The sequence below is a fragment of the Crocodylus siamensis genome, chromosome 11, assembly GCF_052110815.1.
Source record: "Crocodylus siamensis isolate JL-2025a chromosome 11, ASM5211081v1, whole genome shotgun sequence".
Classification (NCBI taxonomy): Eukaryota; Metazoa; Chordata; order Crocodylia; family Crocodylidae; genus Crocodylus; species Crocodylus siamensis.
The window spans coordinates 33,397,996-33,470,084 of NC_143405.1; positions in this window are offsets into that span (position 1 = coordinate 33,397,996).

Consider the following 72,089-nt stretch of genomic DNA (forward strand, 5'->3'; position numbering starts at 1 on the left):
CGGATCTTTGAAAACTCCTGGCGCTCTGGTGTAGTGCCCGAAGACTGGAAGAAGGCCAATGTGGTGCCGATCTTCAAGAAAGGGAGGAGAGTGGATCCGGCTAACTACAGGCCCATTAGCCTGACTTCTATCCTGGGGAATATCTTAGAAAAGTTTATTAAGGAGGCCATCCTTGAGGGACTGGTGCAGGCTAACATGGAAGAACTGGATGCCTTTGAGTTGGCAGGCCCGGATGAGCTCCATCCGAGGGTACTGAAGGCACTGGCCGACATCATTGCAGAGCCACTGGCGGGAATATTTGAACGCTCGTGGCGCACGGGTCAAGTCCCGGAGGACTGGAAAAGGGCCAATGTGGTTCCCATTTTCAAGAAGGGGAGGAAGGAGGACCCGGGTAACTATAGGCCAGTCAGTCTCACCTCCATCCTTGGCAAAATCTTTGAAAAAATCATCAAGGCTCACATTTGTGAGAGCCCGGCAGGACAAATTATGCTGAGGGGAAACCAGCACGGGTTCGTGGCAGGCAGATCGTGCCTGACCAATCTAGTCTCTTTTTATGACCAGGTCACAAAACGCCTCGACGCAGGAGGAGGGGTGGATGTTGTATACTTGGACTTCAGGAAGGCCTTTGATACGGTATCCCACCCCATACTGGTGAACAAGTTAAGGGGCTGTGACTTGGATGACTGCACAGTCCGGTGGGTGGAAAATTGGCTGGAGGGTCGCACCCAGAGAGTCGTGGTGGATGGGTCGGTTTCGACCTGGAGGGGTGTGGGCAGTGGGGTCCCGCAGGGCTTGGTGCTTGGACCGATACTCTTCAATGTCTTCATCAGCGACTTGGACGAGGGGGTGAAATGTACTCTGTCCAAGTTTGCAGATGACACTAAGCTATGGGGTGAAGTGGACACGCCGGAGGGCAGGGAGCAGCTGCAAGCAGACCTGGACAGGTTAGACAAGTGGGCAGAAAACAACAGAATGCAGTTCAACAAGGAGAAATGCAAAGCGCTGCATCTAGGGAGGAAAAATGTCCAGCACACCTACAGCCTAGGAAATGACCTGCTGGGTGGCACGGAAGTGGAAAGGGATCTTGGAGGACTAGTGGACTCCAAGATGAACATGAGTCGGCAGTGTGACGAAACCATCAGAAAAGCCAATGGCACTTTATCGTGCATCAGCAGATGCATGACAAATAGGTCCAAGGAGGTGATACTTCCCCTCTATCGGGCACTGGTCAGACCACAGCTGGAGTACTGCGTGCAATTCTGGGCGCCGCACTTCAAGAAGGATGTGGATAACCTGGAGAGGGTCCAGAGAAGGGCCACTCGTATGGTTAAGGGCCTGCAGGCCAAGCCCTACGAGGAGAGATTAGAGAAACTGGACCTTTTCAGCCTCCGCAAGAGAAGGTTGAGAGGCGACCTGGTGGCTGCCTATAAGTTCGTCAGGGGGGCACAGAAGGGAATTGGTGAGTATTTATTCACCAAGGCCCCCCCGGGGGTTACAAGAAATAATGGCCACAAGCTAGAAGAGAGCAGATTTAGATTGGATATTAGGAGGAACTTCTTCACAGTTCGAGTGGCCAAGGTCTGGAACGGGCTCCCAAGGGAGGTGGTGCTCTCCCCTACCCTGGGGGTATTCAAGAGAAGGTTGGATGTGTATCTAGCTGGGGTAATGTAGGCCCAGCACTCTTTCCTGCTTATGCAGGGGGTCAGACTCGATGATCTATTGAGGTCCCTTCCAACCCTAGCATCTATGAATCTATGAATCTATTCTAAGGGACAGCCAGCACGGGTTTGTTGCGGGTAGGTCTTGTTTGACCAATCTCATTTCCTTCTATGACCAGGTGACCTATCACCTGGACAAGGGAGAAGAGATTGATGTCATATATCTTGACTTCAAAAAAGCTTTTGATCTGGTATCCCATGATCACCTCTTGGCCAAACTGCCCAGTTGTGGCCTTGGCTCCACCATGATCCGCTGGCTGGGAAATTGGCTTCATGGTCGGACCCAGAGGGTTGTGATTGATGGCAGTCACTCATCATGGTGCCCTGTGACCAGTGGGGTCCCTCAAGGCTCTGTCCTGGGACCCATACTGTTCAACATCTTCATTAACGATGTGGACATTGGAGTCAGGAGTGGACTGGCCAAGTTCGCCGATGACACCAAACTTTGGGGCAAAGCATCCACGCCAGATGATAGGCGGGTGATCCAGGCTGACCTGGACAAGCTCAGCAAATGGGCAGACGAGAACCTCATGGTGTTTAACACCGAAAAATGCAAGGTTCTCCACCTTGGGAGGAAAAACCTGTAGCACCCTTATAGGCTCAGCAGTGCTACGTTGGTTAGCACCACAGAAGAAAAAGACTTGGGGGTCATCATTGACCACAAGATGAACATGAGCCTGCAATGCGATGCTGCGGCTAGTAAAGCGACCAAAATGCTGACATGCATCCTTAGATGTTTCTCGAGCAAATCCCGGGACGTCATTCTCCCCTTGTACTCAGCCTTGGTGAGGCCACAGCTGGAGTACTGCGTCCAGTTTTGGGCTCCACAATTCAAAAAGGATGTGGAGAAGCTTGAGAGAGTTCAGAGGAGAGCCACGCACATGATCAGAGGTCAGGAAAACAGGTCTTACGATGACAGGCTGAGAGCCATGGGACTCTTTAGCCTGGAAAAGCGTAGGCTCAGGGGTGATCTGATGGCCACCTATAAGTTTATCAGGGGTGAGCACCAGGATCTGGGAGAACGTCTGTTCACCAGAGCACCCCACGGGATGACGAGATCGAATGGTCACAAACTCCTGCAAGACCATTTCAGGCTGGACATAAGGAAGAATTTCTTTACTGTCCGAGCCCCCAAGGTCTGGAACAGTCTGCCAGCGGAGGTGGTTCAAGCACCTACACTGAACACCTTCAAGAGTAAATTGGATGCTTATCTTGCTGGGATCCTATGACCCCAGCTGACTTCCTGCCCTTTGGGCAGGGGGCTGGACTCGATGATCTCCCGAGGTCCCTTCCAGCCCTAATGTCTATGAAATCTGTGAAATCTATGAAATACAGAGTTAAATTATGATCGCTGTTGCATGGTTTTAAATGTAGAATTAACTTCCTTGGCTTAAAAATTGGCTTCAGTGGAATTAATTTTGGCTAACAGTGTATAACTGAAATTAGAATCTGCCTCTTCCCCAGAACTAATGTGAAATAAACCAGCTCTTGTACTCATTGGTGTTAATGAATTGTTTCTTTTATGGTAAAGAACTATCCTCTCTTTCCTTAAAAATTTGTCCTGTAAATTTCAAACAGTTAAACAACACATATAGCTGAAAATTAATTGGTGACTGCTTTATCATTTTCTGAAAGTGTTAATGTTCCATTTTGCACTTACATTTGGTAGGTCAGGTCCAAAGAGCATTAAGTATCACACAGAAAGTATTCATTAGCACTAGTGCACAGTAGCATCAATTACAGTGTGTAAAGTAAGTACTTGTTTTGACAGATACTACACTTAATGTGCTGCAATTACAGCACATTAATAAATGTACAGCCAGTAAGGAGGGGGTTAAATGCTGAGCCTGCCCAGCTAGTCAGCTGACTGGAAGGGGCAGGCCAGGACTATAAAATCCCCGGGCAGCCAAAGGGGAAGGAGTGCATCCCAGAGCTCCATGGAGATCCTTGTTGTGTGGTCCAAAGGCTGAAGGAAGGGAACTATGAAGGACCCCAGAGGGACAGAAGCAACCCCAAAAGAAAGACTGTAGCCAATGATTGGGAGCCAAAGCACGAATTGTGCATAAATGTAAGCTGGCATGCTGCCTTCTTTAATCACCTTTTTGGGTGGCAGTTATTGTACATGTACAGGACTGTTCATGGTTTTGTTTTTTTTTTACTGAATACCACTGGTGGTTTGGGTGAGGCTATTAGGGGAAGGAGGAGGCCTCATTTTGGGGCCCATAACAGAGTGGGGGACCCCGGTACCAGTAAGGGCATGGCTTTTGGGGGGAACAGCCGCTGGTGCCAGCAAGGGCATGGCTTTTTGGGATACATAGGCCCTGGGGCCAATGGGGGCACAGGATTTTAGGGTGCACTAACCCCAGCACCAGAAGGCATGATCTTAAAAGGCCAGGGTGGTTTGGTGTACCTGAGGTACCATTTTATTTGACTTTTTTCCTCAGACTGAGAAGATGCGACTTCAAAGGCCCAGCTTTGAACTTGCAAATCCCTGGCTGTGGGGCTGGTGGTCAGGCTGCTGGACCAGGGAGGCTGGGCTCCAGATTAGAGCAGAAAAGAGGGCCATGAACCCCAAGACACCAGAAAAGGCTAGAGCCTCAGGGTCTAACACTGCTTGATGGGTTCAGATGCAGAGGCCTAGCTAGAGACAGATAGGAGTCAAGGCCCATGAAGGCAAAAGGCCCCAACATACGAAATACAATAGGCCATCTCTTGCTTACAAAAAGATCAGCATAATAACTTCCATCAAGATGTGGCAGATGAGTAAAGAGCGGGACATAAGAACCTTAAAGAGGACTCCAAGCCCCATGTAAGGCACAGATTAACAGGGAAGATGGTGCTGGGGAGGGCGACCTGTTACAGACTCCCACAAATCAGCACAGGCCACCAGGACCAACCGGAAGCTCTGCTTACTCTGCCTGAGTGTTCAGCTGCCCTTCACCTGATGCCTGGCCACAAGGTGCCTGGCATAGATAGGCTGACCACAAATTTCTACTGGGCCTTCTGGGACATCCTTGGCCCAGACTTTTCTGTGGTCTGGTCTGAATCTGAGTGAGGAACTCTCCATGTCATGCCAGAGGTCTGTGATGAACCTCCTGCCAAAGGAGAGGGATCCCCATGACCCGAGGAACTGGAATCCTGTGTCCCTCCTCTGCATGGACTACAAGGTGGTAGTGAAGGCCATCTTGCTATGTCTGTGGTCCGTACTGGTGGACATGATCCATCCCAACCAGACATATACTGTGCCTGGATGTTCCATCTTCAACAACCTGTACCTGGTTTGGCACCTTCTGGAGCAAGTGCACCGGGAGGGCTTGTCTTTCTCCCTTCTATCCCTGGACCACTAGAAGGTGTTTGACAGAGTAGATCATGGGTACCTCTCAGGCATGCTGCAGGCCTTTGGCTTCAGGCCCTGATTTGTGCAGGCTTTCCAGGTGCTGTATGCTTCTGCAGAGTGTTTGGTCAATGAGAAATAGGGTAATAATAAGCAGTATATTCTGAATGACACATTTGCATACTGATCAGTCATGCAGCATTTGCGTTGCAAGGTATGCTCTCCCTAAAAACACAGTGTGCTTCCTGATTTTTGTGCCTTGACCTTTCCTACAGTGCATATCCAGCTGGAGGTTTCAATTCTAGCTTAAAACTTAACCTCCAGGAATGCAATACTAGACACGGAATAAGATTCTTGAACTGCAGTGTACACACTATTTCTTTGCTTGGCAGTCACATCACTGGAAATTGGGTGCAAAGTGCTCTCTTGATTTGGTGTTTTTTTTTTCACTTTGCAGACAAGAGTAGTGTTGTTGGTTTCAATGGAATTACCTAAAATCAATACACTTAAATGTGTGTATTATTTCTAGAAACAAGATCTCAGATTTTTTCAATGAAATGTTTCTCTGTGTTTTTACTGAAGTTCTCCCTTTTCATTTAAAAAATGTGTGTGCATCTGTGTATATGCATACATGCATGTACATATAAACACACACGTATGCTTACTTCCCCTATAGTTTCACATAGAGGAAAAGTTAATGTAGTTTTTTCAGTTTACTTCATCATAGTTAGTTACTTGCACCCTTCCTACTGCTGGATTGTTTGCAATTGCAAAGGATACATCTACCACTGCATTCTCAAACACTTAGAATCCATATACTATGTTAACAAATGTCCTCACTGATAATAGGCAACTTCTGTGGGCTCTGTCCTTAAACCAGGGATGTTCAAATAATTATTTTTGTTTTGCTTTCTGAAAAAGAGGAACAGCAAACACATTTGTTTCAGGTTAAAAGAAAACCTTTTTTAGACCCATATGGAGTTTCCTATGTCCACCTGAAAGCAGGTCACTCACCCAGCTTCATCTTAAAGATCAGTCAGCTCTGTACTCTGGGTCAACCAGCCACTTAATTTTCATGGGAAAAGCTGGTCCCAGAGAAACAGAGACAAGTAATACAACAAACAAGAGGACAGACGAAAACTTCCAAGCTTTTTTTCAAACCCTGAGAAAAAAGATCTATGCTTCTCTCTTGCTTTGCATTCTTTTCCTGGAACTTTGAACCCCCTTTGTGGCTCCACTCTCATTTACTAATCATCAGTTGCAGCTGACTCCCAGCCCTCCAGCCAGACAGCCTATGAGCTGCTTCCTACCCAGGACAGGGGTTTCAGTTCCCTGAAGGCCTCACATCCTTATAACTCCCCTTTAAGAAAATAAACACCACTACATTTCTAAATTAAGTATTTTGAAACTGAAATATCAACCCCAAATATTTTTGTTTCAAAAATCCCCCCATTTCTTTGGCCAATTGTTTTTTGCCAAATTTGAAACAAGCTTTTAGATAGTTTCGGGATAACTAAACAACCATTTAGGGCTAATTCATTACTTGTCTGAAAAGTTTCACTTGACTATAGTAATTACATTCTGTCATCTCAAACTTCTGCATTTTCATGTGGGTAGGTATTTCTTTCCTACCTGACTAACAAAAAGGGGCATGAGGCTGACTGACATTTTAAAACAGCTGCTGTTGTCCACATCATTTTTGAGTGAAATGATCCTATTACATTTGTATTACTTATAGTTCCCTGGGTAGTCATGATCCTTTCATAAACAATGTAAAAAATACATTAAGGTCTGCAAAAGTCATGTTTTTAATGACTGCACAAAATAAGAGAAAATGACTGGCAGGTATTTTCTCAGTAGATTGTTCTCTTATTTTATAACAGACTAAATTTAGAGCCTAAACAATGTAATAATTTTCTTCTTAAAGATTTGTTAGAGAAGAATGCAACCTTTAAATTGCTGTGAACATGTGGAAAGGGTGCAGGACAGTAATTGGTTTGCATAAAGGGATGGCCCCAAATCCAGAAGTTAGGATTCTTCTTCTTCTCCCTTTGTTTCTTATAATAAATGTTATAAAGAGTTCATTTCAAATTCTCCTTACCAATTCTATCTGAAGTACTTTGAAAACATTTTTCATGTCCTTTCACATAAGGCTTGTTTAGGGTCACAGCCTTAAATATGCATGAGGGGCTTTGTTTCCTGCTTGTTAGTCTTATATTTATTTCCCATTTTTCCCAGACTTTCTTGAAGGAGTAGTGTTGATTCTGATGTGTCTCTACAGTGGTACAAACCAGAAATAAGTCCACTGATGTCCACATCCACAGAAATACACTGTGAGATACTCATCACAGTGTTTAACCTCTCCATCACTCTGATCTTTACAGATGATAAGTGCAAGAACATCTTGACCAGAGAAGAGGTCAGCCAAACGATTAGCCAATGACCAGTAAGTTATGGATACTTTGACATACACAAAGACTGAGATGACCGGAATGAGAGGTATGAAACCTAATTACTTCCCTGAAGGAAACAAAGAAGAGATAACAAAGCAGGAAGATAAATATCTAGAAAGTTGAGGAAGCCTGTCCTTATTGTTTTGGAGGAAAGGATGATTGCAATTTGCATCCTGCTCAGCCAACATCTGCCATCCATACTGCTCAGTGGTCCTTATATCTACTTTGTATTTTTCCTCTGAATGTTGCCAGCTGAAATTTCCCTCCTCAAAAACTTGTACAGCAATACATTTCCCCATGTCCTCATTATAAGATTAGCAGCAGGTAGACTTGTAGTTTTCATTTCTACCTCACATAGTCACATCCTTCACCAGACAGATGATCCTCCTCTATTCTAATAGACTGATGCATTCACATATGTCAGTTGTGTAAGTCAGTAAAGGTTTCATCATGGATGGTATAGTAATAGAAAGATGCACTTCCAGTAGGCCTGTGTGAGTCAACAGGTATTCAATCTGGCTTCAGATCCAGCTGCATTAGATGTCAGTGAACCTATCCGGGGCTCCAGATTGGTCTGTCACTTCGATCCAGCCAAAGAGGCTCTGAAGCTTCAGAGCTGCCTTGGAGATCTGGCCATAGGCTATAATGGGGGATCAATGAAATATCTATAATTTTGTTGTTTTGTGTCTGATTTGGGTGAAGCTTACAGGACCGGTAGCATCTACTGAGAGCATGAAGCCTGCCGAGCTTCAAGAAGATAGGTGCAGGGGTTTGAGGGGAACTGCAGCCCAAATTCTTGAAAGCAAAACTCATTTCACATGTACGTATGACACCATGGGGGGGTGAAAACTCCAGGGCTGGTAGCCCCTGCTGAGGCCATGAAGCATGCCAAGTTTCAAGAAGATAGGTACAGGGGTTTGGAAGGAACTGCACCTCAAGCTGCTGACAGGCAAAACTCATGACATAGATGACTCTGTGTGTATTAAGGTGTAGAAGGATGAAAATTGCAGGGGTGGTGGCCCCTGCTAAGGGCCACAAAGCCTGCCAGCTCTGTGTGTAACTCCCTGGGGCAATCTGTCTTCTGGGGCCCTGAACCTCTGGCTGCTAAGAGGCAAAACTCATGATGTCGGTGGGTGACATGGTGTGAGCGTTAAGATGCACCTTTCCTGGCACTGGAGCTTCTGCACAACACGGCAGTGTGCCCCAGTGAGGTCCCCTCTTCCCCTACAGCCTCACACCTGGTCCACCACTTTATGTGACAACACGTAAAATAACTTAGCTGGCTCAACACCATTAGCAGCAGCATCAAAGATACCCAAACAGAACTGTCACAGAACTTTTCTTTTTATAAAGGAATTGACAGGAAGAAGTAAAGATGTTGTGATGTGTTGGACATATGATGTTACTTATGGTGTGTGATGGTTTATCTTGTGTTTTTTATGTCTATATGTGTATTATCGGTGAAAAAAAGGACTACTTAAAAAAATGTATCTTTGGAAGCTTTAGGGTTGAAAACCCCTTTGTCAGGCTGAGGCAGTACCTGCAGTTGGTTCTGGATGGAAGGAATAGTAAAGAAGCCAGAGCCTGTCCTGGCTCACAATGCAGGCAAGAAAGCCAATCAGTAAAATGGAAAGGGAGGTGTCAGGGGGTGTGGGACAAGCTGAGTTTTGGAGTAGGGGGGAAAGGGTTATGTAGCAGTGCAGGTAAAATGCAGAGGGGCTTAGGGTGTCAGATGTCTGGCAGGTCGCAGCGTGCCAGAATTCCACAGTGTATATTGAGTCCACGAGTCTCTGTCCCTACTACCTAGAAAGCTGATGAAGTGCAGTTCATAGGCCCAGCTCTGAAAAATGGTTTGTACATTCAAACAAGCACCTAACCTCATGACCAGAACTGAAGCCAATTTCCTACAGCTCAAAACACAAAACCTGCCAACTATCTCCAGTACCCCCACAAACTGTACACCAGACTCTATCAAAGACAACAAAACCCAACTACCTGTGGGGGCACATTCCTCATGAAAAAAACATTCTGCCTCCAGTCTCTCAGGCCTGATCCTGAGAGGGAACAAATTACAATGCAAACCGCTTTTCAGAGCTGACAAAGGGATTTTCAACACAAAAGCTGGCATCCCGGGCAGCTAAGCTGAGCTCACTAGGAGCCTCACAACTGCACTGCAACCAGCAAGCATCAGACCTGTTAAAGACATGACAGGTCTGGGCATTCCCCAGGACTTTGTGTGTGCCTGTGTTAGCTGGAGCTTATAGTGCCTCCTACCTGCCTTTCACCAGGGGATCATTGGTCCTGGCATTTACAGGGCTGCAGCACCACCAGCAGTCCCACCAGGCTTCCAAGTTCATCCTGGTAGGGGAATGAGCGAAGCAAGGACATGTTCTTCCCCTGCTGGCTGGTGATGCAGTTAGTCCCCCCTCCAGCTGAAAGCGGGGCATTACTTAGCTTTTAAAAAACTCAGAAGAGGAAACTGGTGCAGATAGAATGAGGAGGGTGACACTCATTCTGTCTGCAGGTGGAGCTGGGGAACCCCAGCAGTGGGAGGTTCACATTTTGGAACAACAGCTGCACCACCAAAGCAGGATGCAAGCAGATATGGTGGTGTGTCACAACATCCCCAGCAATGCTGAACACCCTCTCACTTGGAACACTGGTCAATGGACAGGACAGGTGTTGCCAGACAACCATGGCCAGATCCTGCCACATCTGGCTGTGGCTTGTCCAGTAGGCCATGGGGTCACAGTCCAGAGGCTCCACATCCTCAGTGAGATAGGTAGCCACCGAAGTCTCAGAGCTACCTGCCTGAGGCTGGGATTTCATGTGCTTGGACCCCAGCATTGAAGCCATGCCCATGGCCCACATTGGCAGTGGCTGGCATGGAGGAGACTGGCTGGTGCTGGTGTTGATGCCAGTGCTGATGTACAAAGTGGATTTCCCTCTTCCACATCCCCTCACCTCTGCACTTTGGCCTCCCTGAATTTCTTGACCAGCACCTGTGTCCAGTGATTGTGCATTTTGGTGCTGCCAGTGCACATGCTCCCCTTCACCCTCAGGTCACACATGCTTGCCATCATGTGGACCATACTAAATCACAAGGGATAAGCCATCTCATGATCCCCTTCTTCAGCCACCTCACCAGTGCCTGCACATCTGCTGACAGTGGCCTGCCCAGCCAGGAACATTGATCCCTTGGAACTTCTCCATTTGTTTCTCCAGTTCCCTCATTAGGGAGATCACCTGGCTGAGGAGGGCATCACCAGCACTAAGGGCCTTGGTGGCCCTGAGGAAGGGCTTGAGGACCACCAAGATCTGGAAGATAGTACCCCACTCACCTCTGTTCAGGGGGCCGCTGATCCGGATCTCCCTAAGCAAGATCTTCTCATGGATGGCCTTCTGTTGCTTCACCAACCTTTTGAGCATCAGGTATGTGGAGTTCCACCAAGTCTCCACATTCTGGATGATTTTTGTGCTGCAGGATACTCAGCTGTGCCTGTTTATCTCACAGCACCTTGCCCCTTTTGATGCTGTGATGGAAGTAGCCCGCCAGCTTCCTGCATTTCAAAATCAGATGGCTTGAATCATTAGTGGTGGTGGTGCCATCATCGGCAGCCCTGTTCCCTTTTAAGGCATCCCTCACTATTAGGTGCAGCCTGCGTGCCACACAGCAGGTGCCAACAAAGTTGGCATCATGGGCAGCCTTCAGCATATTGGCCCTGTTGTTGGTGATCGTACACCCGCAGGTGAGCTCAGCCTGCCCAATGAGACACCCCTGCACCATCATGGCCCCCATGATCTCCCTTGTCTTGTGCGACTCATCCAGCACCTTGGCTTGCAGTAGAGCCCACCGATGGCCTGACTGATTGCACCAGTGGTCTGTGAGGAAGAGGTAGGCATGACTGCCATTCCGGCTGTTCCAGATGTCAGAGGTGAAGTGAAAGACTACCTGTGGCCCTGACTTGAGCAGCTTCTCCCTCAAGTACTCCCTGCATGCCTCATACAGGGAGGGCACCACTGACCTGCTAAAGGTGGTGCATACGGACACTTTGTAAGATGGGGCCAGAAGTGCTACGAACCATCTGAACCCTGGGTACTCAACTAGGGAGAAGGGCTGGCTATCCAGAGCATTTCCCCAATGCTCTGGGTGATTGCACTTGCCTTGGGAATGTGCCCCCCTTTCTGTCTACCTATCCTCAATGGTCCAGGGTGGCCTGCCTCTGCTTTGGGTGGAAGGGGACTTTGGAGTGACCAGGTGACTTCCCTTTCAACACATTCACACTGGTGCCAGGCTCAGCAGGAAGAAGGGCAAGGGGGTGCTGCCTCCTCAAATGCAGCAGCATCACCATGGTGGAAAAATGTCTGACATCCTTGTCATGGCTCATGTGCCTTAAGCAGTGCTGGCAGATGGGATCATCTGCCAGCTCAAAATGCTCCCACACTACACTACTCCCCCACTTCTGGGTTGAGCCTGAGGATCCTGCCTTATCCCACTCCTCAGCAGGCTAAGGCTCATCAGCAGGAGCAGCTGCCTCAGCTGAACCACTTGCCTCCACAACCTCAGCCTTCTCCGAGGTACTGCTTTCTGAAGGAGGCCTGGGTCTAGGGGAAATTTGAGGGATGTGGACCACAAACTCTGATTCCCCCTCAGTCCCCAGAATTGCTTGAGCCAGCGCATTCACCATCCAGGTCCTCCTCTGGCAGTGGGAGGCTCATGCTGAGAGATGACATTGGGGTGGAGGAGACAGTGATTCCACTGCTGGTGCCCACTTCTGGACTGAGGGAAGGTGGTATAGGTGCAGGGACATCGGGGCAGACACTGCTCCCATCTTCTTGTTTCCACTGGCAGCACTGATGTCATGACTGCTTGGGAAGAGAATGTGTCTGTGTTTGGGGCGAGGGGCTGCAGCTCTAGCTCTTCCCCTACCCCCTCTCCCTCCCCTGCCAGACAGCCTGGCACCTGCCTTTCCAGCACACTTCATATTAATCTTTCCTGTGCTGCAAAAAGATCTGTGTGTGTGTGTCACTTCTTTTATGTTGTGTGTTCTATTCCCTCTGTTGTGTGCGTGCACTGGACTCTTCTTTGATGGTTTGCTTCAGAGTTAAGAACTATGTAAAAATTGTGTGCTGTCTGTCTGTCTGTCTTCTTCTCCTACGACTATCTAATTTTTCTTCTTTATATTGTGTGTGTGTGTGAATGTGTTTGCACGTGTGCAATCTGTGTGCCTCCGTGCACAGTGATGGATCATGCTGGCAGGGAAAAAACAGCTTTCTTTTTTCAAAGGTTGCAAAAAAAAAGAACAAATACAAATTAAAAGAAATGAATTAAATAGTACTAAGAGGTGCTAAGCTAACCTAGGATAAGCTAAATCCTACCCAATGCTTTCTAACAAAAATAGGAGCAGGCAAGTTCAACTACTAAGCAAAGCAACCAAGCTGAGATACCTGAGTCTGAGCATACCTTTCTCACACAGTTCCTGAGAAGCAGCAAGCTCGCAAAAGGCACAGCATGCCTCCAGAGGCTTTTATGCTGTTTCTAGGTCCCTCCCCTCAGACGCTTTCATTGGAAAGGCAGCCAGAGAGAAATTCTTTTCACTGGCCATCTACATGTTGGAAATGGAATATTGTTAGAAATGCGCAGCTTGCATCTTGCACCTGATAAGAAAGAAATACTGCCCAAGGCTCCTTTCTCCCCCGGTCCCGCCTTAGGCTTTCTCATGCTGATTGCAGAAGCTGGAATTCAATTGACTGTGGCCTTGAGATATAAACTTTTGGCGAACTGTTGTAGTTTCTGGGCATGCTTAATGAGCTGATGCATCTTTACCTCTCTGCCCTGCATACTTAAGTAGCTAATTATACTATACATGCGATGTATGTAATGATGTAACTACATGTATGCTTGCATGAAACGGAAGTAGCTGTAAGAGTTCCGGTGTCTGCACACGTGCTCAGGAGAGAGAAGATAAATTCCACTTGCAAACAGAATTAGTGGGTCAGAAGCTGATTTGGGCATCAATGCCCCACTCTGACCTTGTTTGCAAACAAATACAACCTTTTGTGCCGACTGATGACTGTGTGTCTGTGATCTTTGCGAGCCTCCAGAGAAACGAACCGCTTTTTGCAACAATCTGGCGAGCCAGGCAGGAGTTCTTTGGTTCACCTCGAGACCCAGTGACAAGATCGTCCCTGCCGCCACGGGGAGTGTGCACCGAGCTGCCTTTTTGGGTTCGCCCAGGGGGCTTGAGACGTGAATCGGGGTACCCGGGAGATTAAAGGCTACCTGTGCAAAATTTTTGGTTTCTGAGGACGCCAGACACACATTCCGGCATTCTGATCAAGATCTCTAGGATACCTGAGTGAGTATATGAATTCCCTTGCCCAATTTGGTTTCTGGATCCGGGGGCAAAGATTTGTTCAATTTGGTTTTGTACCGGGGGATTTTTGGCCCAGTATTTGGTGTGCGTAAGACGTACTTATGCGAGCGGTCTGTGATTAGGATCTTTTGGTATTTGGTGTGCATTGGGCGCACGTTTGTGGGCATTAATATGGGTGAGGGTAGCTCCCATGTAGAAAACTCAGGTACTCCTTTGGGTTGTATTTTATGGAACTTTAGCAAATTTGCAAAGCAGCAGATTATGGGGTGAAGATGAAAAAGGGTGATTTAATTAAGTTTTGTCAACTCGAGTGGCCAACATTCGGGGTCCACTGGACCCTGAAAGGATCCTGTGTAGTAAAAGAAGTGATAGCTATCCATGAAATAGTTATGCAGAATGGACATTGGAATCAATTTCCTTATATAGATTGTTGGTTGGGAGTGTTTCAAAATTAGCCACCTTGGATTAAGAAATGCTTAGTAAAGTCTCATGTGATGGTTGTTATTATTATTTGCGCAAGACTGTAGAATCACGGCCGGTGCTGAACTGCCCGATGCGAGAGGTTATTGGAGAGGGGGGCAATGCAACTTTTGTCTACACCCCATTTAGTACTTCAGATTTATTTAACTGGAAGAATCAAAGCCCCTCTTTTCGTGAAGACCCTGAAAAAATGAGGGACTTGTTTCGATCCATTGGGCAAACCCATCGACCCACTTGGGCTGATGTCCAGATGATGCTCCAAACCCTCCTGACCCCGGAGGAGAGGAGATTAGTATTGGGGATGGCAGAGCGCATTGCAGCAGCCAGGGTAGAAGCGGAGGGAGCTGCTGGTCGTACCTTGCGTGATACCTGCCTTGTTGAGGAACTGAGATGGGATAATCATACCGCAGAAGGAAGAGAGCTGAGTGCACGGTATCTGGGGATTTTAGTGGAAGCAATGGGGAAGGCAGTGCCTCGGGTTACTAATCTGTCTAAATTGTATGAAGTGAGACAGGGAAAAGAAGAGGATCCCTCAGCTTTCCTCGGGAGGCTGTACGAGGCGTTCCGCAAGTTTTCGGACCTAGATCCAGAAGCCCCAGATAATCAACGCATGGTAAATCTTATGTTTATTGGTCAATCCACTGCTGATATTCGTAGGAAGCTACAGAAAACTGAGGGAGGTGCTGGGAAACCGATTTCAGAGCTGGTGGAAATTGCATATAAGGTATATGGGAATCGTGAGCAGGCACAGGAGCACAAGGAGGATAAAAAGGCTCAGCGACAGATGGCAGCGCTGGCAGCTGGTATAACTGGAGGTAACCCTGGAAAGGCTGGGATACAGAAAGGGAAAGGAGAAAGAGTGGGAGCAGACGTTTGTGCTTACTGCAGGGAGAAAGGACACTGGAAGAGGGAATGCCCAAAGTTGAAGGAGAAGAGAGAGGGTGAACCAAGAGGTCACCTCATGCGGGCAGAGGAAAAGGGTGAGGACACAGAATGAAGGGGAGAGGGATCAAAGACCACTACCCTTCGGTAAGAAGATCCCATGGTAACTTTTAGGGTTGGTGGCAAAAACTTTGAAGCCTTGGTGGATACTGGGGCTACATTTTCAATGATTCCAGAAAAAAAAACCCTGTGCAAGAGCTAGTGAACAGCATGTTCTTGTGGAAGGGATTGAGGGAACACAATCCCGACTCCCTGTTTGTAAGCCACTCCTCACCAAAGTGGGGGATCATTTGCTTGAGCACTCCTTTGTATATTCTCCAAGTTGCCTGGTTGCACTACTTGGGTAGGACCTACTCACAAAACTGCAAGCTGAGATATTTTTCAGAGACGACCAGATGGTGGTCCAGCTACCTGTCAAGCAAAGCTCGAACTATCAGATGGCTCTCCTGGAGGACCGACGCCCTATAGTAAGTTCTGAAGATCACATGACTGGAGTAGACCTTTCGGTATGGGCTTATGGAACCCGTGCGTGAGCTAAGTCGGTCTTCCCGGTAAGGATCATACTCAAGGATGGGGAGGGGCCCGTTCGGGTAAAGTAGTATCCACTCAGCTGAGCAGCCAGAGTTGGACTCAAGGCGTTCATAGAGAAATACAAGAAGTACAGATGGCTAGTGGAAGGGTCCTCACCATATATTACCCCCATTCTTGGAGTGCCGAAGGCAGATGGGGTCTCATACAGACTGGTCCAAGACCTGCGAGCAGTAAATAAGAAGGTCCTTTCAAACCACCCTGTAGTCCCGAACCCACACACGATTTTGACACAAGTACCGGGAGAAGCTGAAATATTTGCAGTGCTAGATTTGAAAGATGCTTTCTTCTCCATTCCCCTTCACTGAGAGAGTCAAAAATTGTTTGCTTTTGAATGGGAGGACCCAGATACTTTCCATAAAGCCCAGCTCACGTGGACGGTTCTCCCACAAGGATTCATAGCAGCCCCCCATATTTTTGGACTTGCCCTTCAGAAGGACTTGGAGGAGTGGAAGGGATCACACCCCGCAGTGACTCTCCTCCAGTATGTGGATGACCTGCTAGTTGCAAGCCCAAATTTGCAACTCTGCAAGGAAGCCACCAGATCACTGCTAAACATCCTAGGGGAAAAGGGATATAAGGTATCTAGAGAGAAATCCCAAATATGTCAGCCTCAAGTTACATTTTTGGGATATAAGCTGTCAAAAGGAGTCAGAGCCCTGAGTGTGGACCGCATACAGGCAATCCACGGTCTAGCCTCACCTAAGTCACCCAAGGAGCTGCAGGCATTCCTAGGACTAACTGGGTTCTGTCAACTATGGATACCAGATTATGGTGGAAAGGCTAGACCACTGTATGACTCCCTGACTAAGGAGTGTCTCACTGAATGGAAATAGACTAAAGAAATGCAGCATGCCTTTGATCTGCTTAAAGCAGCATTAACCCAATCCCCTGCCCTGGCCATCCCGATTAATAAAAAGCTATATCGACTGTATGTTCATGAGAATCGAGGGGTCGCATCAGGGGTGCTGACACAGACATCAGGCCCAACTTGGAGACCCGTGGGATATTACTCAAAGGTTCTAGATCCGTTTGCGCTCGGGTGGCCAGCCTGTCTTCGGGCTCTGGCAGCCACAGCAGTGGTTGTCAAAGAAGCCCAGAAGATAGTCATGGGTGTGGACATGGAAGTACACACCCCACATGGAGTTCCCCAGATTCTAGGGACTGAGGGAGGAAAGTTTCTCAACCCTTCCAGACAATCATGGTATGAGTTATTTTTGCTCTCTAATCCAGGTCTTACTTTCAAACATACTACAGCCTTGAACCCTGCAACCTTGCTGCCGGAACCAGGGAGACCAACGCATGACTGCCTTGAGGTCCTGAATCAAACCACACAGGTGTGACCTGATCTTGCTGAGGACCCAATTGAAAACCCAGATGCTGAATACTTCGTAGACGTTTCCAGCTCTGTCATCGATGGAAAAAGACGAACAGGATGTGCAGTGGTAACCTTGGATAAGGTAGTATGGAGGGAGTCATTGCCGAGCTCATGGTCGGCACAAGCCGCGGAACTCACTGCGCTCACCCAAGCATTACAGTTGGGGACAGGCCGGCGGGTTAATGTATATACTGATTTTCGCTATGCTTTTTCTACGGTTCATGCGCACGGACTATTGTGGAAAGAAAGGGGTTTCATTATGGCTTCTGGGAATAGAATTGCTAACGGCCCTCAGATTATCAAGCTGCTAGATGCACTCCACCAGCCTAAAGAGGTAGCAGTCATTCAAGTGCGGGCCCATGGGAAGGCTGCTGAGGAAAAGCATAAGCTTGGAAACGCAAGGGCTGATGCGGCAGCAAAGGAAGCCGCATTTATTGGAGGAGAGGCGGAGGAATTATCCAGGCAGGCCTTGTCCCATACTGTATGACCACATGTCTGGGATCTAGTCCCGCAGTATTCCCCTGAAGAAGATAAATTTGCACAGGAGGCTTGTGCAGAAAAGAACTCCCATGGGTGGTGGATAGTACCAGGAGGGAAACTCATGATACCCAGGACATTGCTTCGGGAGGTGCTGCACCAGCTCCATGCAAGTACCCATATGGGAGGCTTGGCTGTGGGTGATCTAATGATCCGCTAAGCAGTAGCCCTAGGGCTATATGTAGAAGCTCAGCGTATTGCTACCAGGTGCATCACATGTCAGAAAGTAAACCCTCAAACGAAACCCCCTGTGCCAATGGGAGGTAGACCCTGGGCAGCGTACCCTGGACAAGCATGGCAGATTGATTTTGCTGAGCTCCCACGGTCCGGACATCATAAGTTTTTACTTGTCATAGTAGACCAGCTCTCCAGTTGGGTCAAGGCATGGCCCACCAGGACTGCCACTGTGGCTACAGTAGTGAAGTATCTGTTGCAGGAAATCATTCCCCAGTATTCTCTGCCCGAATCCATCGAGTCGGATCAAGGACAACACTTTGTGGGAAAAGTAGTTTAAGAGGTCGCACAAGCCCTCAAGATCACTTGGAAACTACACACACCATGGAGACCACAGAGTTCAGGACAAGTGGAACGCGTGAATAGGACCTTAAAGACTCTACTCACCAAGATCTGTATTGAAGCACACCTTAAGTGGCCTCAAGCATTGCCGCTAGCTCTTACTTGCATTCGAAACACTCCCCAACGGGGCATTAAATTAACCCCATATGAAACTATGTTTGGCAAACCCCCTCGAGTCTTACCCCCTGAGATGCGAAAATATGTAACTTTTGAATTAGGTAATAGCGAGCTTCACATGTACGTTATTGCTTTGCAGTCTGTCTTGTCTTCTCTTCACAGATATGCAGCCTCCTTTCAATGTCTGCCTTTAGACGTCCCGGTACATGTCTTCCACCCGGGAGACTGGGTCTTGGTGCAGCGGTGGAAAAAGGAACCTTTGACTGAGAGGTGGAGTGGCCCTTTCCAGGTACTTCTAACAACCCACACCGCTGTAAAGATTGCTGGCCATGACCGTTGGATACACCATACCCGTGTGAAACGACATCCACGAGCATCAGAGGACATCAGCTCCCAGGATGAGCTCACTCCGGAGGCTGAGCCGTCCTCGGAACAAGAAGCCAGCAGGTGGAGCTGTGAACCTACTGGTGATCTCCAAGTGCGCCTGAGACGGCTTAATCAAAGTTCAGAAAATTAGATAAGGAAGTAACAAAAAAAAAGTTTAGGCTATATTTGATCTCAAGAGAGGGAGGATATGGCGGGAGTCTTAATATGCCTTGTTGTTATCTATGTAGTAAAAGAGGCAGGATTGAGCAGCCCTAGCCACCACCCTATATCCCCATTTCCCCCAATTGCTCCCCCAGAAGCAAATTTGTATGTTGACATGATGGAAAGAATTGCAGGTACCTTCAATCTCACCAACTGCTGGGCCTGTGGGGGACTGCAAGAGGCTGGAGGCCGGTGGCCTTGGAGGGCATTTCCTTTGGCCCCAAAGTGGCTAGTGAGTAGTAAGGCAGATGTTAAGAGTACTAGTTAAGAATGGGGAGCAGAAAGCATCTTGAGGGGGGAATATTGTTAGAAATGCGCAGCTTGCATCTTGCACCTGATAAGAAAGAAATACTGCCCAAGGCTCCTTTCTCCCCCGGTCCCGCCTTAGGCTTTCTCATGCTGATTGCAGAAGCTGGAATTCAATTGACTGTGGCCTTGAGGTATGAACTTTTGGCGAACTGTTGTAGTTTCTGGGCATGCTTAATGAGCTGATGCATATTTACCTCTCCGCCCTGCATACTTAAGTAGCTAATTATACTATACATGCGATGTATGTAATGATGTAACTACATGTATGCTTGTATGAAACGGAAGTAGCTGTAAGAGTTCCGGTGTCTGCACACGTGCTCAGGAGAGAGAAGATAAATTCCGCTTGCAAACAGAATTAGTGGGTCAGAAGCTGATTTGGGCATCAATGCCCCACTCTGACCTTGTTTGCAAACAAATACAACCTTTTGTGCTGACTGATGACTGTGTGTCTGTGATTTTTGCGAGCCTCCAGAGAAATGAACTGCTTTTTGCAACAAGATTATCAACTTAACAAGCCTACCACTGCTTTGCATTGACTCTCCCTGAAGCCACAAACCTACTCCCACAACAAGAGACAAAACCCAATATTTGAAAGATGAAAATCCTCTAAGAAACCAGCAATTCCACCATTGTATCCCACTGGACAATGAGGACACCTGGAACTGCACATCTTCATCTGAGCAGGACTGGCCCTTGCCTGGGCATGTCCTCCCCATTGGAGTCACAGTTAGCTCACCCCTATAAAAGGGGTGGTAGAGTGTGACCTCCTTGGGATGCCCTCTCCATCCGTATCAACACAACACCATGCCACATATCCATGTAGAGGACCTACCAACAACCCCCCTCTGGACAACACAACTTGCTGGCGAAGACCTCAACTGGCCATCAATGATCAACTCATAGCCTGGATAGGCAGCTATCATCCACATCTTCCCTTCAAACAAGGGGCCTGAGTTCTGTTTCTATACCTCTTGACATAAATCTCTCTTCTAATCCGTTTCTCCCCGCTACCATTTTGTGAGTATGTGAGTGTAAGTGTGTGTGCAGAAACCAATAATTTGTAATCTGAATATTGTGTTATTCCTTTTCTTTCTAATAAAACTGTTATTTGGAACCCCAAGTTGTGTTTTTTCTTACTGAGGACCCAGCCATGCTCCAATCTCTGTTCCCTGCCCCTCTGATTTTCGTCCCATCTCTCTGACCTCCATCCTGGCTTTCTCTTTCTGCCACCTCCAACACCCCCATTTCTCTTCTGCCTCTGATCCCCATCCTGGCCTCTCTGCCACCTCATCCCCCAGCTTCTGTTTGCCACCTGAGGCCCCAGCCTCTCCGCCGCCTTGCCCCCCAGCTTCCCTCCCCTCCCAGCTCTTCACCCTAGTCCCAGTTCCACTCCCCACTCTACTCCTACAATCTCTCTCTCTCTCTTAGTCACAAAGCACCCCAGGTACCCCAAAGTAACCCCAAACACCAACACGCAGCTGCCCAAGTGTGTGTTTGTGTATCGATATGTGTGCAGACCAATAATTTTCATATGAATATTTTGGGTGTATATAATTTTGTGTCATGCCCTCCTGCCTAACAGTGGGATATTGAGATCCTGAGTATTGATCTGGTGCCTGTCAAGTTAACAAGAGCAGCTAGTGCTTGGTATCTTGGCCTATGAGCAATGAAGACAGAATTTCAGAGTGTAGCGTGGCATGTTTATGGACCATTGCTCTGATCTCAGTCCATGCTTCAGTGCCAGGACACCAGGCTTTGGCACCCCTGTGTCTGTTATGGTAATCTGGAAGCTGGCGAATGCTGACAGCTTGCAGTGTGTGGCCAGAAAGTTTGGCTTGGGGAGGACAATGTTGACACTTGCTGTGCACAAAATGTGTGCACAATTCTGAAGCAGCTGGGGCCTTGAATGATCTGGCTCAGGGATCCATGAGAGATGATTGCTTGCTTTGAACAGCTGGGGTTCCCAAACTGTGTGGGCGGCATTAATGGGACCCACATCCCCATTCTCTCCCTCCTCAGTGTGCCTTGGATTACATTAACAGGAAGGGCTTGTTTTTGGTCATCCTTCAGGCAGTCATGGACCACCTTGGCTGGTTCACCAATATAAATGTTGAGTGCTTTGGATGGGTACACAACACTTGCATGTTTAGAAACTTTAGGTTCCCAGAGACGATGGAGCGGGAAGAATTTGTCCTCAACATTCTGTAACAGGTTGTCCTCCCCAGTGGCATTCTAGTGACCTAAGAGGGACACCCTTGAAGTCTTTTAATACTTCACTTCTGTCTTTTGTCTTGTATCCCACCTTTACTCTCTTGCCATGTCATGATGTAAATATTGTTTAGATGTTCTTACAAGTGGGAGATTGCTTATTATGCTTGTATGCTGGGGTTCTTAGCCACCACAGGCTTTGCCCCCCATCTTTCTCTAGCTATGTATACCAGCTTAAGTGCACTAGGTAGGGTTTGATGCTGAAGCTCTAGCCCCTTAATACTCTCTGGGCCTGTGGCCCTCCTTTTATGCTCACTATGACACCAGGTCTTCTGGACCTTTCACATGCACCCCTGGGCACCAAGTTGTCAGGTCTTCTGCCTCCTCAGGCTTGGCCCTTTGTTATAGCCCTGGCTACTAGCCAAGATCCACTTACCGGGACACAGCTTCAAAGTCCTGCGGCTAGCTCTGGGCTACTGGCTCTATATGGCTGCACTCACTAGTGCACTGGGCCCTTTGGCCTTTTATGTCTGCACCCCAAGGTGCTAATGAGGCCTGCTCCTCCCCTACAGCCTCATCCACAAACCACCAGTTTACCAGTCAAACACAAACAGTAAGTCCATAGACTATAACCACAAAAATAAAAGTAAGTAAGGCAGAATGCCAGATCACATTTTTCCATGGCTCTGTGCTTCTGTTTCCTACCATCTGCTATGCTTCTTCTTGTGGGGTTGCACAGCTTCTCTGAGAGTCGTTAGTTCACCCCTTCTGCTGCCAAGCCCCTTTTCCAGCTCAGCCCATGGTTTTTATAGTTCTGGCCGGCCCCCTTCCAGTCACCTGACTAGCTGGCAGGGATCAGCTTTTAACCCATACCCTGCCAGCAGGCTGTGCCCAGAAAGTTCTGGTCTTAAAGGGACCAGCCTGCTTTTTGGTAACAGGGCTGGGGTTCCCTCTTACACACTCTCATCATGGAATTGGCTGGACTTTCCATCCCCTGCCTCAATCATAGGGGATCCAGCCCATCTGCTTCTTCCGTGGTTCAAAAGGCCTACTGGACACAGGGGAGGAGAACTTTAACTACCAACTCAGGAGCTGGATGGTGTTTGAGGTTGCCTTTGGGTGACTGAATGCACTTGGAAGTCCCTGAGAGTCCCCCCTTGAGATCTGGATTAGAAATGTTCCCACCTTCATGGTTTCAGATTGCAACCTGCATAATGTGTGTGAGTCAAAGGGGGATTGCCATGGCACTGGGTGCAGGCTCCTCTGGGCATCCTCCTGAACCAAGTTCACACAGTGACCCTGGTAAAGGGTGGGTATATCAGGAAGCCAGGGGTTCCTGTAACTTTAAGAGAAAGACTGCAGCAAAAAGTCTCCAGGAAGTTGAGCAGGGATTATCTGCAGGAGAGAAAGCTACAAGGAAGCAGCTGCAGCCTAGGCAAAGTAAGCTTCCTATTAGTCTGAGGTGACATACCTGTGGCCAGTCAGGAGAGTACTTGGCCAGAAGGGGAGGAGCCAGGGGATATAAGCTTCTGTTTCTGGGGCAAAGGGGCAGTGCAGCCATGAACTGTGCTGGGGGAGGCACTTTTGCCAGATCAGGCTGTTAAGGAGTGGGAGCTATAGGCCATGGCAGGAACCTCAGGGCTAAGAGATCCAGAAAGTGGGGACCGGACTTAGCAGTAGTATGATGACCCAGAAGAGTGACTTTGAGGGTTTGAGTTAAAAGGAGTTGCTTACATTTTTTGTTTAAATGTATACTGGAGCACTGGATGTGGCTGGAGAGGGGCTGGAGGGGCACTCTAGGTTTGAGTCTTGCTAGGGGGAGCGGCATGAGATGGAAGCAGGATGAGGACAAGAAGACCAGGTATGACACTGATAGTAGGTAACAGAGGCAGCCTGAGGCTGAGAGGGCCAGAGTATGAACCCAAGGGGAGTGACAGAGGCAGCCAGAGGATGAGAGGGCCATGGCCTGAGCCTAGTGGGGGCAACAGAGGTCATTAGATGCCAATGAGAGGCTGAGACTCAAAGGCTAGGCCACAGCCAGTGGGCCCAAGCTTCCAGTCAGCAGCCAGAGTAACCTGTAGGCTAAGGTTAAGGGGGATGAAACCTACACAGGAAGGCAAGTGGTAACCAATTGACATCTGCAAAGTTATGGGTGTGGCTATGTGTGTTGCAAGAGGGCATGGTTGAGAGTTCTGAGGCTTAAATAAAGGTCATTCGCACCATCGGTGGTGACCACTGGCTCACCGTGCCAGCCAGGAACCACTCTGTTGTGGCAGACAGAGACATCCACAGAGAATGGAGTAGTTTGAAGGTAGTGAGACAAGGACCCAGAGACCTTTAGGGGTTTGTTAAATTGGCAAAGGGCAGTGAGAACACTCCAGGACTTGGGGACAGCCTCCCAGTTAATAACAAAGGAACATCAAGGGGTGGCAGGGGAAACAAACAAGGGAGGTTATATAGAGAATGTGGCAAGCCAGTAGGGGGAGCTCCTATGTTGAGCGTCCCACCGCACTATGCCTGTCCACCTTCCAGACTCCATGCATCTAACCAGGGGCGCCTAAGCCTGGGCAGACCCGCTTTCAAGCCCCACCACAGAGTCCAGGGGTAACATGTGCAGCCACTACCCTGAGAAGGGACTGTCTCGATCCTGTGTCCTCGGGGAAACACAGGCCTAATAGTCCTATGGGTACTCAACTCAATATAAGAACTTGAGGCACCTCCCCAAGTCGGAGGCCAAAAAAGAAGATAGTGTCCCTTAGTTTGCAGACCCAAGGGGCCTCCTAGGCATGAGTAAACCCACCCCTCAATAAGTCTCCTACACCAGTCACAAAGGAGGACTTTACTGCTCGTGACAGGGTGAGGTAGAATAGGGTAAGAGGTAGAGCACTACAAAGGATTACCATTGAGCAAAACAATCTGGCTGAGGTAGCCATTTGATATGCAAATGCATCACTGTGAGCTGACTAACTCTCTAGAAACACTTACAAGTATCATTCAGAAGATGGTAGAGATCTGGCTCAGAGATTTCCAGAGGGAGAGCATTTCAGATGGATCAGACTCTCTCCCTGTGTCCTGATGCTTGAGTCATGGGGGTAAAATGGCTTCTCTCTTCTTCTTCTTGGACCGGGCCCTTATATAGCTTTTCTGACCTCAGCAGCCCAGTCCAATAGAAGCCAGCAGTATTGGCAACTAGCCAACCAATTTAAAAAGCATCACTGGTTAACTGGGCAGATGAGCAGGGGCCTTTCCTTCCCCCCACTCCAATGACTAGAGGGACCATACCCTAGGCACCAGGCTTTTGTCACGTAGGCAGGGAGGAAAATCCCCCCTCCCTTAGGAATTCAACCCCAGTGTCTCAAGCTGGCACGGACAGATTCCTGGAGAGAGACACAGACGGTGGCACTTCTGCCAGAGAGGACTGAGTGCAGGTGGGATTAGGATGGCCATAGGGGTGCCATAGCCACTCCAGGGACAGTCCTGTTACAGAGAGCCCTAGCTGAGTACTGCAGACAGGCCTACCATGAGGACACTCTAATCAGGGAGTCCTTGGATCACTTCTTCTTGGGGTAGGAACATGCTGTTTTGTGGGAGGGGAAGACTTAGTCAGACAGCCAACTGAACTGAGCATCAAACTTTATCTCCCCGATAAAAGCCTTTCATTTGACAAGTTGGGCTTCATGTTTTCTGTTGTGGGTGATTTGGGGGGAGTGGGGAGGGGGAGTTGTGGGTTGTGCCTTGAGGGGGCAAGGCACCATTCTCCACAGGGCTTGGGGGGATGGCTTGGTCTGGCACAGGCAAGGGAATTGACTGGCAGGGGACACTGGATGACAGTGGGCCTGTATGCTCAGTGGTGCATTCCTACCTTGGGCCTGGGGGAGTGCTCTCTCTCCAGATACATCATGGAAAACTTGTAAATTGCTGGCATTATGCTTTGGAATTCAAACCTTCATAGCAACCACTCCCCCAACCCACCCTAGTTACTGCTGCAGTGTGGAGGGGGAGAGTGTGGAAGATGTCTGTGATGGGAAAGAAGCCAGCCCAGCAGTGAAGCTTGCATAGGTGGGACTGAAGTTCTCAAGCTGCTGCAGAGGGTGGGGGGTGGGATGTAGGAGACTTACACATGTAGGCTGGAGAGGTAGGTGTAGGGGAGGTTGGCTGTGCTGGCTGATGGGGAAACTGGGGCACATTCAGATGCACACAGTTGGAATCTTATGGGAACCACTGCCACCCTATCTATATACACATGGAGGCTCATAGTGGTACTGGTGGCACCATCACTGGCAGCCCTGACCTCCTCCATGGTGTCTCTGCTTATGAGGTGCAGCCTGTGTGCCACACAGAGGATGCCAAAAAAGTCAATATCACAGACAGCCTTGACCATATTGGCCCCATTGTCGATGGCCATGAACCGATGCGTGAGCTTAACCTGCCCAATGAGTCACCCCTATACCATGTGGCTCATGGCCACCATGATCTGCCTTGCTGTGTGAGACTCATCCAGCACCTCAGTTTGGTGCAGGTGAAGTGCAAGGCTACCTGTGGCCATGCCTTGAGCAGCTGGTCCCTCAAGTACTCCCTGCATGCCTCATACAGGGAGGGCACCACTGTCCTGCTAAAGGTGGAACATGTGGGCACTTGGTAAGATTAGGCTATGAGTGCTATGAACCATCTGAACCCTGGCTGCTAAACTAAGGAGAAGGGCTGGCTATCCAGAGCAAGCATCTCCCCAATGGTCTGGATGATCTTGCTTGCCTTGGGAACACACCCTCCTCTGTCTGCATCTTTCTCCCACTGCTCCAGGGTGGGTTGCATCTGTTTTGTGGGGACTGGGGCTTTGGAGCAAGCAGGGAACTTTTCTTTGGGCATGCTCACACTGGTGTCAGGCTGAGCAGGAAGAAGGGCAAATGGGTGCTGCCTCCTGAGATGCAGCAGCATTGCAATGGTGGTGAAGTGTTTCATCTCCTTGCCCCAGCTGATCTGCCTTCAGCAGTGCTAGCAGATAGCATTCTTGGGATCATCTGCCACCTCAAAATGATCCCACACTACACTACTCCCCCACTTCTGGGTTCAGGGTGGTATCCTGCCTTATCCCCCTCCTCAGCAGGCTGAGGTACAACAGCAGGAGGAGCTGACTCAGCTGAGCCACTTGCCTGAGCCTCCACAACCTCCTCCAAGGTACTGCTTTCCAGAGAAGGAGACCTGACTCTAGAGGAACTTTGAGGGGTGGGGAACATGAACTCAGATTCCTCCTTGGTCCCTGGAATTGCTTTAGCCAGGGCACTCGGGTCCTCTAGTTCCCGTTCCAGCTCCTCCCCAGTGGGAGGCTCATGCTGGGAGATGAAATTGGGGTGGAGGAGACAGCCATTCTGCTGCTGGTGCCTATTGTTGGAGTTAGGAGAGGTGGTGCAGGTACAGGGACCCCTGGTACTGCTCCCATCTCCTTGCTTCCACTGGCAGCAGAAGCCTCATGGCTGTTTGGGAAGAGGATGTGTCTATGTTTTGGTGGGGAAGGGAGAACTTGAAGCTCTAGCTCTCCCCTTACCTGCTCTAGCCACCCTCCCTCCCCTGCCAAAAGACCTGGCACCTGCCTTTCCAGCACGGTTCATATTAATCTTTCCTGTTCTGCAAAAGGTGTGTATGTGTGTGCGTGCCTGACTCATGATTTATTTGCTTTGTGTTGTGTATAGTGGACTGTGACTTGATTATTGATTATTAATAAATATATGGTGTGTGTGTGTGTTGTTCTTTGGTGACTTGATCTCTTCCCTGACTCTGAATGGATGACTGTCGGACATTTCCTTCTCTTCTTCTTCATCTAGGTTCTATAATTTGTTTGCTTTTCTTTGTGTTGTATATAGTGGACTGTGACTTGATTATTGATAATTAATAAGTATATGGTGTGTGAGTATGTTATTATTTGGTGATGTGTTCTCTACCCTGACTCTGAATGGGTGAATGACTCTTCTTCTTCTTGGTTGCATTTCTTTACTGTACTGTTCTGTTGTTTGGTGTACCTAAAGTATCTTCTTTTTCAATTCTGAGTTCTGTGTTGTATGTGTTAGCCTCAATCTGAATCTCTATCTGACTTCTTCTGTGTTGTCTTTAGTCTGTATGTAAATTAACTATACTAATATGAATAACTACTATATATAGTCAGAATCTTTTCTTCTTCTATGAATATCTGACTTTTTCTTCTTTTATGATGTGTTTGTGTGATTGTATGTAATGTGTGCTTCCCTGCACCATCATGGATCACATTGCCAGGAAAAAAAACACTGAGCTTTCTGTTTAAGAAGTATTGGGGGAAAAAAACACCAAAACATATATAAATTGAAAGAAATGAGTTGAAAGTAGAGGGATTCTAAGCTAAGCTAAGCTAAGCTAAGTTATAGCCTATCCAATCCTTTCTAAGAGCAAAAAGTAGCAGGCCACTGACTAGGAAGCCAGTCCAGTAGCCACAGTACTTTTGAGATGCTGTTGTTCAGCCAGAAACAGCTCAGAAAAGGGACAGAAAAGCCAGCAGACAGAGACTTTTATGCTGCTTCTATGTCCCTCCCCCAAACACTGTGATTGAAAGGGGAGTCAGAGAGAAATCATACTCACTGGCCAGCTAGAGATGTTTGTACTTCCTCCCCTGGTCCCCCTCCCTCTTGTAAGGAACTAGGCATTGGGGAAGTCCTTGTTCCCCTGAGCACTACCAGGAGTGACCAGGAATAACAGTCACAAGCTGGCAGAGGGCAGATTCAGGCTAGATATCAGGAGGCGCTACTTCACGGTCAGGGCGGCTAGGGTCTGGAACCAACTTCCAGGAGAAGTGGTGCTCACTCCTACCCTGGGGGGGTTTAAGAGGAGGTTAGATGAACACCTTGCTGGGGTCATTTGATCCCAGTACTCTTTCCTGCCATGGCAGGGGGTCGGACTAGATGATCTACTCAGGTCCCTTCCGACCCTAGAAATTATGAAACTGTGAAGTTTCTGTTTCCCCTGAAAGACTGCCTTCTGAATCAGTGAATCTCTTCTGAATCTTATCTAAATCAATTTGGAGGCTCTGAATTGTTTTGGAGAATTTTAAGCATCGATCAATTCAATTTGGATTCAGAGATTCAGCCTCCAAATCAAGCCGAATCTTCTCTGAATTGAATTGTGAACCAAAGCTTCACACAGCCCTACTAGGTACCATCTTGGCAGCCTAAACCGAGGGAGAAGGACACAGCAGCTGTCTGGCCTTCCCAGTCTTTTTTTTGCTTTTTTGTTAAGGTTGTTTTGAATTTAACTTTGTATTTATTGTATAAAAGGAGAGGGACCAAATGTGGGGCTTTTGGGGAGTTTTTTGTTTGGTTTTTTTTGGAGAGGGGTTGACAGCCTCAATCCCTCTGTAAGACAGGGAGTGTAAGCTTTTAAGGGACACTGGGGGAAGGTGAAAGGATCTTCCCTAGGGGTGAGGCAAAGGAGTGGGAATGGGTAGCAGGGACTAGGATGAAAATAGCATTTGGGAGGCATGGTTTGCCATGCTTTTCCATTTGGGAATTTGGCCAGAGGGCTTCCTTGTATGAGAGTTTAGACAGGGAAACAGTACATGGTGGGGAGCTGGAGTTCCCAAGTTATGGGGTGCTGTCTGGGGAGTCTTGCCTGTGGGCCATTTGTCCGATTATTGCACCTTTAGCACAACTGGCCGAAACCAGAAGTCTGCTTTCAGAGTGGCCCCTGACTAAGGCACAATCAAAGTCAATTTCTTTGACCTTCTTGAGTTCTGTTGTCTCCGTTTTCTGTCTCTGTATCCAACAAGAACTATGGAAATGGCATTGTCTAAACCTGTGATTCTCAAGGTGGGTGTTATGGCACCTTGGGGTACCTTCAGATCAATGGCCATGCAGGGTGCATCCCAGTGTTAGCATAGTAGGGATGAAAATATTTTTCACAAGAAAAAAACTAAGAGCTGGCATTTTCTGAGGGGCACCTTAAGTCTAAAAAGGTTGAGAACCATGAAACTCTACCTGCTATTCCAAATATTTGAAACATCTTTGATTTATTATGTGACATAAATCCTGTCTATACACAGCAATTTCCCCTCTCCCCCTTCTAAAATTAACCTTTTACCTGCTGGTAAAATGAAAACAAATCAAATAATTGATATACTTAATAAAACATGATTGTCTCTGCTAAAGGGATGACACTGCCAAACATAAATGTGTCATAATGAATCGTCTAGTTCCTTTCTTGTATCCTTGTGACAAGGTATTTAGCAGAATTCACAAATGCATTGGAACATGACAGGGTGAAACACTGTGAAACACTTGTGCTGTGGTCTTGAACTTATGACTAGCAAACATGGGCCTCAGCACCGACGTCATCGCAGTTGCCGAAAGTTGCCTTTGGATACAGAAGAGTTAATGGAAAAGACTAATACTTTCTCTTCAAACTGAAGGCCATATCCCTCTCTGTTGCATCTGGTCAGTGGAGAGGAAAATTTAGCCACAGGGGCCTATATTTCACATTTCATCAAGTATATTATAAATAACAATTCTACTTACTTACTATGTTTTGAATTGACCCCAAATTGATGCCTTCTTGGGTAGATGCAATAGTATATCTAAGGAAGGAATTATACCATGATTAACCAGTGGGTGTAACAGGGTGACATGGAAACCCTGTTACTAAGATGACCAGGAATTACCCCACGGGGTCAGGAACAGGGCAAGCATGACAAAGATGCCTGTGCAGCTGAGAAGAAAGCTGACACTGGCAATTAATTACTTTGATTTTTCCGGGTAAATGCCTGACTTTTGCTGGCAAACCTGCATTTGGGGGGGCGGGGGGTTAAAAGGCAGCCATTCAGAATGAGTGACCACCCCTGGAGGCATGATGAAGATGAGGGATCAGACGCATGAAGCTCTGAGTGGATCCTAGCTGGGTGAGCAAACCGTGGCCAAACCCCATTCTCGAGGAAGATGAGAAAGAATAGCTATTTACCAGGTACAGATAGCTGCTGGGATGCTGCTGGGGAAACTGGAGTCAGAAACCCTGAGGAACAAGGAAGGGTTCAGAGACAGACTTCAGAGCTCAGAAGAGGCACTGGGAAAAGCGGTGGGACACCGCTTAAGGCGATAAGTGCTTATTTCTGTTATTGAAAAAGAGGGAATTGTTTAATAAATAAAATTATTGTGACCAATTATTGTGTCTGATAGCATCTGTCATATATTTCATTGGGGGAGGGTATTAGCTCTTATTTCTCCCATCATAAAGTTGTGGCAGGTGAGTCCATACCTCCCATATGAAATTTAGGGCTTGGCATCACCTACCCTCCTACAGTAGGATAAACTCACTTCCAAGTATTTATGAGCAGGTCACAGAATCATAGAAAAATAGCCCTGGAAGGGACCTCTGGAGGTCATCTAGTCCAACCCATTGCCTGAATCAGGTTCATCCCTATCTCAAGTAAATCCTTGCCTAACCTATTACTAAAACTACACAGACAAACCTGTCAGTAACTTGCTGCTTCAAAGGTTTTTAAAATGTACGTGAGCAATATAAGGAAGAGGATGCCACCTTCTAACAGTAGATGAAGGCAAAACCTCCCATACCAAAGTCCAATCTGATCATAGCATAAAATTAATTCCTGGCCACAACTATGGCAATTGGCCTGAGTCTGAGTGGAGAAGCAAAATCTTTTAGACAAGAACCTTAGGGTTTTAATCCCAGCAAAAGCATTGGTACACAGATTCATAAATTATAGAGTTGGAAGGGACCCAAGGGATTGGAGACCACTAATTGTGCTAGTGGTCCTCTGAACGCTCTCCAGATCCTCCATGTCTGTCTTGAAGTGCAGCACCCAAAACTGGACATAGTACTCCAACTGCGGCCTCCCTCGATCTGTTGGTCATGCATCTGCTAATACACGACAAGGTGTGATTAGCTTTGTTGATGACCTCATTACACTGCCAGCTCATGTTCATCTTCGAGTCAGCTATGACTCCAAGATCTCTCTCAGTCTCTGAGCTGCTGAGGAGGACATGCCCCAACCTATAGGTGTGCTGGGGATTCCTCCTTCCTAAGTGGAGTACCTTACATTTATCTTTGTTGAATTGCATCCTATTACATTCTGCCCATTGATCTAACCTGTCCAGGTCAGCCTTTATCTGCTTTCTGCCCTCTGTGTATTAACTTTGCCCCATAATTTGGTATCATCCGTGAACTTGGAAAGGGTGGTCACCACACCCTCATAGAAATCGCTGATGAAGATATTAAATAACACCGGCCCAAGGACCGAACCCTCCAGGACCCCACTGCCCACTTCCTTCCAGGCCAAGAATGACCTGTCAAGCACCACTCTCTGGGTGTGGTCCCTAAGCCAGTTAGCCACCCACCTGACTGTGTAGGCATCTACTCCACAGCCTGTTAGCTTCCCTATGAGAACAGGATGCAAAACTGTGTCGAAGGCCTTCCTAAAATCCAGGTACATGACATCGGCCTCAGCTCTGGTGTCAAGGTAGTGTGTGACTTGGTCATAAAAGGCTATAAGGTTTGTCAGGCAAGATCTACCTGTGATGAACCCATGCTGGTTTCCTTTCAGCATTCTTTCGCCTGCTGGGCCTTCACAAATACCCTCTTTGATGATTTTTTCTAGTATTTTCCCAGGGATAGAGGTAAGACTGACTGGCCTAAAGTTACCCAGCTCCTTCCTTCTCCCCTTCTTAAAAATTGGCACCACGTTGGCCTTTTTCCAGTCCTCAGGGAGCTGGCCAGAGCACCATGAGAGCTCAAACAGCCATGCCGGTGGCTCAGCAATGACACTGGTCAATTCCTTCAGCACCCATGGATGGAGGTCATCTGGTCCAGCTGACTTGTACATATCCAGCCTTTCCAAGTGCTCTTTAACTAAGTCAACACTAACCTTTGGCAGTCTGGTACCTTTTGGACATCTGTCTATGCCCAAGGTGGGGGGATTGTCTTGGTCAGTATTCAGGAATACTGAAGCAAAGAACTCACTGAAGAGCTCTGCCTTTTTCTCTGAGTCAACCACCAACTGACCTGTTTTGTCCTGCAGGGGCCCTATGCTACTCTGTGCTTTCTTTTTGCTAGCTATGTATCTGTAGAAGGACTTTTTATTGTCCTTAATTGTTGTAGCAGCCTAAGCTCCAGTCCTGCCTTGGCCTGCCTAACTGACTCCCTGCAATAGTGCACCAGGGTGGTGTATGCCTCCTTGGTGACTGCCCCCTCCTTCCACTGCCTATACATCTCTTTCTTTTCCCCTCAGTCTTTTCTGAAGCTCCCTGTTCAGCCAAGGGGTTTTTTTTATCTGCTTAGCCCCTTTCCTGCATAAGGGGATACACTTCTTTTGTGCCCCAAGGATCACTACCTTGAGAAACTTCTAACCCTCTTGGACACCCATTAGTTCAATACTCTTGAGTTCTGCCACCTCACTAACTAGGTTCCTAAGTTTACTAACGTTGGCCCTTCTAAACTTTGGCATCACTGGATATTTTTCTCACTCTTCACTGGATTGTGAACTCTACCAAGTGGTGGTCACTATCATCCAGGTTACTGTGTACCTGCAGGTCCCCCACAAGATCATCCCCTGTTGCTAAGACCAGGTCTAGCAAGGCTCTACCCCTTGTGGTACTGGACACCATCTGGGTTAGGTGGAGGTCCTTCACACAGTGTAAGAACCTCCTTGAGTGGCTTGTTTTGGCCACCTGTTCCTCTCAGCTGATGTTTGGGTAATTTAGGTTCCCTATGACCACTGCCTCCCTCGCCTGTATGGCATCTGATTGCTGCTTGGAGAATACCTCATCTAGCTCATCATCCTGGTGAGGAGGTCTGTAGTAGACCCCCATTACCAAGTCCTTTTCCCCTGGCCTCCCCTGGATCCTGACCCACAATGCCTTGGTATTCCCCTCCTTCACTTCTGCTTTGATGACAGAAGAGGTGTACTGCTTCTTAACATAGAGAGCTACACCCCACCTTTTCTCCCCACTCCATCTCATCTATACAACCTGTACTCCTCAATGCCTACCACCCAGTCATGCATAGAATCCCACCAGGTTTCAGTTAAGCCAACTAAGTCATACTGTGTGCTAGTAAGTAGGTGTGAGTTCCTCCTGCTTGTTCCCCATACTCCTGGCATTTGTGTAAAGACATTTTAGCCCCCCAGTGGGTGCTCTTGGTGTCCCTTTGCCTTGATGGCATGTGTTCCCTTTCATGCTTAGCTGGTTAGGTCTGGTGCCTTGTTTGTGGCTTTCCAAGCCTGGGTTCTCATCAACCACTGTCCTGTCCCCCATCGAATCTAGTTTAAAGCTCTTTGGAGGAGATCAGCCAACCTGCGGGAGAACAGATGCTTACCTCTAGGAGAGGGATGAAGATCATCCCATCCTAGGAAGCCTTCCTCTGGAAGTGCTGGTCATGGTACACCCCAGGCAAAATCCCTAGTCTTGGCTGCAGCCAACACCCAGTGCTTCTAAGGCAACATAAATAAATAACCCCTGATACATGGTTTAGCAGCAGGAAGGGGAAAATTCCTTCTTATCCCCAAGCAGCAACCCGCAAAACTCAAAACTATGGGAAATACTGATAGCATAGCATAAGAATAGTTACTCCTAAATCATTCCTGATCCAACCTTTCTTGAACACTTCAGTGATAAAGATTCCACAGCTTACCTCAACAGTGCATTCCACTGTTTCACTGTTATAACTGACGTTTTTTTTCCTAATATCCAGTCATAACTTACTTTGCTGCAACTTCTAGGCATTGTTCTGTATAGCTAGAGAGAAAAAGTGTTCTTCCTCATCTTTATGGCAGTCCCTAAGACACTTGAAAACTGCTAACATATCCCCTGTTAAGGACCCTTTTTTCATCAACAGAACATGCCTATTTCCTTCAGCCTAAGGTAATGGCCCTGGTGCATTCTGGATATGCCCAAACAATCATTAGAAAATCCTTACTTTTAGAACCTGGGAAGCTCCTGGCTATGGTACATATCTAGTGCATTCATGGTGATGTAAAACCCAGGCCTGGGCACTATTGTCAGTGACAAGGCACATGAAGCCAAGCTCTATAGGCATCATTGATTGACATTGTAAACTCATATCAAGTCAATGATCTACAAAGAGTCCTAGATCCTGTTCCATGGTGCTGCTGTCCAGCTGTTTTTTATTGTGTTTGTGATTATTCTTCCTGAAGTATCACCTTTCATTTGTCAGGAAGTCAGCTGGGGTCAGATGACCCCAGCAAGGTAAGCATCCAGGTGTTTATTGAAGATATCCAAAGTAGGTGCTTGCACCTCTTCTGGGGGGAATCTATTCCAGACTCTGGAGACTCAATCAGTAAAGAAGTTTTTCCTTATGTCCAGTCTAAAAAGGTCTTCCACCTGTTTGCGACCATTAGACCTTATCTTCCCTTGGGGTGCCCTGGTGAATAGACATTCTCCCAGTTCTTGATGCACACCCCTTATATACTTACAGGCTGCCACCAAGTCGCCCCTGAGCCTTCTCTTTTCCAGGCTTAAGAGCTCCATGCCTGCTCTCATGACCTCTAATCATGCATGTGACTCTCCTCTGACTCTCTCAAGTTTCTCCACATCTTTTCTAAAGTGTGGAGCCCAGAATTAGATGCAGTACTCCAGCTGCAGCCTCACCAAGGCTGAGTAAAGTGGGAAGATGACTACTTGGGTCTTGCTTGAGATGCATTGGTAGTTGCAAGCCAGAGTTTTATTTGCTTTGCTGGTTGCAGCATCATGTTGGTGGTTCATGTTCATCTTGTAATTCATCATGACCCCCCAAGTCTCTTTTGGTCACGGTGCTAGTGAGTGTAGCACTTCTGAGCCTTTAATTATGATGTTGGTTATCTCATCCCTCAAGTGGTTCCCTTTCTTATCCAGATAACCCTTACTAGTTGTCTGGCTGCAGCCTAACTTTTTGTGAAGAGTTAAAAAATCTAGCAGTTGAGTAGCTTTTCTTTCTTTGCATCTTCTGTTAACAGTTTACCCTTGCTGTTTCATGGTGGTTCCACAGTTTCCTTGGTCTTTCTTTTCTGGTCAAAATATTTATAGAACCTTTTCTTGCCTTTAACTTCTCTCTCCTGGTAAAGCTCATTTTTTAAATTCTGTGATTTTGTCCCTGCAAATTTTTACTATTTCCTGGTATGCTTCCTTGATGACATGCCCATTTTTCATTACCTACATGCTTTCCTTTTCCATTTGAGGAATCTCATAAACTCCTTGTGCAGCCACATTGGTTTTCTGTTGTTTTTCTAGTGCTTTGATTATGTTGGAACATCTTCTTATTGGACTTCCAATATTGTGCCCTCAAGAAGCTTCCAGTCCTCATGGGCCCCTTAATCTTTTAGTCTGTCCTCCCATGGCACCATACCTACTATCTTCTTTAGGCAGTCAAAATCCAGCTTTGAAATTCAGTTTCTTGGTTCTGCTAACTTTGTGACCTCTGCTGAACACAAGGAGAAGGGAGTTGGGCCTCTGTCAGATACATAACCATGCTCCACAGCTGTTGTTTTGCAGATCAGACCAAAAGCTTCTTTATTCTTGCCCACTTTTTATAGTAGTTGTAAGTTGTTTTCCAAAGTTGGTTCTCTCTTTTTCTACTGTGTTGGGATAATTCTGGTTCTGGGACAGACTTTTCTCACTCTGAGTTCTGCAGTCTTCAACTGTTGGAACAGGGTGTTGCTTTGCAATTATTTTGCAACCCTCAGCCTTGTCAGAACAGGAGGTTACTGCAATCTTTGTCCATTGAATTATATTGTCACATGCATACCACATTCAAACAGAAAAAGAAAAATAACAGAGTGGCATTACACATAAGCGATACAAAATAAAATGGAGTTTAGCTTAGGATAAGTCATAGGAATGCTTTAAGCAACAAAGTAGAATAAATGCAGGTTAGTTAAAAAGCTAAATGATATGACTAGAGTGATTGTAAATGGTTATATAAAAACAAAATCAACTTTAACTTGACAATCTGACCTGTCATGATTCTTCTGGGTGTTTTGCAACAGAAGACTCTTAGTGCTCCGGTACTTTTCTATAGTAAAAAAATTGAGTGAAAACAAAGATCTGTCATTTTATGAGGAATGGCTTTGTCTAAAAATATTGAGAACAACTGCTTTGTGATAGTCATAGTGAATGGTACAGAACAGACTGATTCTAGGCAGCATAACAAATCAGTGTGGGCAAGTGTAAAGAAATGAGACTGCAGTGACTCTAGATATCAGTAGTTTGTTAAACATGCAATAAAACAGCAAAAATGTAAGTTGAACAAAAGGTTACATCTTCTCCCACCGTGTTGACCTGCAAAGAAGGAGAACAACAACAAAGTTACTTGTCAGCTGGGATGCTTCAACTGATGTCAGTCCCCCATTACCAGAAGTCAGAGTGCTACAAAGACAGACCCCTACCAGTAGAAAAACAGAATACCAACCTTCCCATCACACTGTAAACAGCGTCCCGCTATTACAACTAAACAGGATCCTACCCCTTCAAGCACAGCCTTCAGCTTGAAAGAGTCTGTAACATTGGGTTGTGTTACAAAACAGGATTATAATAAAATACCACTTCTTTCCCCCTCCTTGACTGATGAAGTCAAATACGTGTGACTGAAACAAGAAATACAGACACCTTCTAGGTTTGATGTCTTTTAATCTGCTTCAAGTTTCCACCATGTTTCTGTTCTCTGCCAATATCTTCCAAGTATAAAGGGGCCAGATTGATCCTTGGCATAATTCTATTAACCATATAGAATAATAGATCAATCCATAGTCATTGGCTTCTCAATCAATGTGGTCTACTGTGTCAAAAGTTCTTAACAAATGCATTGATAATATCAGAAATGAAGTCTTAATGCTTCTCTCCTAACTGGCTATGAAGATACTCACAGGATTCTGATCCCCTGCATAAGACTTGTTTTACAGAATGCTGAGATTATTCCATTCAAATTGCCTATCAGGTTGCCTCCTCCTCTTCCTTTAACGAAGTCAGTGGTACTTATTTTTTGCTTGGTTCTTTGGCTTGTGTAGTCCAATGCAGCCTCCTATTGACCAGAAATTTGACCAGCATACAGAAGTTATTTAAAGTTCTATAGGTTGCTAAAGTGATATAAAATAGAGTGTTTCAAATTTATCACCTCATTTAACAAGGGTTAATTTTAAGAACTCTACCCATTTTTTAAGTGATATAAAGGCATGCAATTCTGTTAAGTCATGGCAGCAAAACATTTTAAATGGTGAAAAAAGCAGCTTCTGTACACATCCTAAATGTAGAAGCTCTTTGAAAATTCTGGAAAAATCTACTTCAAGTTGATCAAAATGCTTTTGTTTTAAATTTTACCCTTTAAATATTTTATATTGCAATGTAAAATATAACATAATATAACAATTTAAAAGGAGAAAGCAGTTTCAAAATTAAAAATTGGAGTCTTTGATTCTGAAAATGTCAGAATGGGACATTTCCACTAGGCTTTTCTCCTGGTTTCTTTCAAAATAACATTAAGGTGAAATTAACTGACCTTTATGATGTGCAATGGGCTTTCCTGATCTATGAAGTACATATTGTTTAGACCTCATCAGCCACATCTAGATGAGCACAGGCATGTGTGTGATGCTACAGACCCATCTATGGCACCACACTCCACACATGCAAGCATTACCCATGCTGTTACCTTGCAGTGTGGAACAGGGGATAAAATCCATGCCAAATAAAGAGGATAATACACATGGTAGTAGCACACACGACCCAAAAATCGGAGTCTGGCCCACTGGAGCCATGCTCCAGCTGTGACTGAGGCTGCCAGCTGCAAAAGCACTTTGACTGCAACTCCTTGAGGTCTCCAGGACCCCAGGTAAGGCTGCTGGAGCCAGCAAAGTTTTACTCAAAATTAGAGCAAATTACTGCACAGTAGATGTTGCTGTCTACACATGCAGATGTTTGCTGCACAGTAATTTGCTAGTGATACCTGTAAACACAAATAGCAGATTTACATGGGAGTAAGTACTGTGCAGTATGGCACATGTAGATAGCTGACTGGGAGCAAATGTGCTCCTGGTCAGCCAGGCAGCAGGGATGTAGAAGATTGCTCCCTGCCCCTGGGAGCTGCCTCCCTCCAGAATGGGATCCCCACCAGAGCCTAGGCAGGGACAATGTGCCCCCACCCAGCAGCAGGGAGCCCCCACCCGCTGCTCCATGATAGCAATTGCAGGTCCAGGGACAGGAGACTATTATATCCCAGCCCTGGCCCCACAATCAAGGGGCCAGCTGGCCCCTCAAAGGTGGAGCTAATAGTGGGAGATAAGAATATCCCATCCCCCACTCCCTAATCATTATGGCAGATCAAGGGCTGGGAGTTCCCTGCTGCTGTTGAGGGAGACATTGTCTCTGCCCAGAATCCAGTGGCAGAAACCACCCCAGCAGCAGGCATCTCCCAGGGGCAGGGAGTAAAGCCCAACCCTCACCAGGAGACTGCTGTCTCCTGGCACTGTGCTTCCAGCCAGTCCCAGGGGGTGAGAGGAAACTGCTGCTATGAGCACCAACTCTTTTCTCACTTCCCCACATGTGTAGATATCTGCCTATTGGAGCATTTCCACGTGTAGATGTACCCTGTGAAGCTAGCAGTCTAAATTCTGTGCTTGGTGCATCAGAAACATCTTTCTGTTAGTAGACAGGCTGTAATCATAGCTGAAGATGAAATGGTCAAACTTAAACCTCCTACAGGGCATGTCTACATGTTCAATTAATGCACCTGAATATTCTGCACAGAAAATTCAGGCTCATTAATGTACTCCAAGGTGCATGTCTACACATACAGTTGCATCGGGAGAAAGTTGCACCTTACAGCAGCGGCACAGTCCAGAGCTGCTCCTGTCCTGCTCTGCCTCCCTGCAGCAGCCAGGAAGAACTCTAGGCTCCCTTGAGTGCCAGCCACAGGGATTGGCAGGGGCATGGGGGCTGATCTGAATTTCTGCCAAGCAGGGAGGGGTGTGCCAGCTTCAGAGACAACGGTCTTCCTGCCATGGCGATGCACCCCCTGGGTGCAGAGCTGCAGTGAGGGCAGTGGTAGGGGGCTTCACTCCTCAAAGCAGTGGCAGGTGTAACCCGGGTGGTACTCCAAGAGGTACCCCCCTCTCCAATTGAAGGGAACAAAGCAGGTGCACAAGCACTGTGGGAGGTGTAAGGACTCTCCTCCCTCTATACAGCAGAGCCAGACCACCAATAGGGACTTAACCATATACTTTTTAATACTGGGAACATAGGCATTAATCTGAGAGTATAGTGGACACTACAGTGCCCCAAGGGGGAAGATTTAACAAAGATTAGACACTTACAATCATTGACAAAAAACAGAGTTAACAAAATATAAAACACAAACAGCAGAACAAATGATACAGGTTGGTGAAATATAAAAAGGCACAGAATGCAAAATGTCAAATGACAAGGAAATATAGGGCCTTAGTACCTGGTGAGGGGTAAAATGAAATGGCCCCTTTCCACTGCAAGAAGATCTAGTTCTTGTTAGCTCACTCACCCTAAGTTACCTCAGCTAGGACTTCATAGTTTCATAGTTTCTAGGGTCTGAAGGGACCTGAGTAGATCATCTAGTCCAACCCCCTGCCATGGCAGGAAATAATACTGGGGTCAAATGACCCCAGCAAGATGTTCATCTAACCTCCTCTTAAAACCCCCCAGGGTAGGAGCCAGCACCACTTCTCTTGGAAGTTGGTCCCAGATCCTAACCACCCTGACCGTGAAGTAGCGTTTCCTGATATCTAGCCTAAACCTGCCCTCTGCCAGCTTGTCACCATTATTCCTGGTCACTCCTGGCAGTGCACAGGGGAATAGTGATTCCCCCAATGCCGCTGATCCCCCCTGACTAATTTATAACTTGAACCAAGGTCTTCCACATGGTAGACAGGAATGCTGCCACACAGCCGTTACTCGTAGCACTATTCTAGCCTGTTAGGGGTCTTGACCTTCCCAGAACCCCAGCCTCACATCAAGCTGCCTGGCCTCTGATTGAAGGAGCTGGAAGCAGAGCTGGGAATCTCTCAGGTTGCTGCTCAGAATCTGGCTGGAGCGAGGAAGTCTCTCCTGCTAGTTGCAGCCTCTTGTAGGGGATCCAGGAGCCCAGCAGGGAGCCTCTCCTGCTGTCTGCATGCCGCTTGGCTGAGGGTCCCACTGCTGCCTGCAGGCTCTCCTCTTTCAGGCTTTTCTGGGGCACTGCTCCTACCCCACTGGCTCAGCTCTTGCCAGCTCTATGAAGATCCTTCCTTACTGCCTCTCATTGGTCTCCCTTGAGTCAGCCCATGCTGCCCCTTTTATCCCCCTCCAATAGACCCAAGGGGCCAATCAGGGGACATGGAGGGTGAGTCTCTGGGGTCTGATTGGTGCGGAAAGGGAATCTCAAGTCCTCCAATCATCTTTTACCACTTCAAAACCCCTGGGCCAAATCATTACCAGATTGGTGAGGAAAGAGAATCCCAAGTCCTCCAATCATCTTTCAAACCCCCTGGGCTAAGTCACTGCCAGCCAGCTCATCACACAGGCACAGGGGATGCATCACCAGGGCAGTGGAGGCAGGGGGGCTCGAAGTGCTGAGGAATTCCTGTTCAGTCCCACTGTTCCCAGCTGTGTCAGATCATGCTTACCAGCTCCAGGAGCCCTAGGGACAGGAAGCAGGATGGGAGCTTTAGCCCACAGCCTGTGCCTGCCCTAGGTACAGATCTGGGGGGCATGGGTCCCCCGCATCCCCCCAGGAGTGCACATGACAGCAAGGAACTGGCCCTCCCCTCCACTAGATGAGCCACCTGCAGCCCTGTCCTGCTGGGGCCCTGCAGCTGCATATTGTGGACACAGCCCCAAGCCCCACCTGGTTGGGCAGCAGCCCCAGCTCTGTCCAGATTCCTCCCTACAGGGGCCTCAATCCCCATCTCCGCTTACCTGCTGGAGCTGCTCTGCAGGCTTCCTTAGGCCACATGCATGTCTCTGCACATGGCATCCCCTGTCTTTCTGCCTTCCTCCCAACAGCTCTTTAGTCACACTGGGGTGTTGGTACAGGCACCCCACTGCCTGCTTAAACAAGTAGTTACTGCAATCCATTCTAACTGTTCAAGAGTTTCTACTGCTCATGCACCACTCGGGTAGTAAGGAGATTGCCCAGAAGTGCTTACTGCACATACTCAACTTTTTGTTTTGTATGTGTAGTGCAAGCGCATACTCATGATGTTGATCATGTCATTTTAAAATTGGTGGGATGACACCCAAGTGGCCATATTGACTGGCCACCACTTGCACCAATGCTAACATGAGATGTATCTACATGTGCATTTGATGTGGGACTAGTCTATTTGTGAGTAAAATACTTGTGAGTAAACACTTCTGGGCAGGCATCTACATATGTAGGGACATGGGAGCAGATTTGCACCTCCTAGCAGCAAACCTCTCTCACTTTCTGCAGCCCTGCATTGGGCCCTTACCATCACCAAGGGGAACTGGAGGCTCTGGCTGCAGCTGCCTGAAGCTGGAGGCCATCTTTAAAAGGGAGCCCCACTCCTTACTCCTTGGCCAGCTATGGTTCTAGCCAAGAGAAGCATGCACAGCATGGGGGCAGTACATAACAGTTCTCATGCTGCAGCCTTTGCCTACCTGAACTATGGCTTCTTCAGCATCTGTCCCTGGCAATGATGTCCAGCATCCCAGGCTCCTAATGGCCACCATGCTGGCACTGCTGGCCCACCGCACTGACTGCTGGCTGGTCCACAGCCATCTGGGCCCCGCTGGCTCCCCCACGTGCAGGAACTATCTGCCTGGCCCCACTGCACCATCCCAGGGCCATCACCACTGCACAGCTGCCACCTGGACAATGTCCTACTGTCTGGACCCTGAAAGGGAAGCTGATGATGGGCTCCAGGATGCCACCATCAGGGCGGCTGCCTTCACCCTTCTGGGCTTCCAACCCTGTCACCTCTGGACCCACTGGGCCAGCCAGGATTGGTGACTGCATGTTGTCCTGGAATCACAAGCAGTGGCTGGAGGTGTTCTAGATGACTCGAGCCACCTTGTTGGAAGTCCTGGAGCAGCTCCACCTGCACACTGCAGAACACCAACATGTAGCTGCTCCACCCCATAGACACCTGGCTGGCCCTCACCTTGCTCAGTCTGGCCACACCCACCAACCTCTGCTACATGGGCCACCTCTTTGGCATGGGCAAGGTGACAACCAGGGAGTTTATCCTGGAGTTGTGGTGGGATTCTGCACCCTAAGATTCCCCCAGTGCATCAGGGTTCTGGATGGGACCCACATTGCCCTCACCCACCAGCCCCTGGTAACCCCCCACTACAGCTGGAGGAGCTTTCATTCCATTGTGCTCTAAGCTGCTGTTGACCACTATGGCACTTTCACTAACATAAGTGCTAGCTGGGCAGGCAGTGCTCACGATGCCCACCTGTTTTGGAACTCCACCTGCCAGCCCTGGTGCAGAGCAGACATTTCATACTAGGGGTATGAAATTCACCTCCAGCAGGGTGTAATGGTGATCCTGCCCCTCCTAATTGAGGACCCCACCTACCCACTCCTGCCCTTGCTCATGCAGCCCTACACTGGTTACATGAGCTCCGCCACACCGAGTTCAACTGGTGCCTAGGCCAGACCTGCACACTGGTGGAGCACACATTCAACTGCCTCAAGGGACGCTGGCTCTCCCTCACTGCCCTACTGAAGTTCACTGAGGACAACATCCCCCAGGCCCTCATTGTACTTGGCATGCTGAATAACATCTGTGAAGCCCAGGAGTTCTTCCACAAGGCCTGGGTGAAGAAGGTGCAGTGGTCAGAGGATGCCTGGCAGTGGGAGCACCAGCTGCAGTGGTAGCAACAATGGCAGCCCCCCCACACCCATCCCCACTGAAACCCTGGGTGAGCCACATACCTGGCAGCAGGGGCTAGGGCACCAGGTGTGAGAGGCACTGGTCGACCAGCTGCTCCTGCATTCCCTGCTGTAGCCTGCCTGGACAGCCACCCATAGACCCCAGCCCAGCACCATGCTTACTGTGGCATAAAAACAGTTTATTGCCCTCAGAACAAACAGACTCCCACTCCCTCCCCAACAACAGAGACTAACCCCCCTCCCTCCCCAACACCAGAGCCCCTCCAGCACCCACTCCACCCCAACCCACCCCACCCCACCCCACCCCACCCACCAACAATAAAATACCATATTACCCATGCAAACTATTTACAACGAGGTTTGTGCACATGGCCTCCTGGGGTGGGTGGCCATGGCATTGGGGCACCTAGGGGGTGAAGACTGCAGGAACCTCCCACAAGTTTCCAAAGGTAAGAGCTTATTTTCTTACAGGCTAGTGGACCTCCTACAGTGGGCTTTAAACTAAGTTTATCAGGGGATGGGGATCCACAGGAAAGGGAAAAAACTCAACCAGGTGTAGGACCTGCCCAGGTAAAAGCTCAGGTAAATCCCAAGGGACCAGTTTTCTCTCAAGTAGGGGGAGTGCCCAGAGCTCCCCCAGGGGGATTAAGGTGTCTCTTCACTAATGCAAGAAGCATGGGGAACAAGCAGGAGGAGCTTGCTCTCCTGCATGCAAGTAGTAAAATCAACCTGGTTGGCCTAGTGGAGACATGGTGGGATGAAACATTTGACTGGGCATTAGACATAGAGGGCTATAGGTTGTTTAGAAGAGATAGGAAGGGGAAAAAAGGTGGAGGGGTTGCGCTCTATGTTAGGGAACAGTGTACCAGTTCTACCTTCCAAATGAGATCAGAGGAAGGCTTAACTGAGACCCTGTGGATCAAACTTCAAAGAGGGTGGGGGGAGAAGGATTTTGTGGTAGGGGTTTACTACAGGCCACCACCACATCAGGAGGAAGAGCTGGTTCTGGAACTTTCCAGGCAGCTTGGGGAGGCCGTGCTTGCAAAGGATGTTGTGGTCATGGGTCTTATGAATTACCCTGACATCAAATGGAAGGAGCAGTCAGCCAGGTCTAGCCACTCACAAAGGTTTCTGATGTGCATACAAGACCTACACCTCATGCAGGAGGTACTCGTCCCCACTAGGGAAAATGCCATACTGGATCTGGTGTTAGCTTCTGGGGATGACCTGGTGGGGGATGTGCTAGTACAAGGGAGGCTAGGGGACAGTGATCATGAAATGATCCAGTTTGCTATTCAGAGAAAGGTGGGGAGGGTAACTAGCACAGCGCAAATGCTTTACTTTAGGAAAGCCAACTTCGATGTACTCAGGGCAGTAGTCAGGGAGGCACTTAGAGCCCAGGGGGTAGCTAGTATGGGGGTCCAGGAAAGGTGGTCCTTCCTCAAGGAGGCTATCCTTGGGGCACAGCAGGATGCAATTCCACTTCACAGGAAGGGGGGAAAAGGGTCCAAGAAACCTTCAAGGTTGAGCACAGATATCCAGGCTGGCATGAGGGCAAAGAAAAAAGTGTACTGGTGGTGGAAGCAGGGGGGCAGGGACAAAGGAGGAGTACACCTCCCTGACCCGAGCTTGTAGGGATTTGGTAAGGAATGCTAAAGCAGCACTGGAGCTTAGATTAGCTTCTGGGATTAAGGATAATAAAAAGTCTTTCGTCAAATATATAGGCGACAAGAAGAGGTCTCGGGGTAACACTGCACCCCTATGAGACAGGGCAGAGCAGTTGGTGACAGACGTGCAAGAGAAGGCAGAAGCCTTTAAAAAGAGGAAAAAGGAGGACCCAGGAAACTACAGGCCAGTTAGTCTTACCTCGATCCTAGGCAAGCTGTTTGAGAAAATTATTCTGGCACACATCCACAAGGGGCCTGCAAGGGACTGCATGCTTAGGGGCAACCAACACGGGTTCATCAGTGGCAGGTCCTGTCAGACCAACCTGGTGGCCTTGTACGATCAGATCACCAAATCATTAGATGCAGGGGTAGCAGTGGATATAGTCTTCCTGGACTTCCGGAAGGCTTTTGACACTGTCTCTCACCCCGTTCTCATTAAGAAACTGGGGGACTGTGGTGTAAACACCCACACAGTTAAATGGGTCACCAACTGGCTGGAGGGCCGCACCCAGAGTGTGCTAGTGGATGGGTCCTTCGCAACCTGGAAGGACATGGGCAGTGGGGTTCCGCAGGGCTCGGTCCTCGGGCCCGCACTGTTCAACATCTTCATCAGTGATTTGGATGAGGGGGTAAAAAGCACCCTGTTCAAATTTGCTGATGACACTAAGATGTGGGGGGATGTGGGCACACTAGAAGGAAGCAACAGGCTACAGTCGGTATAGGATGGGATTCAACACAGACAAGTGCAAAGTGATACACCTGGGGAGGAATAACTGGCACCATACCTACAGGTTGGAGAACTCCCCTCTTGTCAGCATAGAGGTGGAAAAGGATCCTGGAGTCATGATGAACATGGGCCGGCAGTGTGGAGAGGCAGTCAGGAAGGCCAATCGTACCTTGTCATGCATCCACAGATGCATCTTGAGCAGGTCCAAAGAGGTGTTCCTCCCCCTCTATGCAGCACTGGTCAGGCCGCAGTTGGAGTACTGCATCCAGTTCTGGGTGCCGCACTTCAAGAGGGATGTGGACAGCATGGAGAGGGTCCAGAGGGGGGCCACTCGGATGATCAGGGGGCAGCAGGGCAGGCCCTATGAGGAGAGGCTATGGGACCTGAACCTGTTCAGCCTCCACAAGAGATGGCTGAGGGGGGATCTTGTGGCCTGTTATAAACTAGTCAGGGGGGATCAGCAGACATTGAGGGAGTCCCTGTTCCCCCGTGCACTGCCAGGAGTGACCAGGAATAACGGTCACAAGCTGGCAGAGGGTAGATTTAGGCTTGATATCAGGAGGCACTACTTCACGATGAGGGCAGCTAGGATCTGGAACCAACTTCCAAGAGAAGTGGTGCAGGCTCCTACCCTGGGGGTTTTCAAGAGGAAGTTAGATGAACACCTTGCTGAGGTTGTTTGACCCCAGTACTCTTTCCTGCCATGGCAGGGGGTCGGACTAGATGATCTACTCAGGTCCCTTCTGACCCTAGAAACTATGAAACTATGTGCCTGGATTGAGGCCCTGGAGGGGCAGGTGTGGGAACTCCAGTCAGAGGTTAGCAGGCTGTGTGGGATCAGAGCCATTGAGGATGAGATTGACGGGTACTTCTACTCTTTTCAGGATCGCTCAAATGGCTGGATGGCAACACAAGAGGGACCTGACATGGACAGATGGAAGACAGTCACCTCTAGTTCTAGACAATGTACAATTAGACCCCATACTGCTGGAACAACTCCAGTGCAGCTGGGGAATAAATTTGAGGCCCTGGCATCACTGGGAGTGCTTGCAGCAATGGAGAGTACAGCAACAGAGAGTGAAGCAATGGATGCTGCACCCACAGCTACCACCAGGCAGGTTGCAAGGCAACAGAGCAACTGGAGAAGAAGACATCACGTAATCATAGTAGGTAACTGAGAGGAATGGAGCGAGACATCTGCTGCCCGGATCCCACAGGATGGTATGTCTGCTGTCTCCCTGGGGCATGGATCCTTGATGGCACAGAGAGGATCCCCAGGCTTGTCCATCCCACAGATTACTACACCTTGCTGCTTATCCATGTGGGAACAAATGACATGACCAGAAGCAATCCAGACTGCATCATGAGTAACTACCTGGCTCTAGGAACTGGGCTTAATGGTTCAGGGGCTCATGTAGCTTTTTCCTCTGTGCTCCCTGTTGCCTGCAAGCCACCATCCAAGGAGGCAAGAATGCATCAATGAGGTGAACCAGTGTCTCTGACACTGCGACCAAGAAAGCTTCGGCTTCTACAACCACGGCACCCACTGACAGAGGACTCCTAAGGAGAGACTGCATCTGCCTCATGTGGAAAGATAAGTCCCTTTTTCTCAGCCAGGATGGCTGATCTCTTAGATAGCGCTTTAAACTAAGATTGCAGGGGGATGGGGAAATGCTAACTGAAGCCTACCTGGGGACTGTAGCAGGGCACTAAGGTGCCTGCTACTTGTAGAGTATAGATAAACTCCCAGGTGCAGGTTGTTAGGGCAACCAGAGGGAGCTAGTAATCCACACCTGCCAGCGGTCAGCTGACCAGAAGGGGCAGGGCCTGGCTCACATTTAAACCCCAGGGCTGAGGCCAGGAAGGCAGTTCTCAGCCAGCAGTCATAGGGGAAGGCGCTCTCCCAGAGCAAGTAGAGGGGAGAGGCCAGACTGCAGGTACAGCTGCTGATACTGGTGAGAGATGCGGCACCCTTGGTGTGGCTTGAATGATGTTTTAGCTGAGCGGCATGAATTTATGTTATAGCCCAGGGGCTTGTTTTGTTTGCTGTTTTGACCAGTGACTTGGGAGGGGCTATAAGGGGATGGACGAGGCCTCATGGGGGGGTCCACGGCAGCATGGGGAGCCAAGCACCAGAAAAGGCGCTGCATTGGGGGTGTGCCAACCCCAAGCACCAGTGAGGTGCAGAGTGAAACGAGGCTGTGGAAAGCCTGAGCGCCAGGGAGGCGCAGTGCAAGATCGAAGAACATCAGTTCCATCAGCAAGGCTTGGGGCGTGGTAAAGGGGTGGTTGGAGCCACACATAGCCCATAGGGCTGGGGTGCATCGAAACACCCATTACAGAACGGGGCCCATGTACAGCAGGAAAACTGTGTCCAAGAAGACAGGAAGGCAGCCTCACTTTTATATATTTAACATGAAAGACATGGCAGGTGAGAATTGAAGGTGCTTTTTAGGCTAACTGGGCAAGGTAAGGGGGAGCTAGGGGAGATCACGGCGACCCCAGGGACGCCATCCTGTAACAAGGACCAATAATATATAGGAAAGCTCCATTGACAGTGAAACCAAGCAAGTGACTCTTATGGGAGCTGAGAAAACAGCTGCCCTTCAATGTGACAGGCAGTCAGTTACCTCAGTACAAGGACTTAGGTGCCTGTACACCAGTGCCAGAAGCATGGGGAACAAACAGGAGGAACTAGTTCTCCTGCTTTCCACTGGGTACTACAATCTAATAAGGATCACAGAGACCTGGTGGGACTCATCTCACAACTGGAGAATAGCTATAAAGGGCTACATTCACAGAAGGGATCTGGTAGGGAAGAGAGGTGGGGACATTGCTCTCCATGTGAAGGAGCAATACACCTCCCTACAGGCTGACGTCAGCCCCAAGATGAACAGTTTGAAACCCTCTGATTCAAGGTCCAGGGGAGGCATGGTGAGAGAGACCTGACTGTAGGTGTATACTACAGGCTGCCTAACCAAGGGGAGGAACTTGATCTAGCATTTACCCATGAGCTAACCAAGGCTGCATGTGCACGGGACATGGTTGTCATGGGTGACTTCAACTACCCAGACATCTCCTGGCAGGAATGCTTGGCTAGCTCGGCTCAATCACAATCCTTCCTGACCAGCACTGAAGAGCTTTTTTTTTGACTCGAGATGCATAGGCCAACTAGAGGCAATGCACTTCTTGACCTGGTCCTGGCCAAAGGGGATGACCTGATGACCAACTTAAACATGGAGGGAAGCCTAGGTGATAGTGACCATTAAATCATGATGTTCATGGTCCATTGCAAGGCTGACAAAACAGATACCAAGCTTGAAGTCTTAGACTTCAAAAATGTAAACTTTAATAAGCTCAGGCATCTGGAGAAATCCCAGAGGACTGGAAAAGGGCCAGTGTTGTGCACATCATCAAGAAGGAAAAGTGTGAGGACATGGAAAACTACAGGCCAATTACCTTAACTTCTATTCCAAGGAAAATCCTAAAAACATTTATCAAAGAGGCTATACATGATAAACTTGTGGAAGTCATGATACAGAATGACAGCCAGCCTGACTTCATCGTGGGCAGTCTTGTTTGACCAACCTCATTTCTTTCTATGATCAGGTGACTCATCACCTGGATGAGAGAAAAGTGGTTGACATCATATACCTCGACTTCCAGAAAGCCTTTGACCTGGCATCCCATGGGATCCTGATCAGAAAACTGGAAGATATCAGGCTCAACTGCAGGACCATCAAGTGGGTGTGAAACTGGTTGTTGAGTAGGATGCAGAGAGACCAAATGAATGGATTAGTGTTGTCCTGGTGAAATGTGGGCAGCAACATACCTCAGAGATTGGTACTTAACCCAGTGCTGTTCAACATCTTCATCAACGACCAGGATGAGGGGGTGAAAAGCCTATTGGCCAAGTTCACAGATGACACCAAGATATGCAGTTGCACGGACACATCCATAGATAGGCTGCAAATCCAAGCAGACCTAGACAGGCTGGCATGCTGAGCAGAATGGAGCCAGATGAGGTTCAACATAGAGAAATGCAAAGTGCTGCATCTAGGAAGGAAGAACCCCCCAGCACACCTACAGGCTGGGCATTGCTAACCTGACCAGCACTACAAATGAAAGGGATCTGGGGGTAAAAATAGACCCCAGCATGAATATGAACCGGCAATGTGACACAGTAGGCTCTAGGGCCAATAAAGCTCTGGCATGCTTCAATCGATGCATCTCCACTAAAACCAAAGAAGTGATTCTTCCACTTTATTCAACATTGGTGTGGCCACAGCTGGAGTATTGCATCCAGTTCTGGATGCTGCACTTCAACAAGGAGGTAAAGCTCAAGAGAGTCCAGAGAAGGGCCACCCGTATGATCAGGGACTTGCATGGCAAGCTATACAAGGAGAGGCTGAGGGATCTTGGACTCTTCAGCCTAAAGAAAAGAAGGCTGAGAGGGGACCTGATTGTAGCTTACTGCTATATCAGTGGCATACATCAGGGGCCTGTTGAACAACTGTTCACCAGGGTGCCCTGGAGGAAAACTAGAAACAGCAGCCACAAACTCCTGGAAGATAGTTTTAGGCTGAACTTTAGGAAAAACTTCTTCACAACTAGGGGGTCCAGACTATGGAAAAAGCTCCCCTCAGAGGTGGTGAAATCATCTACTCTAGAGGTCTTCAAGAGAAGACTGGACAGTCACCTTGGCTGGGGTCACCTGACCCCAGATGTCTTTCCTGCTCATGCAGAGGGCTAGACCCGATGATCCTTCAAGGTCCCTTCCAGCCCTATGATTCTATGATTCTGTAAGGAAACAGTTCTTTACTGTCTGAGACCGCAAGGCCTGGAATAAACTACCACCAGGTATGGTGCAAGCACCTACTCTGGACTCTTCTAAGAAACATTTGAAAGCTTCTCCCATGACTCAACCATGGGTATAGGCACCTATACTCTGTACAGGAGGGATTGAATGGACAAAAGGGGTGGGGGTGTAGCTCTCTATGTCAAGGAGAGCTACACATCCCTACAAGCTGACAATGGTGCCCAGGGTGGATGACTAGAGACCCTCTGGGTTAAAATATGTGGGGAACATGACACGGGATACAATGGTGGGAGTCTGCTACAGACCTCCCTCCCAAAATCAAGAGCTGGACCAGGAGTTCGCGAGGTAATTGGCTGAGGCCACATATTTCCATTCCATGGTTGTCAAGGGAGACTTCAACTACCCGAACAACTTGTGGGAAGAGCACTCAGCCAAATCTGAAAGGTCACAAAGCTTCCTCACGTGCGTGGATGAGTTCTATCTGACTCAAGAAGTCTATGGGCCAATGAGGGGTAAAGTGCTGCTTGACCTGGTACTGGCAACTGGGGATGACCTAATCAGTGACCTAATAATCCAAGGGAACCTGGGTGACAGCAACCATGAGTTGATCACCTTCACCATCCGCCGAAAAGCTGACAAGTCAGTCAGCAGTACAGAGGTCCTCAACTTCAGGAGGGATGACTTTGACAAGCTCAGGAGATGTGTAGGTGAGGCCCTAAGGGACCATGACCCCAAGGGGAGGGGAGTGCAGGAAGAGCGGTTGCTTCTCAAAGGAGCAATCCTAGATGCACAAGCTAAGGCTATTCTGCCTCAGAGTAATGGCAGCAAAAGGGAACAGCAGCCTCCTTGGCTCAACAAGGAACTACTGGACCTCCTGCATCTAAAAAGAAAGACCTACAAAGGATGGAGGATGGGATCCACCTCCAAGGAGAATATACTGCACTGATCCACACCTGCAGGGAGCTAACCAGGAAAGACAAGGCTGTGTTGGAACTCCAACTGGCTACAAGTATCAAGGACAATAAAAAGTCCTTTTTCAGGTATGTGGAGAGTAGGAGGAAAAGCAAGAGCAACATTGGACCCCTACTAAACCAGAAGGGAAAACTGATGACCGACGCCCAGGCAAAAGCCAACTTGCTAAATGGGTACTTTGCATCGGACCTTCACAAGTCCCATGGGACACCCCTGCCCATTACGGGACAGTGACACCCAGGTGAGGGAGATTCCTTGCCCTCCATCAATGCTGACCTTGTGAAGGAACACCTTGAGAGGCTGGACACCTTCAAGTCAGCCGGCCCTGAAAATTTACACCACAGAGTAGTCAAGGAGCTGGCCAGCATTATAGCTCAGCCCCTGGCATGGATCTTCAAGAGCTCCTCCTGCTCTGGTGAAGTGCCCAAAGATTGGAAGAAGGCCGAACTGGTGCCTATCTTCAAGAAAAAGAGGAAAGTAGATCTGGCAAACTACAGGCCCATCAGCCTGGCCTCTATCCTGAGGAACATCTTAGAAAAGATTATCAAAGAGGCCATTCTTAACTGACTGGCCAATGGAAACATCCTGAGGAATAGCCAGCATAGGTTTGTGGGTAGGTTGTGCTTGACCAATCTCATTTCCTTTTATGACCAGGTGTCCTATCACCGGGACAAGGGGGAAGAGATTAATGTCATATATCTTAACTTTAAAAAAAGCCTTTGATCTGGTATACCATGATCACCTCTTGGCAAAACTGGACACCCGTAGCCTGGGGTCCACCATGATCTGCTGGCTGGGGAATTGGCTCTGTAGTCAGACCTGGAGGGTGGTGGTTGATGGAAGTCAATCACCATGGTGCCCTGTGACCAGTGGGGTCCCCCAAGGCTATGTCCTTGGACCTATATTTTTCAACATCTTCACTAATGATGTGGACATTGGAGTCAGAAGTGGACTGGCCAAGTTCACTGATGATACCAAACTTTGGGGTAAAGCATCCACCCCTGAGGACAGGGAGGAAATCCAGGCTGACTTTGAGAGGCTCAGAAAATGGGCAGATGAGAACCTAATGGTGTTTAACGGCAAAAAGTCAGGGGAGGGGCACTCCACCTTGGCGGGGGAAAAACCTAGAGCATACTTATAGGCTTGGCAGTGCTAAGCTGGCTAGCACTACAGATGAGAGAGACTTGAGGGTCAGGATTGACCACAAGATGGACATAAGCCTTTGATATGATGCTGTAGCTAGTAAAGTGAGCAAAAGGCAGGCTTGCATCCATAGACACTTCTCAAGGAAATCCTGGGACATCATTCTCCTATTGTACTTGGCCTTGGTGAGGCCACAGCTGGAGTACTGCATCCAGTTTTTGGCTCCACAATTCAAAAAGTATGTGGGGAAGCTTGAGAGAGTCCAGAGAAGAGCCACATGCATGATCAGAGGTAAGGAAAACAGACTGTATGATGAGAGGCTGAGAGGTATGGGGCTCTTTAGACTGGAAAAGCGGAGGCTCAGGGGTGACCTGGTGGCAACCTGTAAGTTTTTATCAGGGGTGTTCACCAGGATCTGGGGGAATGTTTGTTCACCAGAGCACCCCAAGGGATGACAAGGTTGAACAGTTATAAACTCCTGCAGACTGTTTCAGGCTGGACATAGGGAAGAACAAAGGTAAGCATGTGCTCTCTTCTAGGTTGGTGGACCTCCTCCAGCGGGCTTTAAACTAAGCTCATCGGGGGAAGGGGAAGAGGGGGGCGGAAGAAACATCAGACTGCCAGACCAAACAGCACCCACAACTACAGCCCAGCCCAGCCCAGTGAGCAAAGCGGATAAACAGGTCGGAGATAAGTGCCAGGGTAACACTGGGACTAGGAGGTCAGTACACACATCCACATCAAATGCCTGTACACAAACGCTCGTAGTATGGGTAACAAGCAGAAGGAACTCACCCTCCTTCTGGCTGACACCAGCCCGGACATAGTGGGGATTACAGAAACGTGGCGGTGAATGTCAAGGGCTATAGGCTGTACGGGGGGACAGGATAGGAAAGAGAGGTGGGGGTGTGGCACTCTATATTAAGGAGGAATACACATCCTCATCAATTAGCAAGGAGTCAGGGGAGGGGCACTCTGAAGTGCTTTGGGTTACAGCACAAGGCAGTCAAGGGGAAAGAGACTTAATGGTGGGAGTCTACTACAGACCTCCCAACCAGGGAGAAGAGCTTGACCGGGAATTCTTGGGTCAGCTCACAGAGGTAGTGAAGGCTAAGGATGTGGTAGTCATGGGGGACCTGAACTTCCCAGACATCTGCTGGGAAGAGCAGTCAGCCAGGTCTGAACGCTCACGTAGGTTCTTGGCCAGAGTGCAGGACCTCCATCTAACCCAGGAGGTGCACAGCCCCACCACAGGGGATGCCTTGTTGGACCTGGTGCTGGCCACGGGTGATGACCTGGTAAGGGGGCTGCGGGTGCTCGACCACCTGGGCGACAGCAATCATCGCCTGCTGGAATTCACCATCCAGCGCAAGGTGGCAAAGGCATGCAGTAAGGCAGCAGCCCTAGATTTTAGGAGGGCAAACTTCAATGAGCTTAGGAGGATAGTTGGTGAAGTGCTGAGGTCCCGGAGGGGAGGGGAGCCAGGTGTCCAAGGAGAGTGGTCGCTCCTTAAGGAGACGATCCTCCAAGCCCAAAGGAAGGTAATCCCAATGAGGAGCAAAGGGAGCAGGAGAGCACACAAGCCTCCATGGCTCACCAAAAGCATCTGGGAATGTCTCCTTGCTAAAAAGGAGGCTTACACCCAATGGATAGAAGGGGTCATCACCAGGGAGGACAATTCTGTACTTGCTCGGGGATGTAGGGGGGTAGTTAGGAAGGCCAAGGCGGAGATGGAACTGGGACTAGCTTCCCAGATTAAGGACAATAAGAAGTCCTTTTTTAAATACGTAGGGGGTAAAAAGAAGGTCCCGGGTAATGTGGGGCCCTTGCAGGACGTGTTGGGAAACTTGGTCATCACACCAGATGGCAAAGCTAACATGTTCAATGATTTCTTTGCCTCCGTCTTCCTAAGTAGGGACCAGAACAGCCACCTCCCTGCTGGGCCCCCCTTGGGCCACGGGGGAGAAACACCTGGGCCACGGGTTAGCGAGGATTTAGTTAGGGAGCTTCTGGAGGGGTTGGACGTATTCAAGTCAGCTGGCCCAGATGATCTCCACCCTAGAATTCTAAAGGAACTGGCCGAGGTCATTGCAAGTCCCCTGGCACAACTTTACGAGCACTCGTGGTGCTCTGGTGAGGTACCAGAGGACTGGAAGAGGGCAACGTGGTCCCCATCTTCAAAAAAGGCAGGAAGGAGGACCCGGGAAACTATAGGCCTGTTAGTCTTACCTCGATCCTAGGCAAGCTGTTTGAGAAAATTATACTGGCACACATCCAGGAGGGGCCAGAAGGGGACTGCATGCTTAGGGACAACCAACACGGGTTCATCAGTGGCAGGTCCTGTCAGACCAAGCTGGTGGCCTTTTATGATCAGATCACCAGATCATTAGATGCAGGGGTAGCAGTGGATATAGTCTTCCTGGACTTCCGGAAGGCTTTTGACACTGTCTCTCACCCCGTTCTCATTAAGAAACTGGGGGACTGTGGTGTAGACACCCACACAGACAAATGGGTCGCCAACTGGCTGGAGGGCTGCACCCAGAGAATGGTAGTGGATGGGTCCTTCTCAACCTGGAAGGACGTGGGCAGTGGGGTTCCGCAGGGCTCGGTCCTTGGGCCTGCACTGTTCAACATCTTCATCAGTGATTTGGATGAGGGCGTAAAAAGCACCCTGTTCAAATTTGCTGATCACACTAAGAAGTGGGGGGATGTGGACACACTGGAAGGATGCAACAGGCTACAATCAGACCTAGACAGGTTACAAGGGTGGGTGGACGAGAATAGGATGGGTTTCAACACAGACAAGTGCAAGGTGATGCACCTCGGGAGGAACAACCGGCATCATACGTAGGGAACTCCCCTTTTGTCAGCACAGAGGTGGAAAAGGATCTTGGAGTCATCACTGACTCCAAGATGAACATGGGCTGGCAGTGTGGGGAGGCAGTTAGGAAGGCCAACCACACCTTGTCATGCATCCACAGATGCATCTCGAGCAGGTCCAAAGAGGTGATTCTACCCCTCTATGCGGCACTGGTCAGGCCACAGCTGGAGTATTGCGTCCAGGTCTGGGCGCTGCACTTCAAGAGGGATGTTGACAGCATGGAGAGGGTCCAGAGGGGGGCCACTCGTATGATCAGGGGACAGCAGGGAAGGCCTTATGAGGAGAGGCTACGGGACCTGAACCTGTTCAGGCTCCAAAAGAGAAGGCTGAGAGGGGATCTTGTGGCCTGTTATAAACTAGTCAGGGGGGACCAGCAGGCATTGGGGGAGTCACTGTTCCCCCGAGCACCGCCAGGAGTGACCAGGAATAACGGTCACAAGCTGGCAGAGGGTAGGTTTAGGTTAGATATCAGGAGGCGCTACTTCACTGTCAGGGCGGCTAGGATCTGGAACCAGCTTCCAAGAGAAGTGGTGCAGGCTCCTACCCTGGGGGTGTTTAAGAGGAAGTTAGATGCACATCTTGCTGGGGTCGTTTGACCCCAGTACTCTTTCCTGCCATGGCAGGGGGTCGGACTAGATGATCTGCTCAGGTCCCTTCCGACCCTAGAAACTATGAAACTATGAAACTATAAGAACTTCTTTACTGTCCAAGGCCCCAAGGTCTGGAATAGCCTGCCGCCAGAGGTGCTTCAAGCACCTACTTTCAATGCCTTCAGGAGAAACCTGGATGTTTTTCTTGCTGGGATCCTATGACCCCAGCTGACTTCCTGCCCCTGGGGCAGGAGGCTGGACTCGATGAACTTCCAAGGTCCCTTCCAGCCCTAATGTCTATGAAATCTCCCTTACTTCAGTAATTGCCAGGAGGTTTTTAACTTTACATTTGCAATTGTGGAACTGATGCTAGCCCAAATACAGCAATGACTTTTACATAATTAAAAAATATTGAATGCCTGTGATTGCTTTTGCCTGTCAGTGCAGTATAATTACTCCTTCTAATTATGTCTTGTGATTCATTCTCTTTCTCTGAATGACATTTTTCAGTCAAATAATTCTAAATAACCTAATATTTCCCCATTTTCTGTACAACTCTCACTCTTGCCATTTTGCCACTGCATCTGTTATCCCTTTTTCCTACTATTGCTTGTGGCTTGCTGTTCCAACATTTTGTTTTGCTTAATGCATTTCTTACCTACCATTTTATTTAAAGCCTTGCTTCTAAGTTTCCAGTGCCTTGGTTATATATTCACAGGAATAGAACCTGAAGCAGAAACATTGTGTAGCAACCAATAGTGGTTTTTTTCACAATTACCTGCTTCTGGCAGTTCTGTTTCTTTTTCTCTTGACCCTTTCCTTCCAAAAAAATAAGGGTTGTGGGGGGAGGGGGACAGGACCTAACAGCTGCAGCCAGACATCTCCATTGCCATGTTTTTGATTAAAGATATCAGATCCATATGAAGGAAAGTTGAAAGTATGAAATGTGCTAAATGATAAAATAGCATTTTAACTGTTTTTGCTGCTTTAGGGTTCTAGTTTATATATATATATATATATATATGGGGTATTATTGGGAATCGTACCATAATGTAATTTCCCTCATTGATTTTGATAGGTATAGCTACTCCTTAGGGTACTCCACAGGCAACCATACATGGCATTATTTTTTTGATAGCGTTTTACCTAATAATTTGGTAGCATTAACAAGAGCAGTAAACATATTTTCACCAAACTGACAATTTAAAAACAGCATGACTTTGAACTGTCCGCAATCCATTCATTAATTTTAGGTAAAATGCAGCAAATAGTTTTACCTGGAAAAAATGGGAGTGGGGGAGGAGATTTGCAAAAGTAGCAGTACAGATACCCTCCTTTTAGTCAACAAACCAATAGTCAAGGGTGTCACTAGTATAGGAGTGACTAAAGTTTAATATGGATTTTAACCCACTACTATTTCCTGACAAGTGCCCTATCCAAACTACTGGGGATTCAAGGCCACCCACTCCAAATTTCCTGTTGCTGGTGCTCCACATTGCATGATAAACTAACATTTACAAGAGCAGAGATTGACAACTAGATATCCAGCCTCCTGGCAGAGTGCCCTAACCCATAACCTAAGGGTACATTCCATCTCTGATTGAATAGGTACAAGTAAATATTTCATATAAAGTGGATCAGTGTCTACATTTAAGATTGAGGGAGCTCCACTTCCAAGTACTCTAAATCTGATTTTTCGACCACTTGTCTAAGTTCAGACTGACTTCTTGCCTGATTCAGAGGATGTATCTGAACCAAGATCACTTGCCTCCTACATGACTGACCACTTCCCAGGTTTAGTTCCCAAATCCATTAGCAGTTTTGTGACTCCAGAGCTCCTTTTTCCTTTGTTTTTTAAGTGTCTGAAAACTAAATTTAGTCTGTTATATTAAAAGGAATGTTTATTAGATTCCAATCAAATTTTGGAGAGGGAAAGTTTTATTTTGGGGAGAAAAAAAATGGAAAAAATATTTTCATTCAATATGAACCATTTGTACTTTGTAGCATTCCAAACAATTAACCATATTGTCGCTGTTGGTTTTGTTGCCAAACCAAATATCAATCATTCACAGAGCCTTAGCATTATCTGCCCTGAGTTCTACAGCCCTAGTCCTACAATGAAGGAATATTTCATAGTCGTTAGCAACATCAGATGCCTAATGGTCCCAGCTCCAGAGATTGATTCTTTCTAGCCGAAACAGCCATCTGACAAGGCTCTGTGCCCAGAGTGGATACAATGGTGGCTGGATGTATCATTATGATTTCAAATAGCTCTTTTTCTTTTCTATCATAAAACCTAACAATCTTATTTTGACACTTTAAGTTCCATTATTCAACAAGAAAAGCATTAAACTCTGATGCACAAGGGTAAATCTGTATTGTGGTATTATATCCCAGCTGGTATTAGGAAAGATTTCTAACTTCCTAAACCGTCTTCCTCAGTCAAGTTTCTCATATGTTTCCAAAGATCAATCTCTTCATTTTGTAATGTGGTAAATGTTAGTGTTTTATCATAATCAATTGACCAGGGATGTGAGGTTTTTTTCAAATTTCAAAATGCCAGTGGCAGATAGTTACCTAAACAAATATTAGAAGTGACTGGTCAAGGAAGTAACTAGAGGACAGTGAAAACTAAGAAATGTTGCTAACTTTATCACCATATTATGTGATTTAGTTTGGGAAAAATCTAGGTATTCTGAATAACTGGATTCCATTAATTTTAATAAGACTTGACCAACTGGACTTTTAAGGCAGCTTTGCAAATAACCCTCATTTGATTTTTATTATTTCATGCATATTTCTCAAAATAACAGAAATAGAGGATATGGCTTCTTCACTAAAATAAAGTATGGACAGGTGTTAGTTCTAGTGTATATTGGAGGTAGTTGTGCCTGAGGACCATAAGTCATGGCTGTTTAGAGGAAGGACATTTTCACACTGAGCTCCTGGTGAGGAATGCCAGATCCAAGGATACATTTTATTGAATCAACAACATGGGATAAAGTTAGACAAGATTTTGAATGCAGAACATTCTTCATCAGGTCCACAGATCAAAGGATACATTTTCAACAGCATTCTTTGGCCTCAGCTTGCTGTGACTGAAGCACATGCTCAAACTCTCACCTCTATCCATGTGATCAGCATTTGGCCATCACAGGGAGTTTCTGATATCTTTGTCTCAAGACAAAAATTGAAAAAAATGCCACTAATTTCTTTAGCATCCTTACATCCCATTACTTTTATTTCCTTTAACAGGTTAATCCAAATTAAATAATAACTCTAGAATCTATAGTAAGTAAATAAATGCATACATAAAATCTAAAATAAATAATAATGCTAATACTAAGGCAGTTTGTTTGCTTGCTTTTAAAGTATGTTAGATATGTCCAGTCATTATTATCTTCTTGGACTAGGAAGTAGAGAGGTGTGTGTTAGATATCCTCCATCAGTCGTATGATGCTGACCCTAATTCTGTTCACAGAGTGGTAATAAACTCCTCCAAACAGTAAACAAGAGGAGCAGGTGCTTAACATTATTTAATCTTGTCAGAGAGTAGTGCAATTTGCCAGCTGTTGCTTTTGTGGCAGATGAAGAGCAAAACCACCAGGTGGGGGGGCGGGGGGGCCGGCAGGGGGAGCAGAGTTACTAGAAAATAAAGATAGCAACATTAAAACAAGAGATTCAGGAAGAAGACTCGTATCCTTCTGCAGGCAAATCTCCCCCCAGGATATACAGAAGCTAGAATGTTACTTACCAATATAATATGCTCTGACTTTGAGAACTGTGTACATTCCCAATGTAATGTAAAAGGTCATTTGGGTAGATGACAATAACACACCTCCTCTTAAGTCAAATCCACTGGGAACAAAGGCTACTAACATTTGTATTTCTGTCATGTCTTAAAAATGTATGTATTTATATATAATTAATTATTGTTTGAGATCCTTATGTACTTATCTACTTATTAAATTAGTCTTAAAATCTTTGATTCCCAGGAATAGAATGGTAGTATAGCATCATACTGTTCACTGTCTTTAATTATATTCTCAGTGGGCACGTCTACATGAGATACTAAATGTGCAGTAGCCTAATAATACTGTGCAGTAGTGTGTCATGGCAGAAACAGTGCTAACATGCTACTATGCAGTATTATTAGACTACTGAGCAGTAGCATCACTAAAAGGGCATGTGCCAGAGCTACTGCTCAGTAGTGCCAGTTACCGTGCATTGTTTTAGAACTTGATTATACAAGTATTAAACTTAATATGCAGTACTACAGCCCATTAATGAACATGTAGACATGCCCACTGTTGCCTAAGTCAAACACTGAAAATAATCTGGATCCAAAACAAATTTCTATGTGAATTTTATGTTTTATTTTTCCTTATGTCAAGTTAATGCTATAGCTTATGCAAACTATCAGCTCACTTTCAGGATATAGCTCTGTTTCCAAATTATTGATTTATAGAATTTTATTTGGATTTTTACACTAAATACTCTAAGGAGCTCCTTTTGTTTTGTTTTGTCTTTGTTTCTCCAAATAATTCCCTGAGATGATTCATATTTTTAAAGGCAATTGTACAAAATGAAAAAAGAACTGTAGAAGTAATATCTCAAAACCATGCTATACAAATTAATTTGGTGATGTCAATGGTCAAGATTTTCAAAACTGACTCATGATTTCAGGTACCTAACATGAAACATTGTAATAGGGCCAGATTTTCAGGACTTGTGCTTACCACTTTCTGAAAACCTTGCCTAACTTCAGAAAGCCTAAACAGTCAGAGTCTCTCTCTGCGATCACAGTCCACTGTTTTGCAGCCACTTTAAGAGGTCAGACAGCTTCCAAAACTACTGGCAGGTGTGGGCCAAGGCTGATTGGAAGTCAGCTGACCCAAGAAGACAGAAGGTGAGGCTAATCCAGGTAGAGGGAGTCACCTAACTCAGGAGAAGGCCTGGCTTAGAGCAAGTATAAGCCCAGGCGCTGAGAGAAGCCCAGTATTAAGAGCTAGAGCCTGCTGAGAGAACATTACCTCAGCAGAAAGACTGCAACTCTGGAGCACCACCACAGAAAGGACAGCTGAAAGAGTCTGGAGGTTTAGGTAGGAGCTAAGAGGCTAGAGGAGGGGCTCTGTGCAGAAGACCTATTGTGAGACATGGATGAATCCAGGGTGAGGAGATCAGTGCATAAGAACTATGCTGAGACTTGGTATAGCCCAGAGGAAGGGTCTCAGCATAGAAGACTGATTGTGAAGTCCACATAAACCCAGAGTGAGGATCTCAGAGCATAAGAACTATGGTGAGGCCTGGGGAGAGTGAAGATCAAGGGGCTCAGAGCAAAAGACATACTGGGGGCGGGGAGGACAAAATCAGCCCCGGAACAGGGGCTGAGAGCTTAAGTGACCTGCTGAGTAGCCTGAGAGAAGGGACCCATGAGTGAATGTGGGCTGACAGGCTGGAAAACTGACCCTGGTATATTCTTGCTGGCCTGCTAGTAGATCTAGGCCCCAGAGAAGGGCTGGAGGTGGCCACAGTGAGAAACTTCCAGAGCCAGAGAGGGGCCTGGAGTTCTCAATTGGCCTGAGACAGGTGCAGGGCCTAGGATAGGCAAGAGGTTAATGGAAACCACTGACAGAAAGGAAGGGGGATAGGGCCTGCAGTTCAGGGTGAAGATATCCAAGTTGGTGATATCTGAAAAATAAGAGGGCCCAGGAGACAAAGTGGCAGAGAAAGTGAACCAGAGAATCTCACCACTATGATAAAAGTTAAAGTGCCGTGCAAGCTTCTCTATGATGTAGCACTCATGTATCCCCAACAGTGTTCAGTGATACACAGGGTGAATGCACACTGTACTGTTTGGAAAAAATGATATAATGAATACTGGAGTGCAATATGCTACTGTGCAGTTTTTGCCCTGTGGGGTCAGGCCAAATCTCAGGATCTCAATATTGTGCCATTAGACAGGAAGGTGTGACACAATTACATATATACAAACACACAAATCAATTAGGTGCATGTACACACACACTCACTCACTCACTCACTCACTCACACTCTCTCTCTCTCTCTCTCAGCTCAGGCACATACACATCAAAACCAAACTAAGCACATGCATACCTATCACCAATTCAAGCACATACACTATACACCCCAAAAGTTAGACAAAAATCAGTTGTCCAGACCCACACACACAGTACACATACACAGATCACTAATTGATATATCATGCAGACAATGATATGTGTGTGTGTGTGTGTGTGTATACACACACACACACACACTCACCAGTTCACACACATACAACCCACCTATACATACACACAGGTAAGTTCCTAACTTGGATGGTATGGTATGTATGTGTGCACTTGGGGTACCTGGCATACTTGGGGGAAGGTTAAGGTGAGAGAGAGTTAAAGTGTAGGGAGTGAAAGTTGCTAGAACTAGGATTAGAACCAGTGGACTAGAGAGAAGCTGGCTGAGGAACTAAGGCTTGGGTTTACTTAAGATCAAGTGGCCCCAGGGTTACTTGAGGTCACTGGTGCAAGTGAAAAACCCCAGTGGCAAGGAGGAGGAGGAGACATCCAGGAAAGAGAGCGAGGCAGATGCTTGGGGCTGGAAACTGAGGCAGACCACTGAGATATTGGAGGTGGGGGGCAGATAAGTGGTGGCAAGGAGGAGACAGCCATGAAAGAAACTGAGGCAGAAACCTGGGAGCTCAGGGGAAAAGGCAGTGGAGACAAAGCAATAGCAGTGGCAGAGATCCAGGGAAAAGGCAGTGGGGATAAGACCGTGGCAAAGAAACTGGGAGTTTGCAGGCAGAGAGGAGCTCAGCACAGGTGTTGGAGGGGGAGGTGAGCCAGAAGCAGGAGAGGGAGAAATGAGACAGAAGTTAGAGGGGCGAGGAGCAGAGATTGGAGCAGGGCTCAACCATAGTAAAGCAAAACCCAACTCGGGGGTACAAATAACAGGTTTATTAAACAGACAACACACTACACAGCCTCATGAAGTTATTGGTTCACACACACACACAAGCACTCAAAATGGCAGCAGGAGAAAGAAACTCAGTGGAAAGGTTGGAGTCCAGGTAGGGAGGAGAAGCAGAGTCCAAGTCCTTGGTTGAAGAGGGGGTGGGGCGCATTAGTTACCTATCCAGGGAAAGTAGTCTTTGTCCAGTAGATGATGTTGTCCAGAGAGGGGTCACTGGGAGGGCCTCTGGGTGGATAGATAGTGTGGCATAGTGCTGGTCCAGATGGAAAGGGCATCCCAAAGAGTCAGTCTTCACTACCCCTTTTTATGGGGCAGACTACCTCTGATCTCCTATGCGGAGGGCCTGTTCAGGCAAGGTCAGTCCTGTTCCAGAAGGTTCCAGGTGTTCTTACTGAGCATGTACAGCCTTGGCACAATGGTGGGTTGCCTCATCTTTTCTTTCTTTTGAATGCTGAGGGTGGTTCCAATGGGTGGATCATTGGTTCAGGTATTGGTGGTCATTCAGAGGGAGCTATTTTTAGACCTACTGTCATTGTCTCTCAAGCACCCTCATTCATCCCCATTCCTTCAGGAAGGAAGTTGCATAGGAGGGGTAGGTGTGAGTCATTGGTTACACAGCATCAGGGAACACAAGATGGAGGCTTGACATTACAAGATGGAAACTTGGCATTACTTATGTTAACTTACATATGTAGACCTAAATCATATAGTACCAGTAAAACAGTAATATAGACAGTAAAAATCAATATAAACATAATAATTATACAATATAAAAAAGGAGAAAAAACAAAACAAATACAACTTGCTACCAAAATAATATGCTGAAGCTTATCCTATGTCTTAGCTCATTTATATTTATCTATAAGGAATAGAGAGGGAGAGAAAAAGTCAGGAATGGTTGGGGGAGGGGCAGGAATGCATTGTAAAAGGAAAAGAAAAAGAAAAACTGGGGGTTTTGCTACAAGTTGGTTACTGCACATTTATTTAATACTTATATAGGAAAGTACTAAATAAATGTGCAGTGACCAAGTTTCTGAGCAGTAGTGTTGGCAGACACCTTTTTATGACACTACTATACAGTAGCCTAATACTACTAAGCAGTTACATCTTGGCATGGTTTTTGCCACAAAACACTAGTGCATAGTAGCCAAATACAGTATCTTGTGTAGACATGCCCACTTAGTCCCTCTGTAAATGAGCACTATGGGTACCACACTTCACATACTCTCTAGTTCGAACCAAGTTTAATTCATGGAAAGCCAAGCCAGCAAGTGCTGGTATTATACAGGTCAGACTAGGTGATCACAGTGCTCCCTTCTGACCTTAAAATGTGTATGAATAGTCATTTATGCCTGTGTAAAGCAGCTGCAAATTGCTACCCCAAGTTCTTCACATATGATCAGTAGCAGCGTTTTCACCAACTCTTCTTACCTCATTCTGATCAAGTGTAAATAACACCACAGTGCATACAGGAGACCTTGTCCATTCTTTCATACATATTAAAAGAACTTTATCAGACTCTAACTATATTAATGCCTCTCTACAGTGCTGTGGCAGCATGAAGATGTCTTAGAATAAATAATAATTAAGTCCAGAAAGACTTTACAGGTGTGTAAAGTTTATAAATGAATTTGCAAGAGAGAAGAGACTCAAAATCATACCCTAAAGTTTACCGTTTCCTTGCTACAAGAGCATGCTATTAACAACAGAAAAATAGAAGTCATAACCATAGGTGCTGACTTCTATTTCTGCCAATGTGAGAGCCTAAGATGATGGACATGTGTAAAGTTTTATGCATTTCAGGTGACAGCCCTTTTCCCAAGGGGGTCCAGGGCCCCTTGGGCCCTGTGTACTCAGCACTCATGGCCATAACTGAAATAAATAATATCTTCTAGTTTTCACAGCACAAATTGATGTTCTGTTTAGTTGTTTAATTGTGTGACCCTTTTCCTTTGCCAGACAAGTCTGATTTCAAGAATTGCCCTTTTCTAAGTGATCCCTTATTTATCAAGTGCTTAAGACCATACAATAAAGCGCATTATTAAAACACTTATGCACTGTATGTATAAATGAATACTCCATTGGTAGGATCATGCTATAAGCATATAGTGTATGTATATGTATAGATTCCATTTGTGGTTACCTTTAATTTGCAAGGAAATTGGAGCCCTGAATTCATATTGTGGGACTGCCATCCTCCCAGCCAGAAAACCTTTCAAACATTTTTAAAGTGTTCTAATATTTATGAAGAATATTTCCCTCCTGCATCCACAGGAACTTAAATCAGAATGTATCCAAAATACATTTCCTGCTACTCATATCCACTTCAGTCTTTTTTTGTATTTTTTTTCTTTTATATAAATAAAATTTCACTGTCAAATCAGATAGATCTGCAAAATGTTGCATGCATCATCTACATCTTTAATACTGTTAGGGAAGCAGTCTCGCTGATCTCAGTCTCAAGTGTGAATAAAAATGCTGACTGACCTAGATAGTAAGAACTTTCTAATGTACAGACACATGATATGATTACTGTGAAGTAATTTACCTTAATTTTTTAATCTAATACATGTACCCCATAATAACAACTGGACAGAAAATGGCCCCTCCCTGGACCCCTTCCCCAGCTGGCTTTCTAAGCCACTTTGCATTGTGCAAATGGCTACTCTGCAATGAAAGTGACTACGGGGGGCAGATGCACAATATATTATATAGTAATTTTCCCACAAAGGAAAGTCGTCACACATTTTTCAAAGAGTAACTTTACCATGGACTCAAGTGCTCTACTTCATATTAGGACTGTGCCATGTATCCTTTCCTCATTTACTGTATGTGTGCATCTATATGTGCTATTATGCAAATGCATAAACTCCAACGCAGTTTGTACTAAAGTTTATTGCTCCCAGGAACCATATTTTCGTGTGTGCCCAGGACCACAGCAAGCTGAGTTGGATCAGAGTAGGCCCAGATGGCAGGGCACCTGGCTGAACATCCTGCAGAGGGGTTGGGTGGGGTACAAATATGCTACAGTGTGGGGCTAACTAGCAGGCAACCCCCACACTGAAACACCCTCATACCCCAGCCATCCCTACACATGTGTTGTGGTGCACTAAATAATGATAACTCAGGATAGTACTTGTGTTTGCAAGTACTAACCTATGGCAGAGTTTACTGCAACCTAATAGAGCTACATATTGTAGATGGTGAGACTTTACTGCGGCGCTAACTAGGCAACTCCACAGTAAACATCTCATGTAGTGGTCAGTTTACTACGGAGTAAAGGTGTTGTTTCTCCACACCCTAAAAATCAAACAGGGAGTTTATGGAAGATAGAGGGATATATCCCAGTCTTCTTGCTTGTTCCATGACTGTGACATTTGCCTTGGAGTTCTCTTTATTTCCCTCACTTATAAATTGGGAGCATGGAATATATAGATCTGAGATCTTCAAAGAACTTTCCTCTCTCATGGCCTTCATTTGATTTTATCTAGGAAGGAGAAATACCCATACCTGAATAATTAATATCTTGCATGTCTACAGCATTTTCATCTTGAACAAATCCTGGGAGTGGTTCCAGTACCTTCATAATATATCATATTTACTCATATAGAAGACTGATCTGATTATAAGATGATCCCCCAATAATTAGATTCAATATACAGGAAATTTATAAAATTGTTATAATTTTCCAGGTATAAAATCTAATTATTGGAGGTTTACCTTATATATGCCCCCCTCCTACTGCTACAGCAGAGGAAATAAATTCAGAGGGTCAGGCAGCCTCCCCATAACTTTTTCCCCTGCCAATATCTTTCCCTTCACCTTACTGTCAGACCCTACTCTCCCTAAGCACACAGAAGTGAACAGCAAATTTGAAATAATAACCTTGAAATTAAACATGGCTATAGCAATTTACATATAGTACCCATGCACTTAGTTTATCCAGAATTGCCATGCATTACCTTTTTTTTTCAATTAGGAAGTTTTAGCACAGGCATTTCATAAACACACTTTTGAGTAGCACTTTGACACCCACTTTGGATTACTTATATGTAATACAAACAATAATTTTTTGTTTTGCAAAAATATGTACTCCAAGGCAAACTTGACTAACTGGTAGCATCAGCTCCCTCATCCCAGCTGTGGATTCCTGCACCACCTTTCTGGCAGAGCTACCTTTCCCTTTGGCTGTGGGTCTAGTTCCCGGTTATTGTACCAGTCCTTCCAATTAATCCCATGCCTCTGTGCAGCATGTACAAGCTCCAGCTCTGTCATGCTTCCCCTCCCCAGGGCAAGGTCCCTCCAGCCAGCCCAGCTTTACCTTCTGGCCAGGTCTCCCTGGGCCTATGAAAGCTGGGCCTAGGGTCTCACATGCTCAGTTCACCTCACATCAGATGCATGGGTGCAAGATTCACCTGGGACACTGCTGGCACATTTCTCTATGCCACTTGATCATCCTTGTACTAGTAAGTAAGTTCATGTCACGGTTTGGGCCTGGGGAATCTCTCTGGCCTGTAACTGAGATCTGTGGTCGGTGCTCTGTTACATAGATACAGAAAATACAACAAGCTGTATAAAAAAGTCAATTTATAAATGTCTTAAGTGCCATTCATAGTCACTCAAAGAGTCATAAATTGAGGACTGCCTGTATATGGAAATCATTCACTGGTCAAGTATTAAATATTATGCACTATATCAAAGTACTGTCCACTAGTGCTGTATTCATAGGCTTGTTAGCAGCTTAAGACACTGTAAACCACTGGAGGTGCCTTGCCAAAATATATAATATAACAAAAAAATACCAGCTAGTATGAAGACAATCCTTGCAAGAAAATTGACAATAACACCTCAACTTATGTAAGAAGCAGAACCAATGACAAAAACAAAGGCATGACCTACCTCAAGGAAGTGTAATTAAAACTATTTTGTTTAACATCTACACCAATAATCAAACAATTTACTGAGACATAAGAAGTTTTATACAATATACAGATGGTTTGTATACCACCGCCCAAGAACGTTACCCAGGTCTAAGGCCACATTAGTATCAGTACTCAATGGGTTGTCAGATTATTATATCAAAAATCAACTATGTGCCAATCCAAATAAAATGCAGGTTAGTCTCTTCCACTTTTAGAACCAAGATACTAGTAAGTGACTCAACCTAATTTGTAATGGAAGAAACCTCACCCACAGCCTGAATCCAACCTATTTGGAAGTGACACTAAACTGCACACTTTCACAGGAAGCGCATGTAGAAAGGATGAAGTGCGACATTAACTCCTGGAACAACATATGAAAGAAGCTCATCAACTCCAGACGGGGGTCTGTTGCACAGCACTCAGGTTCCCTGCACCAGAGAGCAGAAAACAACTCGGGAGAGACCCCTAGTGGCAAAAAGAGGGAGGCCTAGTTGCCAGTTACCAGGGCAGCTGGAGTATGCCTGGCTCGTTGCCAGGACAAATGCTAGGGAACCAGCTGACAGGAAGGGGCAGGGTCTTGCCCATATAAGCCCAGGCAGGAGGCCAGGAGGGCAGTTCCCCTCTGGTGGCCAAGGGAGGAGGAGCTCGGCCAGTGCAGACAGAGGGGAGAACCCTGACTGCATGAGCAGCCCCTGGTCGCTGCTGGGGGTTGGAGTGTTTTCCCCTGTAGGGATTGAATGTTGTTTGGCTGGACAGTCTAGCTTTTTATGTTATAGCCCAAGGGCTTTGTGTTTTTGTGTTTGCCATTTTGAACCGGAGGACCAGGTGAGGCTATTAGGTGTTGGAGGAGGCTCAGAGGGGCTCCACGGTAGCATGGGGACTCTGGCACCAGAGAGGGCACAGCAGTTGGGATGCATTGACCCCAGAGCAAGGGGGGCAGTGAGGAGCCTGGAGAGAGGGCTGTGAGGAGTGAGAAGCCCCAGAGTAAGGGGGTGGGGAGAAGCCCCAGAGTAAGGGAGCAGGGAGAAGCCCCAGAGCAAGGGGGGCTGCTAGAAGCCCCAAGAAGGTAAAGGAGAGGGCCAAGTCACAACAGGGCCCAGGTCAAAACCACGTCAGTACCATCTGTGAGGCTTGGGCTGCGTTGTACGGGAGGAAAAGGAGCCGCAGATAGTGCCCCCTGGACCAGGGTGCATAAAGTGGGCAGCTTCCCGCTAATTACATCAATCAATTAAGATCAAGGTGTGGCAGGTGAGTAAGCAGGCAGTTGGCCCATAACAGGAGGGCAGAGTCACCAATAGAAAGGCTCTGGTAGCAATACTCCTGTCACAGGGTCCCAATCCAACAATATTACAAACTACTGCACTTGCGCTTTGTTATTCAGCAACTGAATACACATGGCTGGTTTGGAAAACTTCAAGACATGCAAAGAAGTTAGACACTGTGATGAACAAAAATGTTCAGGTGCATTACTGGATGCCTTAAACAAACAAATGTTACAAGACTCCATCTAGTTGCAGGAATTATCCCACCAGACATCGGGCAGCCAGTAGCAAGTAAAATAGAATGCACCTGGCAGATTGAAAATGAGAGGTAGCCACTATGTGGCTACATTGCAGCTCCCAGTAGACTAAAATCATGGGAAAGTTATCTTTCTACAATGCAACCACTGGATAAAACACCAACAGCCATGTTAGAATAATGATATGGATTTTGGGTGTTGGGGTAACAATATAGATTTTGGAGATTGCTGGGAATGCAGATGAATGAAGGCTTTTTCCTGCATCTCAGCAAAACCTGCTGGTCACAAGGCTGGTAACGTATTAAAAGTAACCACAGCAAAAGCCTCTGGTCACAAGGATGGATGATATATTAAACACAACTAACTTAGCTAATGCTTAAGTAAATGGATTCTTAACAAAAGGATAGGGTGCAAAGTGCATGATGTGTTGGGTAAAAATAGGATGCAGCCCACCAGCTATCATCAGGAGACAAAGCAGAAATATGGAAATGGTGCTGAAGTCAGCAAGACAACTAAACAGAACCAGTGAGAAACAGCAAGTGACCAAAAGAAGATAAGGGTCAAAGTCTTGGCAGAGAGGCATGTAAATAAATGAAATGCATAGGCAATACCACGCTAAGGAAGCAAACAGTAAACAGAGGTGGAGCTTGAGATGGGAGGAGAAATGGGTGGAACCAAAGGACGGACATAGGTGCGGTGAATGAACCAAGCTGTATAAAATGTGAAAACAACTAATGTTCACCGCGGCTCCCCAGTTTGTTGTTTTTTTGGGAGCTAGTCCAAAGCTATCTCCATTCTGAATAAAGCTGTTGCGTGCAATATGTGCTGGCGTTTGCTCCCTGCTTGCTCTAGCTAATGAGTACCAGGATCCATGAGCAATTGGACCATCATCCCCTTATTTGTTGGAGTCGTGGTCTAACAAGCCACACAAATGAAAATGTGGCAATCACAACTAAAGATGACTCAGCAGGGAGTTAAAATGAATAGCAAAACTACTGAACGTCTCCCTGCAGACGCAGAGCTTTACTGGCCAACACGGAAATCGAAACATCACGCAAATATGGAGGAAACTTTCATACTGTAGAGTACCTACTGGCCAGCCCATGTATGGGGGAAATCATGCACCAATTAGGACCTCACTAAAGCTACAACTTAGGCAGTAGTATATTCTGACTCAAATTTAAACATGGTGACAGGACATCAAAAAGGAAGACTGCAGTCAAAGGAGCCACATATTAAGGGCTAGATTTTGATCCATCTTGTGTCGGAGCCAATAAATATAGCACCAGGTCTCTCTAACTCCCTCTGCCTAACAACCCATAATATCAGTAGCAGCATGGAGAAGAAAACAGACTTGAAGAACTACAATGCTCCTCCCTATGCAAATAGGCAGAGACTGCAAGGAAAGAATAGGAGATCAAGCAAAACCTTCACTCTGTCTCCCTCAGTGTGCCGGTCAACTCACCATTTTTTAGGATTTTTGCTAGGGGATACGTACTGCCTTAGGTATAGGCCTGGCAGGGAGATACCTTAATGGGGGATACTTTAGTCTGATACTGGTCTGCTCCTGGAACACTGCTCATGCAAGACTGCTACAGACATGGGGAAGGTAGCAAAGCCCTGAAAGAGTTTGGCATCACATTGGCATAGTGAAAATGCTAAGTTTTATCTCTGAGGAATAATCTCCTCCTAATCAATGATTAATAATTAATTTTTCCTTTAGGCAAAGGTCAATATTTGTATTATACATTTCAGGATGGCTTGCAGCGCAGAATGCTGTAAGGAAGAGAACTTTTTTAATGACAGAAAATAGATAATTTTGGCAATTACTACCATATTCATAGCCAATATGCATGGCAAAACTGCCTCTTGTCATTTCCTTGTCATACAAATCTCTTAATAGCCCCTGCATAATGTTTCTTCAGTATTGTTGGAGATGCTATGATGAGATTCAAATGTTTCTTGTTTTTTCTATACTTGGTATCACCCCTATATCTATGTATAGAACAGTTTCTCTCTTTCCTTTCCAGATGTTATTAAAGTCCAATAGCTGTCCTTAAGGGAGAGCCGAGATTGATGAAAGCTATTTTTTTAAATAAAGATTCAAGCCAATTTTTGGTGGGGGGAGGAAATTAAAACTCAATGAAACATTATGAGCGCCTTTTATGCCATAGAAATGCAAAAAGAAGCTCTTTAATAATCATGAGTTTATTTGTTACAATCTATTAAGGCCAACTACTGGCTCTAATTTCATCCACCATGGCTGCACTCAAAAGTAATTACCATTAGGGACTTGATCCAGAGCTCACTGAACTCAATCGAAAATTTCCATTGACTTCAGTAGGATTTAAATCAGGCCCCAAGTTATCTGTGGTAGT